This window comes from Vidua chalybeata, chromosome 11 (genome assembly GCF_026979565.1).
Source record: "Vidua chalybeata isolate OUT-0048 chromosome 11, bVidCha1 merged haplotype, whole genome shotgun sequence".
NCBI classification, from domain to species: Eukaryota; Metazoa; Chordata; class Aves; order Passeriformes; family Viduidae; genus Vidua; species Vidua chalybeata.
The window spans coordinates 16949687-17020729 of NC_071540.1; the positions used below are offsets into that span (position 1 = coordinate 16949687).

At 40.2% G+C, this 71043-nt stretch overlaps 2 protein-coding genes across 2 annotated transcripts; one reads left to right on the forward strand and one right to left on the reverse strand.

Annotated features, from left to right (window-relative positions):
- Positions 1 to 741: 741 nt before the first annotated feature.
- PLCG2 (phospholipase C gamma 2) lies at positions 742 to 56819 on the forward strand. Its single transcript, XM_053952620.1, has 33 exons — positions 742 to 812; positions 4386 to 4619; positions 16874 to 17014; positions 19602 to 19695; positions 20780 to 20827; positions 23239 to 23323; positions 24077 to 24160; positions 25517 to 25560; positions 26641 to 26713; positions 27588 to 27689; positions 27839 to 27957; positions 28866 to 28951; positions 29859 to 29979; positions 31035 to 31203; positions 33031 to 33135; positions 33366 to 33455; positions 33992 to 34170; positions 34559 to 34759; positions 36015 to 36134; positions 37148 to 37328; positions 38537 to 38605; positions 39716 to 39825; positions 40622 to 40718; positions 41644 to 41710; positions 41963 to 42120; positions 45003 to 45105; positions 46063 to 46272; positions 46859 to 47004; positions 48045 to 48159; positions 49376 to 49543; positions 49858 to 49946; positions 53321 to 53505; positions 54276 to 56819. The coding sequence occupies exons 2-33, from the start codon at positions 4424 to 4426 to the stop codon at positions 54316 to 54318; spliced, it is 3798 nt and encodes a 1265-aa protein (XP_053808595.1). The 5' UTR covers positions 742 to 812; positions 4386 to 4423; the 3' UTR covers positions 54319 to 56819.
- A 3985-nt stretch (positions 56820 to 60804) lies between these two features.
- SDR42E1 (short chain dehydrogenase/reductase family 42E, member 1) lies at positions 60805 to 64218 on the reverse strand. The gene is made up of 3 exons (XM_053953046.1): positions 63928 to 64218; positions 63597 to 63698; positions 60805 to 62308 (listed from the first exon to the last, which is right to left on the reverse strand). Exons 2-3 carry the CDS (start codon positions 63662 to 63664, stop codon positions 61195 to 61197), a joined length of 1182 nt encoding a protein of 393 aa, XP_053809021.1. The 5' UTR covers positions 63665 to 63698; positions 63928 to 64218; the 3' UTR covers positions 60805 to 61194.
- Positions 64219 to 71043: the final 6825 nt, after the last annotated feature.

Sequence of the window (71043 nt, forward strand, 5' to 3'; positions counted from 1 at the left end):
GCTTTGGTTTTTGGGCATTTGTTTTGGTGTCTGCTGAACTGGCATGACTTGTTCCCTGTGATGACCTTGTCATCCTCCCTATGGGTGTAGGAATTTCCCCCAGATTTATCAAACTGGTCTGGGGCAAGACCGATACATCAAGCTGAACGGCTGTACCAGGGCTTGACCTGCAAGCAGGATGTCGTCCTACCACTATTCTTCTGAATCCCAGTCTGGGAAGTACTTTTATCATTGCCACTCCTAAACTGACGTGCGATACAATCGTAGCGGATCACATGGAGTCAGTTTTAACTTGACAAGGTAATTCCAGCGACAGTGAAGCCGTACAGCCTTTTCCTAAGGCTCAGCCACCCTCCTCAGACGAGCAGTACATCAGCTCCGAGCGGCGGGATAGCCCGCCCTGGCACAGGGGACAGCGCGCCTCAGGGGGCGGCTGTGGGCATGGGGCCCTGCGGGGACGGCGGCAACCGGGGGCTCGCCTCGACAGCAGCCCCGGGACGGGCAAAGGGACGGGGCGAGGAATCCCCAGCAGTCCCGGCCCCGCTTCGGCGCTGAGGAGGACGCGGGAGGGCAGGGCCGGTGCCCCGGGGCTGAGGGCAGCCCGCGCCATGGGCGCCCGGGGTGGCCGCGGGGTCAGGTGGCGCCGCCCCTTCCCGCTGACGGCAGAAGCGGAGCCCCGAGAGGCGCCGCGGGACCAGCGGGACGGCAGCGGCAGCGCCGGCACTGGCACTGCCCCGCCGCCGCACGGAGCCCCCGCCGCCGCGCAGGTGAGGGCGGCCCGGCGGCAGCAGCAGCAGCAGCAGCAGCAGCAGGTGCCGCGGGGCTGGGGCGGGGTACGAGCCCGGCGTGAGGGAGGCTCTGGGGAGGGCAGGCGGGGGATGCGCGGGGTCGGGTGCAGCGGAGGGTGAGGGACAGTCGTGCCAGTCGCACTTGGGCTGGAGGGGACGAGGGAGTCTGGGGGCTCCCTGAGGTGGCCCTGCCGCCCCGCACCCTGTGTCTGGCCGGGCCCCGCCGCAGCCCGGGCGGACGGAGAAGAAGGAAGGAAAGCTTGGCAGTGTGGCAGTGCCTGACAGCAGCCCAGCCGTGCGCGGCTCTGCCCGGGCTGAGGGCCCGGCCTGCCCCGGACAGGTGGGCACCGTCTTACGGCGGTTCCGCTCCCCTGCTCGCCCCGCCGGGCCGCAGGGCTCTGCGGGCCGCAGCTGCATCGCAAGGGCAGCACATCGATTGTTATTAATTATTACTGCTGTGGTACTGTGCTGCTGTCACTGGTGCGTATCCATCTGGCGAGGTGATGTCCTAAATCCAAAGGCAGAGATCCGGGCAGAGGATGCAACAAACCTTTTGTAATGCCCAGAGCACATGGGAAAATGTAGAAATTGGCTGGGGACAAACTTTGGACTGCACTTCTTGGTTAACTTTCTGTGTCTGGAAAGCACCTGCTGCGTCATGTGGGTGAAATTATAACAGACTATGGATCCATCAGTGGTTATCTGAGCTATTCTTTGCTAGCTGGTATGTTTTATAGCTTGCCTTTTCTAGATTTTCTTCTCTGTGTTACCATGAAGAGAGTTATGAGCTGTACACTGATATTCTGCTAAGAAGGGTTTGTTTGTTAAAGTCTGAAGTAAATGAAATAAAACTAAGTGGACAGGATAGATTAAATAGAATTTGGATTTTTTTGTGTTTTTTATTTTTAATGTCTGTGTTCACTTGGTTACTTGCTGTGTGTCTTTTAGACTTTTTAGTCCACATCAGTCAGGCTTTTCAATTAAAACCTATCAGAACAGGTCTGAAACAGTAACAAATGATCCAAGTTTTGCATATGGTACAGGACACCTTCAAAATTTAGCTCCTGTAATTCCCTGTAAGTCAAAGGGAAAGAGTCATGTCTTTGTCTAAGCTGAAGTTTGTGGCATGTTTTGATGATTACTAACTCATTTGCTGAGTCCTGTAAGTGATGCTGGATCTTTCCAACTAAGGCTGAAGTAACTTTTCAGCAGAAGATCAGTGATGCTTCTCTTCCACACAGCATCTTGTAGTTCACACTCTGCTGGGTTAGAGGCATCCAGGTAATGGGCTGATGAAGGTCATCACAGAATTCTGCTGCATGAATGGGCAGAAAGATTGTTAATTCAAATAGCTGTGCAGTGATGGGTGTCAGGAAGGCTGAGGGGTGCCTGTGGGTGAGTGCAAGACAGCTCCTGATGTTTGAAGGTCTAATGCCAAGGACTTCTGTTAGTTCTTTTACTATTAGGCAGCTTTTTGTGATGTTACTCTTAAAGTGGAGCAGGTAGCCAAAACAGTCTAGGAATGGTCAGTTAGGTTGATGAAATATTGCAATATTCTTTCCACCTTAAGTCAAAAACTTGGCTTGTGACTTGGGAGTTAAGTTATATTAAATCCACTCTTCTCTCTGGTTTCGGGAGAAAGAGTTCCTTTAAAAGGGGAAGTCCAGTATATTATATTCAGCAGAAACTGTTTAAGAAGCCACCTCTGACAGGCAGTTCCTTTGTACTAAGGGAGGTGTCTCTCAAAAAACCTACTGCATTGCCCTTTATTAACTAGCTGTATTTAGAAACTTCTTTTATTGCTTTTCTAAATCATATTTCATTTAACAGCTATACTTTGTACTGTAAAAGGCAGAGCTGATATATGTTTTTTTATCATCTCTTGAAAAACTATACTCATTTAAAAGTTCAGGTTTTTTGTTATTCAGTGTAGTGCTGCACAAATGCTTAATCCTTGTCCCAGATCACAGCATATTTGTTTTATTATGATTCTTAATGAAAAGAGCAAAGTGAGAAGACAGGGTTTCTATTTTTTTTGTTAGAAAACAGACACTGTTCAAAGATTTTAATTTTTTATTTTTCCCTCCTTTTATTTCTTGTTTTAACAAGTCATTGTAGCAAGATGACCATGGCTGTCTTTTTAGGTGCAAGCCTGTCATAATTTGAATGATTATCTGATTATCTTCAGGTAGTCTAAAAGGATCAGTTACATCAGGTTAAAAGAAAATAATAAATCTGCTGTTGCTTACAGTACTTCAGTTTACTTACAGAGTAAAAGTTGTTTACTCCCTCCCAGCTGTAGGATTGGAGTACATGAATTTTTTCAATAGTATAAGGAAAGAATACTCAATTTTTTTTATTACTATAATGAGCCAATATAACACACTAAATAATGTGTATGTTTTGTGAACCATGGAGTGGTTCCTGCTGTAGAGCACTTCAAGCTCACGGTTGGCAGTGTAGAAGTAAGAAGGGACTTCTGTGGCTTCTCTGTTAACTTGCAAAAAAAAAAAAAAAAAAGGTGTTTATTTGAAGTGGTAGAATTCAAAAAGGGATTGGAAAGATTGCACCGGACAGCTTCAAAGTCAGGGAGGTTGCTCCTAAAGCAGCTGGTGACACGATGGTAAAAGGCAATTGAGTGCTGCTAATGAGAGGGAGCAGCAAAGAGCAGTCAGGAGACAGCGACACGGGTGAGGGGGCGAGGGCTGGCAGAAGTCACCAAGGGGAAGCGAGAAGTGCCACGGTCGAATTAGCCATGAACACGGAAACTGAAACTGCTTGTGATGGAGAGCAGTGGCCTGAGGAGAGAGGAAGAGAAGCAGAGGAGATGCCGTGGCTGGTGGCTGCATGCACAGAGCTGCTTTAAACCTGTCCTGCTCAGGGATCGGGTTAAGGGGGATGGCTGGGAGCTGTGTGGCAGCAATCCCTGCGGCTTGTGTGACAATGGTACTCATCTGTGGGTGACAGAGCAGGCTGCAGACCATCCTGGTTGTAAATAATCTCACTGAGGAGTAATCAGGCTTGTAATTAGCTGATTGATGCAGTGATATGGGACACCAGAGAGCACAGAAACTTGCTAATATTTGTGAGATTTGCTCTGAACACGTCTCTTTTGGCTGTTTTGTGCCAAGATGTGTCCCAAGTGCATGCACACAAATATCTGCCACCCAACATGTGGGTAAGAAAATGCAGACTGTGTAGGAGAAACAGAGCCATGAAGTTTTAAAAGTGCTAAAACTGATGTTTAGATGTTGCCAGCACTTCAGTGTTTGTATTACTCATGTTTTCCCTTCATTACAGTTCTCAAAAGGACAGTTACCTGCTTTACATTCTCATGTAGATCTCCTCTAATTCTAATACAGTGCAACAGTTTACACAAGCTGATGTTGCTGGAGCTGCCCTCTGTGAAGGCTGTTTGTAGCTCCTTTCAGGATAAACCAGCAAGAGTTAATGTTGGCCATGTACCTGCCTTGCATTTGCATGGGCAGGAGTCTGTGTTAGGTATCTAACTACATAAATGTGATCTTTAAAGAAATCAAAATGCTGTTTTAAATATTGAATTTTCTCCCTTTTCTTCCTTATATTTTTTCTCTTAAGGACACTGAAGACTATAAAAGTTTGATTAGAAAGAAAAGATGGCCAGAAAAACTATAGACTATGGAGTGCTGCCTGAGTATGAGAAAAGCCAGATCAAAAGGACCTTGGAATTGGGAACTGTTATGACAATATTCAGTCTTAAGAAAAGCAGCCCAGAAAGGAGGACTATTCAAGTCATAATGGAAACCAGGCAGGTAGCATGGAGCAAGACAGCTGACAAGATTGAAGGTTTCTGTGAGTATTTGCAATGTGCACCTGAATTTGAAGTTACTAATAAATTGATGTACTTGTCAAATAATAATTTAACGAGTCTTTTGTTAACATTATGAAGATTTTGGCTGAAAGAGTTTATTTATGCTGAGAATATTTTGAATTTTTGTAATGTAGACAAAGAATCTCCTGCAGCTCATTATTTAGGTATCTAACACTACTTAAATGTGATTAACATGCTTTTATCCTTAACCTTGTTCTTGAAGTTTTCCTCTTTGAATATGATGGTGTTTGTGTTCTCTGAATTGACAGACTGTTTTCCATCATTGTGTCATATAAATTCAAGTGAGTAATTATTCTTTACCACTTCTCTCCAAAAAAAAAAAAAAAAAAGGAACAAACCAAAAAAACGCCTTCAAATACAAGGAAACTGAATTCACATTTTGGTATTCTTGGGCAATTTGCTGTCTCAGGATGGAAGTCATTATTTAGGACCATTATTGGAAAGTACCAATGGCTTAGGAGGATGAAGCTGTGAGATATGAGGTGGTTTCAAGGCCCTGAGTTGGTATTGTCTCTTTAGTTGATATTGGAACTGACTAAACCCATTAGTTATAGCAAGGTCAGGAAAGAGAAGGGGAGTGTAAGGCTAGATAGGGCTACAAAAACTAGAATAGAAGAATAAAGTGAGACTAATACTCAGTTCTTATGAACAAACTGATGCCAAGAAAGCTCAGCCTGGGCTTTCTGTGATTTGTGCAGATCAGGGTGCTGTAATGTAATTACAGTGCTTGCATAGGACTATATGGTAACTTCTTAAAATTATTGTGAGCATGATTTTACTCTACAGCTGCTAAGTAGTATTTGTCCTCAATAAAGGAATTGAATAGTTTGTCAGAAATACCAGAATAATTTATTGGTGTGTTGAGGTGTGTATTTTTAGAAGGTTTTGTTTTTTTTGGTAAATACACTGTAAGTTAAAAATCCTTTGGTCTTTAAAGTTGCAAAGAGAGGCACTGAGAATTTGCATGATTTTGGGATTGTGTGAGCAGTTTCTCTTCATGCTCCTGACTTATAAGTATTAAATTTCTGCTTCTGTTTCCATTGATTCCTGTCTCATTCCTTGTGGAGACTGGACCTGCAACTAGAAATGTGATAAAGTGGAAATAAAAGACTGCTTGTCTGGGAGGATGTTTTTATCATTGGTGGTGAAAATATGGTCATATTCAGTATTCTGAGGTAAAGCAAACGGGTCTGGACACCCAATTAACAGGTACTCTGGATCATAATCTTTTGTTGCCTCAGTTTCTTATGTGACAAATGAGGGTAATTATCCTTTCCTATAATGATGTGTGTGACTGCAAGTACAAGTGTATTGCTGGAACTGTGCCAAAACAGAAGTCCTGAGAGGGCATGTAGAATTCAGTTATGAGAGCAGTGCTTGAATATTGTTTAGCAAATAAAGCCTGGGGTTTACACATAGAGCAATAACCTTAAAACATAGCAGAAAATGACCACTCAGTGAGGGAAGGAGACCTCAGAGTCCTCTGGCCAAACCGTGTGTTGAAGTCTTGCCATAGCCATTTGCACAGAGGGAACAAATGTAAAGCTGAACAGACTGTCCATTCCAGATGTTGGGGTCAACTTTTTCAGTCCTGTCTTGTAATCACCTTTTCTCAAAGCTTTCTGTGGCTGGTGTGTGTTTGTGGTAATAAATTAACTAGTCTGCTCCGTGCATGGATTTTAATGCTTTTAAAAGAAGGTGAATATTGTAATTTGACTCTTAAACCGGGTGACCCAGCAGGGTAATGACTTGCTTCCAGATCCACAGGCTAGAACAGGGGATATTGCTCCAGACCTGTGACTTACCCAAAAGCCATCTGCCTCTCCACAAAAATTGTAGTACTGTAGCAGTTTTTTAAATTGAGCAACACTTCAGTGACGCGTATAACCCTGGGAACTTTAGGTCTGAAAATACGTCCTAGTCTAAAGCACAGATATGCAAAATACTGTTTTATTGGCTTAAAAAGCAATGAATCTGCCCCAACAAGCTCTATTTTGCAGGTATTGTTCCAGAATATGATGTGAACAGTTGTTCCAACTCATCGTGAACTGTATCTGGTCCACTAGAAATGAAAGTCACTGCAGTTTTAGCTTGCTGACAGTGTTTTTGCTGAAGAGGAAGGAAGTATTTTATTTAGTTAGTTATTTGTATGTTGCTGTTGCATCTTTTGACTGAGACTCAGGCTTTCTTTTTGCTGGAAAAGTGGAAAAATGCTGGATTTGAAGCTTTGCTATTTGAGAATTGAATGGAGTAGCCTCTTGAATATGAATGTATATATGAATGAGCCCAAATATATGCTGGTGGATTGTATTGACTTTGTGACAAATAAAACCCATGTTTTTGTTTCTTGATTTTTTAAAAGTGGTTGAGGGCAGAGAGTTATCATCTCAAGTATTATAATATATTAATACACTTATGCTGTACAAAATATAATATTCATGATGTGATCTTAATGGTTGCAGTTTGCTTGTGTGTCAGTCCATAAGCAATTAATATTCAGTACAAATGGGAAAGTTAAGATGGTTTCCTGTTCCGTGTGTGCTATTTTAACTCAAGTTTGGCAACTGAGACAACGTTCTTTCTTTGGCAACTTCTTTGCAGAAGGCAGAAAACTCAGTGTTTGCATCTGCTATGCGTTTGTGTTTCTAAATCAGCGAGTGAGGAGAGTTCTTTAACTTTGGGACACAAAAATAGGCTGCTAATAGATGGCAAAGATGAAGTCCAGCTTTTATACTTTATTTTCATACTCTCCCTTTGGAGATCAAGAAAAAATGTTTTGTCTTTTTTTCTCTTCCCCTAACTGCCCTGTGTAGTGAATTTTGGATGCCATAGTGCTGATTTTCTTGTTGTAAATCAGCAAGATTGGATGGACTGTAAATGTTTGAAGAACACTCAAATTCCTCTAAGCCAGAGTTGATTATAATTATTACAGTGACCTTTTCAAGTTTGGTTAATATTATTTTAGAAATGATTTAAGTTAAGCCTCACAATAACAAAAAGGCAGCTACTCTTATTCTGGAATAAATTGACCGGAGCAGGGCAGAGATGTAGGATTAGCTATGCTTATATAAATATTTGCACAACCCCATGGGCCCAAAAGTGGCACTACTGTGTATTTTAAATTGCATTGCTCATAAAAGGCCCCTTTTGTTGAAAACCTGCCAGCATATCTGTTTAGAATGGAGTGAAAGAGTTGCTAAAATTAAGGCTATTTCCTGCTCAGTGCAGATGGGTTTTTCTGGATGAGAAACTTCAGAAAACTCTTCTTAGATCCAGGTCTTTGGTGTGGTAAGAAGTGAGGATTTACAAAGGCTAGGAAATCTGGTTTAAACAATCCTTGTCTTCATTGTGTGGTTCAGATCACAGTGTCCAATACTGGAGATTTTACACTGACCTTTTGGGCGACTTGAGTTGCCATGTACAAAAGGAATTTCTAACAGAAAGGGACTGGGGAGAAACCTCTGCATTTCCCCCTAAATGAGAGAACACAGGCTGGTTGTGTCCTTTAGAGAAGGATGTGCTATTTCAACAGTAGATCAAGAGGCACTGTATTTCTGACTGTGCATGACATAAGTTTGAGGTGATGTTTTCACAGCCCAATACTGAGCAGTTAAATTCCATCACCTGTCTACTCAGATAGGCATTCGAGACAATGAACTTATTTTTGCTTGAGAGAAGGAAAGTTTGGTTCCTTGTACAAAGAGATTTGATTTGCTTGATAATTTGTAATGGACCCTTTTCCTGCAGAAATGAATCCCTGCATTCTGGGTGGGTGACTGTGAAGCTGCCAGCATGGTCTGTTGCAGTGTGTTGCCTCCTTATGGTTCTGCTGTGTATTTTTATTGTGTAAACCTTTACAACTCTGTGTGGGTCTGGATGGGTGCCCTGGGTCACACACACGAGGTTGGTTCTGCCAACTTCAGACTGCCCCAGGGGTGTTGTGCACACTGGAACAACAGTGACAGGCAGAGGAGAAGGGAGAGGTGGCCAAGGGAGGCCAGGATTTGCCAGGACTCTGCTGAGACACACAGCTGTGTGGCTGACACCTGGGGTTTGCTGTCTGAGAGGACATTCCAGAGCTCCCAAAGAAGGCCTCCCAAATTGTGGTACAGCATTTATATGTACATGAATAAATTAAGCCCCAAAGTTATGATATTTAAGCTTGTAGGGCAAGCAGGTGGCCAAGGTGTAAATCTCCAGGAAGCTGATCCATTATGGGCATTCCATTCTTTCTCAGATGCAAAGTGCTTTCAGGACTGTTATTAAGGGAAAGCTCATGGTGACTAGAGTTGGATTAGTCACTGGAAAATGTGTGAGTTTCTGCATATTCTTCCAAGAGTCCCTTGAGTGAAGGGATGATTCACAGCCAGGAGAATTTATACTCTCAGAAATCTGTGGTGCCATCCTTGAATGTGGAAGTGTGTGATTCTCTGTAATACAAGCATGCTCATTTCAAGGAAGATTCTATTTGAGGACAGAGGATGATTTCTCTGTTTTTGAATACCTAGGAATTTTTTTTTTTATGTGAAGAGGTGACCTGCTTTTGTAAAATTATATAAACCATATTTTAATCCCTTATTTTTTGGAAAAGAAAGATCACATTTTCATTTTTTTTTCATGTTCTTTATTTATTGCAAAAGACTCGATAATAAAAATATCTAGTAACAATTTAGTTGTGCAAGCTCATAACAAGAAATATGTTTAAAGCATCAGAGGGCCATATTTAGAAAAAGTTATGTAATATATCAGCTGTGAAACTGCTCTTTCTGTATGCAGAGTGAGAGGTCAGGGTGTAGATAAGGTGGGAAGAGACATGTTAGTATTAATTTATTCTGAACACTTTCTCAGAGGATGAAGTACCTGGACTGGGGAGTGGCAGAGATGCAGACATCATGTCAATATAATTGCAGAATTATGAAGCAGGGGAATAAAGGCTATACTTAAATTGAAGCTTTTGATGCTCGTGACACACCACAGTACAACAATAGCAGCCAGTTCTATTTTCTGCAGCCCAGACCTTTATTAATGCAATAGAACTAACTTGTATCTTTTTTTTTCCATTTATAGCAGAAACCTGTGTTTGACAATGTATAATATGTTATTTTAGAATTAATGTGAACTGCTCATTTCACATTGTCTCACTGCTCTAGTTTAATGTCTAATATTTTCCCAGAGTTTGTAGGAAAAAAATGACCACTTTTAAATAAATGTACCATCTCAAAGTCATTTAGCATTGCTGATTTTTCATTTAAACTACAGGAAAGAGTTATCAAGTGTTAAGTTCACTTGAGATTTTCTTCCCTGCTGAAAAGGGGAGATTTTACAGAATTTGTCCTTTAGAACATGATTAAAAAACCCAGACATAAAACGAAGTTGAATTCTCATGTTTCACAGGTAAAGGGAGTGTGAAAACAAAAATCAGACTTAGTAAATTCATGTTAGAAGTAGAATTAGAACCTGTGGGAGCCACTCTGCTTTTTCTCAATCTGTAAGATTGTCCTGTGCTTTCAGACTTTGTTACACTGCCAAGCAGGAATCACTAGTTTCTGCCAAATGTTGCACCTGGATATTTAATGATCAAAGCTCATTACAGGAGCCGTGCATCTGTAGTAGAGTCATGTAGATACCAGCACCAGGTCAGCCACATTCAGCTGACAGGGTGAGGGGAAAAGCAGGGACCTGGAGTTAAATTTAATGGCAACCTTCTGTGTGTTGCCAAAGGCAGTGCTGTTCTACCTAACAAGGGTTAGGGTTTTCTATCTTTGTTTTATTTTGTGAATTTTATCCAGCAGCATCTTTGCCTTAAAATTAAATTTTGATAATGTTGCTTTTGAAATCTTTGCTAAAATGACTGCCAAAGAGGACAAATTTTTATGCTGTGCATCCTTTTGGCTGTCAGATGCCTTGGGGAGCTTCAAAAACTAACACCTAAGAGTGTGTTCATGCATGTGACTCACATTCTTAAGCATTGATTTTTTTCTATGTGCTAAAAAGCGGAGTAATTTATTTAGTAAAGATTGTTAATATCATTGTAAATTTGTTCTGTGGTGGAAAACTTTTTTTTTTCCCCCATTGGAGAAGATGGTATAAACATTTGTACCTCTCTGGGAGAAGTGATGAGCATATATATATTATGGTGAGGAGTGTGAAATGAGTACTTAATTTGGCTTGAATACTGCACTTGATCTTGCTGACTTCTAGTAGGGACCTTTGTTTTCCTTACTGCTAGCAGAATTTTTGTCTGAATTTCCTTACTGTTTCAGACTTAAAGTAATAAATAAACTTAACTCAGATTGAAAACCCTGAGTCTCTATTTTGTCATTTGCTTTCTATATTCTGAATACTGTTAAAGAACAATGTGTCATTGCAAAGTGAATCCACTTCTTGCTCTTTATGGAGTAGCTTCACAAAAGAACATTAAAATTCACCTTTTTTTTTTGGTGTGTTTTGAAATGGCTGTATTTCAGTTGTTAGCCAGGGGATCTTTGTGTAAGTCTTCAGCTGAGTACATGAAGCTTGGTTTCCGTGGTCAAATGAAAAAATGAACATGTGTAGCCTCTAGCTCCTTTCAAATAATGTCTTCCCTTTAGCAGCTCAGTTCTGCAATGTCTGATGCTAACTTACAACGACCAGACTTCCTGTCATGGCCAGCCAGCAAAACAGGGATGGAATGAACTGCACAGACCTCAGCATCCCTAAATTGGTTGGTCAAAGTGAGTATGAGATGTAGGTACTCCATCCTTTTCCCAAAGTCAGGTTTATATGCCAAGATTTTTGTTTTGTTTTGTTGCATGGAGCAGAATGTAAAGAGCACATATGTAAATTTTACCCTATTCTTTTGCTGTTTTGTGGAGGTGCCCTTCAATTTTTAATACGAAAGCAGTAGCCAGGTGTGCAGCCCCTTGAATTCAGAGCTCAAACTGGGAAGCACTGTAACATGGTGCTGTACTGAGCAATCCAAGTGAGGAGTTATGAATTTAGTAGTAATTTGTTGTTACTGTACATGCCAGCTCTGTGTGACCTGGTTACATAAAGCCCTGTGGGTTTAAAAGGTGCACTTCTCTAAACCTTACGTCAATCAATCACTCAGCTAAATCCCCAGAGGACCCCTTGGAAAGGTACTCACGGGTGCTTTCTCAAGGTGCACCACACTGTCTCTCAGGTTTCATCCTTGTGAAACTTGTGTTTTCACAAGTTTTGTGGCTTATCTGTCATGTCTTTGTTGTGCCTCTGAATGTCTCAGTAAACATCTCTGTTTATATGAGCTGAATTACTTTCCCTGCCATATCTGGACTGCCATGCTGCAGGGCATTTCTGCTTTCTTGTGACTTTGTCCTCGGAGAGAAGCCTCACCTTGAGGTGAGTTCCCTAGAGTTCCCTCTAGAGTCACATAAGATTTGTTTCATTGCTGCTCTGAAAAAAAGAGGCTGTTAAAACAGGTAGTTAATATTTAATTCTGCAGAAGTGAGAGCAGAGCCACTGTCCTCTCTAACCACCATGAAGTACATTTGCAAAAGGACACTAAAGGCTTTCTTCATTCACTGGGCACTCATTTGCACGCAGCCTCTGTTGCAGTTGGCAGTTTCTGCCTTTCTAAAATGAAACCTACTCTGGAATATTTTGTGATGCAAATATTTGGGAAAAAATCTGGTTCTGAATGCGGAATGTTACTACACATATATACACATGAAAATGCAATTATATTCATAGAGAGAATGGCCAACCCATGTCTTGGTGCACACAAGCTTGGGTGATCAGAGTCCCTTATTTTCTTCATTGCCAGTAATTTCCCTTAAGCCTTCTTGAGACTTCCTGAAATAATGCTCACAGCATGATTTCTGACTCTGTAAGCCTCCTCTGAAACTCTCTGTAGGCTTTTCCTTTTCCTTCATTAAGTACATGATTTAGTTTTGAGCTGAGCACCATTTGTGGCCACAAACACATGGGGGATCTGGGCTTTGAATCAGGAGTGTTATCTTACAGAACTCTCTAGTCCATAATGGCAGATTCAGGTAAACTTTTACACCGTTAATGTAGACTTTTCTGTCAAGGGTACCTCGTGGTTGGGTTGACAGCTTTTAAGGTTTTTTGACCCATGCATTTATATGCAACAGCCTGATGTTCCAGCCTAACATTATCTGATTTGACCAAAGGTGTTCTTGCAAACTTGCCTTCCTCCAGTGAACTTAGATGGACACTTCCAGCTCACAGAAGGTGCTCTGCTGGTGGCACTGGCTGGTTTTCAGCAGGGTCTGTTCCATAACCCACCTGTCTGTTCAGGTGCTGGATGGTTGTGTTCCCACCCAGAGATGGCTGGTGGGTGATCATTGTGGCAGAGAGAGCCAGAACTTCTCTCTTTAAGCAGCAGTGCAGCACAATGTTGTGTATAACAATGTAACGTTTTTTTCACAGTCCTCCTATTGACATTGTTTTCTGCCTTTGGTTATCTTGTATCATGTCTTCCCCCAGCTTGCACAGCACCTGCTGTAGTGAAATGCAGGTTCTGTTTTACCATCTACCTCCAAGTGTGGCTGAAGGAAATGTAACAGGAATTTGTACCTGCAAGCGTGTGACTGAACATGATCGCTGCTGCTGGGTTATTTGAATGGAGATCAGTGGAGATGTTTAGGATCAAAAGTTTATTGTTGAGTTCATGGCAGTAAAGAGCTCTGTCAGGTACCCTGGAAGGCACTGACAATTAATCTGTGCAGTATTAAGAAAGTATCTATGTAGTCATGTGAGGATCCATTGAATTCACTGATTTGCCAAACAATACAGCAGCAGGAGCTGAACTGCCTCCAAAGCATATCCAGATCAGAGCCTGAGACAGCGTGGTAATTGAAGGTGTCTTGGAGTCTGGTCTCCTTAAAAAACCACTTGAGGGAGTTGTCAGAATGAATCCATGACTGATGAGGCTGCTAAGGAGACCCTTTCAACTTGGGGAAATAGTCACGTAAAGGAATGGATGAACTGTAAACTAATTGTGGGTCTTAGAGTGGCACTAGACTTTTATAAACTGTTTGGCTGGGGACTGGCTGTGCTGGGGGAGTGTTCTCCTTGTCTTGCTGGATGTGAGTCAATTACAGGGCATACTTTGATTCAGGAAATGCCTTAGGAAATGTTTTAATCTTCTTTCACCTTTCTTGTGGAAATTGCACCTGCAATTTCCAATCAAATTGGATTTGATTTGACACTGCATCTGTCCAGGTCTGTGGTTTTTTTTGGGTGTATCAGGCCCCAGGAATATGTGTCTGTGAAGCCAGGGCAGGATATTGCTATGCAATTTGCATGTGGGATTGAGAAGGAGGAAAGCTCCAGTACTTCAAGGCAGTAGAAAGATAGTGTGTCTGAAGTGCTGTGCCTGCAGTTCTGGCATAGGTATGACATTACATTTTAATTGTACAGTGACAGATTGTGCTGTTAAAAAAGTTCACAGTAGCTGCGTAACAACTACGTTGGTACAGTTGATACACTAATCTGAGTCTGAAACGTGTTGCAGCTTTTCCTGCCCTGCTCCTTTCTCAGTATAGTTGGAATCTGCCATTCTGGAATTACTGGGCATCACGTGGATGGTCAGGTGACTCCAGACTACCTGTGGAGGATGCAGAGCTTAGTGCAAGACCAAAATTAATGCTTGGTGTTCATATTTTTCTTTTCTCCCTTTGATTCTCTACATTGGCTTTTCTCTCAGTAATGTAGAGTAATACATCCTAACCAACACTATGAAATGTCATTAAAATACATACAAGTAGTTTCTAGTCATTTTCTGAAACTTTAATGTGTATTACATCTTTATTTCTGTAAAAATCTAAAGAATGTTTAATAAAACTTGTGTTTTGTACCTGTTTAATTTATTTTCTAAGGAAACTTAATGATGTCTTGCCCAAATTTTGTAGGATATATAGAATATGTTCCCTGAAAATAGTAGAGATGTTAAATTTTGCATTTGAGTTTTTTAATATAAATATTTCTTTCTCCTCTCTTTCACCCTATTTTGTTCTCTTGCTGAACCATTTCTCTTATTTACTGAATGTTTAGCAATCACCGTATAGTGAAGCCCTTTCTGAAAAACCAGTTGGAGGAGCAAGAACATGTCTGTGCACATAAAAATCCTTGTGCCACTATGTACATACACATAGGTTCATGCAGGAGAAGGGGATAGTGGGGTTGAAAGGCTGTAGTACAAGGAGAAGGACTGTAGTGAGTGTGTGTAACTGAGGGGAGACATTGGGTAAGTTCGTGTGTTTATTTCAGAGGTCAGTGTGAGGTAAGAGCCCCTGGGAATGACAACAGCAATGCAGGTTGTGAAATCTCTTTTGTCACTGCTTCTAGTTTGTACTTTTAGAGGGCCTTTTGTTTTGTTGTTCATGTGTGTGGATTTAAAGGAGTCTGAAAAGAAAGGTATGATTCACTTTGAAGTTAAAACTGTGGTTTTCAGCAGGGATTTGTTGGGTGAAGGGAAAGCAGAAGAGGTGACTGGGGTTGCACTTGCCAAAGACTGGAATGAGGCAGCCTGGTGTGCAGTCCCATGCCATTTACTGCAGCCATGCAACCTCCTCCCCTCTCCATCTGGGTACTTTCTATCTCTGCATTCTGATTCTTCTCTGTCAATATTAATGTAAATTTGTGGCATAAGATCAACTTTTTTAGGTGGTGACATTTAGGATGGTAATTTGGATACATCTTTAGGGATCCAGGTGAGACTCTGAATGGTAAGGGGATCAGAGTCATCATTAGGGGCTTTTGGTTCTTGGTCATTTATAGGCACAATGTGAATTTATTTTGGAAACATGTAAATTTAGGAGTCTTCACCAATTAGATACGCAGATCTTAGGAGATGTTTTCGTAGTTTGAGAGGGAGGCTGAGACATTAAAACTTCTACCTTGAGAATAATGATGGTTGGAAAATTCATTTAAGAAAGATGCTTGTATCCTGTGAGTAGTTCAGGTTAACCTTTGAGGTCCCATTTTCACAGTGTAAGTTGTTTAATGACTGTGAGAAAGTAGTGTCTAGTAGAAGTTTGGCCTGGGATACTTTGCAGAGAATAAGAAGTTCCAAGATGAATTAATATTTCATTATCAGGATTTTGTTGATGAACTTCCTTGCTTGTCTGTCCATGTTGGCATCATAGAAATGCAGCATTACACAGGTGGAAGCTTTGCTGTTGTTCAGCTCACCCAAGTCTAGCAGCAGAGCTGCTGTTTCATTATGTTGTTAAAGGTCTTCTGTTACTGAGGAGGTGCTCATTTAAAACAGGGGGTTTATATTGTGGCATTCTTCAATGCATGGACAGAAACCTTCACCTGTTTTCCTTGGATCTTGCTAGGTCTGATAAACACATTTCAAGAGCAGCCATGTATTGTTTTTCTTCACTCTTTGTCCTGTAGCACTTTGTCCAGAAGTGGAAAGAGCTGTTTATTTCTCTGGTCCACAGGCAGAGTAAAACCACTTCCTCAGTTTTCTAATAAGTATCTTATCTTGAGAGCACAAATATTTCTATTTCAGTGCTGTCTCCCTCCTGTTCTGCAGGCCCTGTAGCAAGGGTTTGAAAAAAGGGAGCGGAGTTGGGAGAGTGTGTGCTTGTGCAGAGTTCCATTCTGCTGTGCTTTAGTGCATACCTCTGTTCTCTGGAGAGCTGCGAGGTGAAAGTGATACAACAGGTTATGTTAAATAACACATCTCTCCGGAGCTGGCCATCAGAAAACTCACCCAACATTTTAATTATTAAGCTTGATTTTCTCTTTATGTTACTGCTTCAAATATTTTTTTTGAAAGCACCAGTGACTGTACTAGCTGACAGGGTTAGCTGGCTATGTAAGATATATGTGGATGGTTTAGGTGGGTAAGTTAGAATTGTATCTTTTCTTTTTGTTTCTGAACAGTTGTCATGGCAATTGGAAAATTACTTGATTAGAGTTAATGCCATTTGTGGAAGGGCCATGTGTATACACCTTGTCCATGGAAAATCAGTGACAGTGAAATAATAAAAATATGACAGATTATTTTTCTTCTTCTGGTCCTTTTCTACTGTTGTCTGTTACTATTTATTTGTGGATTTATGGATTGAAAGCTGGCACAATTTGCACTTCTCTTCCAATACAGATCTGCATTTATATATATATAGCTATTTTATATGTGCGTGCATACTTTGAGTTATCCATCCTACCATTTCAGTCTCTGCAGTTGTACTGACTGAATGTTGTTTCCTTTCAGTGGATCTGATGGAAATAAAAGAAATTCGCCCAGGAAAGAATTCAAAGGACTTTGAACGTTGCAAAGCAAGGCACAGAGAAGAACACTGCTTTACTGTTTTTTATGGTACCCAGTTTGTCCTCAACACCTTAAGTTTAGCAGGTACTTTTATCTTCTTTCTTTCTTCTTTAAAATTACTGATTGAACAAGTCAAATTCATTGATGGAACAGGAATGCACAGAATACTGTGGTTTTAACTTCTGCAGTTCAGGAGTGCACCAGATGCCTAAAATCTGGAGCCAGACCTTTTACTCAGCCCTTCTTGTCCGTGACCTGCTGCATTTGGAACGTTTCAAGTGGTGCGTCGTGCAAGAGTCGTTTCTGATTTTTCTAGCAAGGTAGACTTTTGCTGGTTAAATAACTCCAGTAAGGTTTTCAGCACTGAAGAGCAGAGATAACATTGCCCTCTTTAAAGACAGCTATTCTGTGTGGCCAGAATATTGTCCTAACACTTTTAGTCTGGCCAAAATGATTTTGGACGTAATAGCCATAAAAAGTTGCACTGCGGCTGTATCACAGAAATTTTCCTATTGCCTATGAGCAATTGCAGACTAATTTGGAAAAATGAAGTTTTAGTTTGGGTTGTGTGCGTGTCACCTGATAATACTAAACCTCTTCTAAGTAAGTACTAGAGGACCATAAATAAAATTAGAAAGTGATAAATTTAAAATTAAGAGATCTATGTGAAACAAAGAGAATTTATATCTATAGAAAGGGTTGGAACACTTTTTATTACAGGCAAGATTATTGAGGGTTACAAACCAAAAGATTTTGAAATTAAAAGGATATAAGTTTTTACAGTACAGGCTGAATACAATTTCTAACTAGTGGAATTTACAAAGAGATTTCTTTTATAAAAAGTTTGTAATGGGTTGTTGGTTAAGAACCATACAGACAATTTATTTGGAGTCGTAGTTCTTTCTGTCCTGAGCAGGAACATGCTTACCCATTTAAATCTTTAACTTAATTGCAAAATCCTAATGTGAGAAAAGGGGAGTGCTTTGTAAGTGTTTAAATACTCACAGCTTTTATTTTTTATTATTTATGGGATGAATTTCTTATAGCCTACTTAGAATACAAGTTTTTTGCAGTCAAATGCTTTTGAAATGAAAGACTAATCCTTTCTTAGAGGTTTTTAAATAAGTTTTACCATTGTTGACTGAATTCTGTGAAAATTTTGAGTAAGTGGCTGTGCTTACGTGCCACTGTGCCAGGGACTTCAGCTTGGTTTCCTCTGACAGCCCCTCCAGTCCCTCCCCCATGGCAGTTCTCAAAACAGGCCTCTGCCAATACTTTGAAAACACTTGGTACCATGAGCTGTTGCTGTAATGCTGAACTGCAGAACAACATGATATAACTTTCGTTTAAGGGGGAAATCCTTTTCCTTGTGGAAAGCCTTTGTCATGGTTTCTTAAAACAATATAAAATAATTGTTCCTTGAAGGGAATGGTAGCTATCTGAAGGGGTAGAATTGTCTTGGGAGAAGAATTCGTTTGGCAGTGGTAGTGGGTGTTCTGTCTGAAATTGTAACTAACTGAAAAACATTTCAATGGGGAGCTGAGGCTGGGCTCCAGCTTCATCCTTGGGGGATAAAGCATTGTTTCAAAGTATGTTTGAATAAAATGTAATCTTCACCTTTTGAGAAACTTGTTTGCTTTGAAGGCTGATAAAAGATTTCAGCTCCTGAGTGAAAATGATTTTTCAGAGCTTTAATTGAAGGTTCAGGTTTAATTGAAGAAAGCCTTCATGCCATTTCAGAGCCAGCCTGCTAAATCAAGTGGACTTTGCCCAGCTGAGGGCTGTAAAGATCACATCTCATGCAAGGTTATTGCAGCTTAGCTGGTATTTCCTAGGGAAAGCTGACCTGCCCAGCAAGCAGTCTTGCTTCTTGCCTCATCTTGCTTCTGTCAGGTTGAAGAATTACCAAATGCAATCATGATAAGTAGTGAGGACTCTTCTGGTTTGGGAAATGGAAAGGCAAACTAAATTTTAAACAAAACAAAGCAGTGATATACTAATTTGCAGGGCAGGAAGGAAGACGTACCTGACTTCTAGCTAAGCCACATAAGGAATTTTATACCTTTTTTTGACTTGTACTGAAATGTTTTATATATGCTACACCAGTTTTGTACATTGCTCCCTTACTGTTTGTCTTGCTGAAATTTAGTCTGGAACAGTCTGTGTTGAGAGGCATGGTTAAGATAAAATAGAAGGTGATTATGTCAAAAGCCAGTATATTACAATTTTGTTGTAGGTTGCTGGGAATATAATGAACCAGCTTTATGCTATAGCAGTACTGAGTTCTTTTTCCCTGTGTCCTTCAAGTTGTTCTGATCTGGGTCCTGGGTTTTTGCCATTATGGAAACAGAAGATAAGAAAATTAATTTTGATTCTGTTACCACAGGAGCTCAGCAGTAGTTTTATAGTGTTTTTTGCTGAAATATTGAAACTTTCCTACTCAGATACAAGTGTTCTAGAAGCAGGTATTTTTTGTCAGAGCTTACCTGCCCCCAAATTTATGCTGTTTTTTATTAGCTTTATTAGTAGCAACATGAAGCTATGCAATGAGATTTATCAAAGAAGAAGGTTAGTCAGCAGCTTTGTGTACTAGGGTTTGTCTAGACAAGTTGTATCTTGGTTTTGTGTTGATTTTGTTTGGATGTTTACCATAGCATATTATTTTTTTCAGCTGACTCTAAAGATGATACTGATAAATGGTTGTGTGGCTTGAATATCTTGTATCAAGAGGTCATGAGTGCTCCCACACCTTCAATCACAGAGAGGTACGTGGACATATTTTCACTTTGTGAGACTGGGAATTGAAAGAGGAAAATCTGAATGAAATTTTTAAGGTGCAACAGGTGGTGCTAAGAACACTTTTCAGTTAGTGTATGACACTGAAACCTCATATGGAAATTCTCACTGTCTATTTTGCTACATAGGTGCTCTGGAGTCACACTCTGCTTCATATGCTAATGCGAACTTGCAATTCACCTTGTTCTCTGCACCCAAAACAAAATCTCTTCATGAGGTCACAAGAGCAGCTGGTGTTTGTGTGTTGGCTTCTTGGGAAATTCAAAAGTCAGCCATATGAAGGTGAAACTGCACCTCTGTCCTTTAGAGGATGTTGTGTGTGAAACTGCTCAGGCTCAGATTGCCAGATCTGTGGACAAGGTTTCAGTAATGTTTCCATACCCCATTGCTTTTCATCACTGCTGGCCACTGCTGTTAGTGAGGATGCTCTGCTCCTTGACCACATTGTGGCTTTGACACTGGTGTAGTCAAGCAAGAATAATTCCTATTGAGGCTCAAGATCAGCTTAGCAGTGCATTCATCTTTTAGATCAAAATTGTGTATGTATTTATTTACTATTGGTGCAACTAAAAGCATTTTACTGTGCATCTAATACTGGCATGCACTGTAATGAGAATTTTCTTTAAAATTCTCGAAACCCCTCTCCCTTCCCTCTAGGTTTTAATTTTTATGCATCTAACAGATATTTGAGCCAACAGCTCAAAGAAAAATCTGGCAGAAATCATTGGTTTTATGGAGTTACTCCAGTTTAGATTAGCTCTTACTTTTTTACAGCTTCTGGTTACTCATTCTTTTCTGTCCTGCCCACCCTTCCCCTTCCTGTGTTGTTTATGTGACTTTAAAATGCAGCAAAGCACATATTTACAAATGTGGTTAAAAAAACTGGCTGGATTCTTGAATGCTGCACTGGTAATGTTTTTGCTTTCCTAAAAGAGATGAATCTTAAGACCTTTAAGTATTTCTATTGAGTTTTGTCTATAGATTTTGAAATTTCATTGGCTGCATATGCTTTATAATTCTTAGATTTATTTTTTTTCCTCCCTCTTCTACAAGCTGGCTGAGAAAGCAGATCTATTCTGTTGATCAAACTAGAAAAAATAGGTAAGAAACTCTGTCTTTTTTTCAGATGTTTTTAGTGAATTTTTGTTGCAGATTCTAATATGGAATGAAAAGAAATAAAAGAATTCATTGTCCAAAATGTGGAGTATGAAATCCCTGAAAATGGCATTTGCCCTTGCTTTAGCATCTTGAATTTTGCCTTTTGCTAAATACCATGTGTTCATAGCATTCCCTCAGGTTTATGTACATGGTATAATGAGGAAACAAATGATGACAACTAAGTATTTTAAATTTTAGCCTAGAATTACTTTGCCAAAATGAGCAAGGTGTTATTGTAGAGATTGAGCTTGGCTGGCAACTGCCTGGCCATGGGCTTGTCTCTGCCTTGTATTTGAACAGACCAAAGCCAAAGAATCACCTCTGACCTGATGTTTCTCATGTGAAAAAGGTCCCAGGGGTTCTGGCTCCCAGTGTGATGTGTGGCTTCATGTGTTCGGGTTTCAGTAGTTCCTTTCAGGTCCATGTGTGATGTGGCTTTGTAGCTTTTACACACAAAGGAGACTTTTTTAAAAAAACAAATTCAGCTGTACACCTCTCCTTAGAGTTGCCAGAAATCATGTGACACTAAGAAGAATGTTAACTTTTCCTCCCTTCTGTGTTATCATTTCACCATGATTTTTCTCTTTGTCTGGAACATGCATTTTATTCTAAAGTACAAATCAGTGTAGAAAAGCTCATGCTTTTCCTCTTGTGTACACCTTTTCCCCAAAGCAAACTGCAGTGAGGTGTTTCATTGTGTGGCTGAGGCCCTGTGGTATTGCAGGAAATCACACCTTTGTGCAGACAGTCTATGGCACCGTGCAGGGTGAGCTGAGACCCCATTTCAGAGCTATTTCCTCAACTGGCCACAGTCCCATCCTGTACTGGATATTGACTTGTACCCCCTGATGCATTCTCAGAACTAACCCAGAAGTGGGGGTGTGTTGTTGGGGTTCACAAAGCAAAAGCAAATGTTAAGATGGAGAAGCTGTGGCTGACAGTAGGTGTCTGCTGAAGAGGTTTCATTTGTTGCTTTAGGATTGTTTTATTGCTACAAGGCAGCTTGGTTGGGACCAAGGAGACTTGCACTGTGGAGAGAGCAGGTTTTCCTTCTCTTCCTAGATTATTCATGCTTTTAGAAAAATTCAGGAAAGGAGTTTGGACTGAGATCTGTTGTGTTCAGAGCTGTGGTTTTTAGGGAGGTTAATTGTAAAGGTTAGGCTACCAGGCAAGTCCTATTCCACAGGTTGAATTTTTTTCCAGTGGTAATGAAGTCCTAGCTCTTTGTTTTCTCTTGCCCTTGTCTGGCCAGAGGAAATTGCTTGTGCTTGGTGTTTAGTGTACAAATGGAGTGCTCGTTCTTACTTCTAATAGTATTTTTTTTCCAGAGGTCTGGCGACGATGTGGAAAGCCAGGAATTTCCTGAGTTCTAATCTGGTTTGGGCATGGATTTTGGCTTAGGTCCTTCTTGCTTTGTCTCTTTCCCTCTTGCACAACGGAGATGAGAATATCTTACAGGGTAGCTGCTTGCATGGACAGTGTAGAATAGAAGTGTTACTTTCATCTGTGTGCAAATTGGTTTTGTTGCTTTCAAGCTACACTGTTCTGACCCTGTGTTTGCAGAAGTTTAATGGCTTCTAAATTGTCCTGTAGGCCGAGTCCCTCCATCTTGTTTTGTTGGGTGCTGTTGGTATTGCTTTAATATTTTGTGGGCTTCAGCAATAGGACCTACAGGTCTTGTACCTGTGCTCCCTTGACTTACTGCCTTGCTGTTATCTAGAAAACTTTGGTTTTTGAAGTGTTGCTGGGATGTCACTGGGCATTCTGAAACTCTGTGAAAAGAATCACCAGGTCTGTGTAAATGGAACTGGAAGGGAAGACTTGGTTGGGTGAGGAGAATGAGATCATGTTGCAGAAGGGAAGAGTCTTGCTGCTGCAAATCAGCATTACCAGACTGAATAACATCTGGAGAAAAAGGTTAAAATGGTATTGAAAACTGGGCCTTTTTATTTTCTGTTTGTGCTCATCTGTTCAGTACAGCCTTTGCATGGTATTTTCTATGTCTGTAATCCAGTTTCAGTGGAAGAAAGGCTGCAGTTCATCTGACCATGTATAAACATCTACATTTGAGCTACATCTAGATCTGCTTAATTGCTGAGAGAGAAGTACATATCTATAAAGCATGGTTCTTTTAATTCCAAATTAATTGGAATGCCTGTTTCTCCATGTCTGCCTTGCTTCCATGTAGGTGTTAAGTTTATGTAAGTTTACAGGTATGTGAGATGAGCCTTACACAAAATGTTTCAATAGTCACATTTTTGTGTTGATAGAAAATATATGAGTAGCTGACTAGGCACAACACAACTGCGGTGATTTTGCTATCTTTTTTTATTTCCTCTTTTTTTTTCCTCCAGTATCAGTCTTAGAGAGCTGAAAAATGTCCTTCCCCAAGTAAACTTCAAAGTGAGCAGCATGAAGTATTTGAAGGATAAATTTGCGGTAATTACCTGATTACTTAAATGTGTTTGGTACTATCTGATAAGTATTGATGTTTCTTTTTAGGACTTCCTTTTTTTTTTTATTTATATCATGTATAGTTAAATAAGTTATACTGATTAATCTGTCAGCTTGGCATTGCCTGTGTCTGAGGGTATAAGAAAATACAGACATGAATTTTCCTTCTTTTCATTGTGTGGGTGACCAAAGCCAACACTGGGTTTTGAGCTTCAGTACTGAGCAAGTACATAGAAAAGTATTTTATCTTTCTTTTTCTTCTATATGAATTTCATCTTAATTTTTTTTTCAATATGATCAAATAATAACTTCTCTCCAACTAATGCCAATATTAATAATTTTGAAGGTCATTCCATTCCTACAGGAACCTTGAATATCCCCACCCTTTCCTGCTTTCCAGCTCTCCACCCTTAAAGCAGACATTCTTGCTTCTGCTGGCCCAGCTAACAATGACTAAATGAGGCTCTACTTTTCTTTTCGCTCATGGAAATGGAGTGAGGGTACAAAATGCAAGGCCAAAGATGGGGGCTAGGAGCATTATGTCATAAACCAACATCTGTTTTCTTGTTTGTATTCTTAAGAGCATAAATAAATTTAAAAAACCAAGTGGTTAAAAATAATAAAGTTGGAATAGAATTGAATATGTGAGAGAATGCCAACTGGAGTAAGAGTGACTCGTTCACTGTGCAAGGGCAGTTCAGGCAATTCTAAATTCACTGTGTGCTGTTTCTGTTGTAGGAAATAGGTGCTCACAAGGAAGAGCTTACTTTTGAACAGTTTCATTTGTTCTACAAGAAAATCATGTTTGAACAGCAGAAATTGGTAAGCTTTCCATAAATAGTCTTCATACTGTTCAGCTTCTGCATCAGAGCAGTGAGAGCTGGTTATCTTTTAGTTTGCTACTCATTTTCTTTTTTCCTCATTCTTGTACCAGAAAAAGAGTGAGTGCTGTACTCAATGTGTAGATAACAGATACTATCAGCAATTGGCCTAAGGAGATGAACAAGTCATTCATGTTGCTTCTTGTGTGTTGGTAGTAGAGACAGGCACAGACATTGTAGGTTTTTAGGAGGAATTCTTTTTGTGAGTTTGTTCAGGATGCTAAATGTTTTTTCATTAGGTTTGGTTGGTATTTTTACTGGTAGAAACAATTCTATATTTCAGATTACCAGCAGCGAGTCCATTACAGAACATGCATGAGACAGTCCTTGGGAGGCATAAATGCAGTGGAATTACATTTTAGCTAATTTAAGTGGGCAACTGCCTGACTACTGTGTCCTTGTATTTGCTGTACAGATTCATGAAGCTGGTGGAAACTGCATACTTTTAGTGACTCTGAAAGTTAGGAACCCTTTAAAACTGTGTGAAAACACATAATTTGAAATTACTTGCATGAATGTCTTTCTTGACTATGTGCTTATTGTGGATTCAACTTTAATTTTGCAGATGCTAAAGTAGATGCTTTGATAGTCAAAGTCAATGGTGATTTTCTGGCAGTACAGCTTGTGCTGTTTAAAAGTGATGCTGAAATCATGGTGAAGTGATAAAAAACCTAGATTAGCTGACAGGATTTTAGTTTTGGCCGTGAAAGTCCTGTTAATTAGCTTGAGCAGAAAACTGAAGAGTAAAACACACATCAAGGAGCCTCTCTGACTTCTTTAAGCTCCTGTTATTGCCCTGTGTGAATCACTGCAAAGAAATTTCTCAATTTGCTTACAAGTGCTTTGGGTCACTTGATAAGTTTCCTGCAATTTCTAACGATGCTGTGCCAAGCTAAAAACAATTTAGGTTTTATATACACTTGAATAAATGTGATGGATGATACTTAATTCCAGTTTTGCTGGGATATCAAACAGTAAAAGCTCCCCAGAAATTTGACTACTTGTATAAGGTGCTTTATCAAAGCAAGTATTTTGTCTGAGAATTGTGTTCACATTGAAAGGCCTGAAGTGCAGTTGCCAGCCTTGGCAGTATGTTTTTTCTTATACATTTAATTAAAAATGTGTCTTGCCAACTTGTGTGCAAGGTCTCTAGAGCAGACAGGCATTTATTTCCCCTTTCCAAACCAATGGACATTATTAGATGGACTTAGATAGAAAATTGGATATTATTTTATTATTTATGTTTTTTCCCTTTTTATGTTTATTTTTTGTTTGTTTGTTTTTTGTTTGTTTTAAGATTCTTGATGAATTCAAAAAGGATTCCTCTGTTTTCATTCTTGGGTGAGACTCTTCATTTGTATTATTTTCCCACATTTTCATATGGTTCTAGTGTTGCAGGATTGTTTTTTAATTATCTCACTGTTTTTTAAAATTTTTTTCTAATGTTTTAGTAAGTGAAAAGAAATCACGAATATTTTTAAATTCAGAAAGGTGAATTTACATTGTAAGTAAGTCCTAGTGATTGCTTTTTACTTTCTGACTACAAAAATGGTATGGACTGAAGCTGCCTGTCTTCTGATTTCATAAAGAGCTGAACAGAGCTATAGAAGGACAATTTGATGCAGAAAGTTTTGCTTCAGTCTGGAGTGTGTGGTGCACAGGCTTTGCCTAGAGTTGAGCTGAATACTGGTAGTAATGGTTTCTGCATCTTCCACATGTTGTGTGCAGCATGAAGAAGGTCCCAGGCATTGCTAACCCGTTGATTGTGGATTAAACTGGTTTATCTTAGTTTTGAATATGACATTAACAGATTAAGGAAGTAGCTGTAATAGTCTGCTCTGAGTATACTGAGTATTTCCTTTGCATCATGTAATAATTAAACTGTGAGGCTGCTTAAAAGCACAGATTTCTAAGCACCTTCCTGGCACCAGATGCTGCTGTGATTGTGACTTATAGAAGGCACATCAGTGATACCACTTTTCCTTGGTGCAGCTGCACCTTGCCCCCTTTTTCAGAAGATTTTGGTCTATCACAGTAGTTCATCTAAATATCATAAAGAAGGAATTGTGAAGTGTGGCTCTGTGATAATTTAAAAGGAGCTTTTCCATGTGCTTCAATTAAACTTACCAAAACTCTGGTCAAGTTAATGCAGCTCATTTGCTACAAAGCAATGACTGCAGGTTTGGTGCTTTTCCCAATGAACCCCTCTCAAAAGTACATCAGGAATCCAGGAGGCTCAAAATACAGGAATTGGATAATACATGCCTAGTCTAAATCCCATTGAAATGATAAAAAGTCTCTTGCTGGTGGCAGCACCTTTATACTGTAAATCCAAGATACAAACCCATGTCATCTTCTGCTGTAACATCTGATTAACCTCTCTTATTTCTTTAGCTTCACTTTCCCTTTCTTTTTTTAAAGAAATACTGACCGCCCAGATGCTTCAGCAGTTCACCTTCATGACTTCCAGAGATTCCTGCTACATGAGCAGCAGGTGGGAAGGTTACAGAAATACTGAACTCTTTTTCTTGGAGTCGTATCACAGAATTCTGTGCTCATTAAACAGAAATGTGAAGAGTCATAGAATATGATTGATTGCCACTGTAATACTGGGCCTTGGAAAGATTTCTCCTTTGTTGCCATTGAAGTCCACAAGAACCATTATTTTTCATTTATATAAAGCTTCTGAAGGTGCACCAGAGGACAAGAGGGAGGACAAAATAAATAAGGTTTTAACAAGCCTCCACTTAGTCATGTAGATAAACAGACAAGGTTAGAAGTAAATGCTGTGTGCAGTCAGAGATGAATGCCTGGCCTGGTCACTGCTGTCACCAGAGGGGCATTGGGGTAATGCCTTGGCCATGGCCCCATTTTTGCAGCTCTCACATTGCTGCCTGCCTCCATCCCATTCAAAGGTAATTTCCTATTGAATGGAGCCAGGTAGATGTCCCATGCCAGCAAGCAGATAAGGATGAGGAACTGTGTCTTCATGGATTTCTAAGATGTTATTTAGCACAGATTCCATGTGAAAAAATGGTGCAATATTTGCTAGGCACTGCTGAGGTTCAGGTTTGCAAATGTGATTAAAAGTGAGACCTACACTTCCTGTGTAAGCTTGGTACTTTCTTTTTCTCCCAATTTCACTCTTTTCAAAGGATGTTTTCTAAGGCACTGTTTTCTAAGGCACTTAGAAATGAGATTATAGTTGAGGCATGTCCAAGGAGGCCAACTTTTTTCTCCCTGTCAATGCACATATGTATTTATATAGTGTGTCTCTCTCTGTAGATCTCTCTGGTCCTTGTTTGATTTTTGTATTGAATAACACCACTTCTAAAGTATTTTTTTTACTGTATTGCAATTATCTGAAGGAATCTTGGGCACAGGATCTCAGTAAAGTCAGAGAACGAATGACAAAGTTTATCGACGACACTATGAGAGAAACTGCTGAACCTTTCCTCTTTGTTGATGAGGTGAGATAATGGTGCTTTGTAGTAGTTCACACAGACTTCTTTCACAGAATTTTCACTGGGTGGTAGGACCTGTAGGACTTGCTGCATTGCTGGGTTTCTTGTACTCTCATAGGGTAAAAATGTTTAAACTCAGTCTCTTTGTATTGTAGTTCCTTGCTTACCTATTTGCAAAAGAAAACAGTATTTGGGATGAGAAATATGATTCAATAGATGTACAGGACATGAATAATCCTTTGTCCCACTACTGGATTTCCTCCTCTCATAACACGTAAGTTACCAAAAGTCCTGTTGTCTATCCCAGTTCAAACAAATGTGGGAATGTGAGAGAGACAGTCAATTATGCCAGAAATGTGCTGTGTGGATGTGTGAAACCTTCCTACAGTGTGGTCTAAATGTGGCAAATGGAGTTTCTGTGACTGTTTTTTCCCCTTCTCATAAGGTCTTACAGGTTTTGAGATAGAACTCAGCTGCCAGAAAACCCAAGTCCTGGTAAAAAATATAAAGTATTGAGTTGAAACTGTTCTGAAAGCCACCCCTGCTTTCAAAAATTTAAGTTCCTGAAGGGACTTCCTTTTTTTCCAAGCACCAACAGCCTAACTGAGCTCATGACAGAATTCATTAATTATACAAAGTATGTGATGATGAGTTTGAACTGTCTTTAAATGAAGGGGAATTGCTCATCTGGCACTGTAGTGGAAAAAAAGGTGTAAAGAGAGGGAGGAGAGATGAACAAATAAAATAATGCAGGGAATGCAATAAAGTGGGCATGGATATAGCATGCAGGTGTATTTTGAAGTATAAGGTGTGATATTACTCTAAATACCTCCCACATGCTCATGCATGAGCATGATGAGGTTTAGGTGGGTTTCAAAGCTCGTTATTTGCTCTCAAGGATGTCAGGGTTGGTTGCTATTTAGATTGAGCCTTTAACCTGCTATAATTTGGTCCATTTAAAAACCTGATAGCATCAGGTTCAGCAAAGTCTGGTTCTTCCATCAGAATTAGACAACCCAAACCAAACCAACAACAAAACTACAACAACAACAACAACAACAACAAAAAAAAAAATCAACATACATTGTCCATAACAGGAGGCAAAATGTCACCCAGTGAGTGAGTGAGAACTGCTTGAAATTGACTGCCTGTGTTTTTTTAACATTTCCTTTTGCTCCTTAGATACCTGACAGGAGACCAGCTTCGCAGTGAATCCTCCACAGAAGCTTACATCAGGTGTCTCAGGATGGGATGTCGATGTATTGAGTGTGAGTAAAGAGCTAGTGGAGTGGTTTGTAACATTTTGTCTGTACAAGTAGTTTCCTCTGTTTACCAAGAAAGGAAAAAGAACTGAAATCAAGAACTGTTTGCTTTCTGAATTTGAAGTTAGTCATATAAAAATCACTGATTCCTAAATTCTTTTTCTTATGTCTCACCAATGCCTCATTCACTTCCTCTGATTCTTGTTCCCAGGCAGTTTTAAGAGAGTCTTCCTAAATCTCCTCTCACTTTACACCAAAAATTCAATCCTGAATCTATATGACAGCTTAGGATTTAAGCTGAAGTACTTGTATAGCATAGATAGCTTATTTACCTTCATTGTAATACTGACAAGCCGAAGGCACAGAGATTTTTGTGATGTTGTGCCTTTTGTCATCCTGTTTAACTTGCTTGTAAATCAGTTAATGTCTTTGTTCTCCAGCAATTGTGTATCTGTCTTCAGCTCTGTGCTTGTGTTCTTTATTGAAAATTTTCACTTCAATTTCATGTTGTTTATTTGACTAATGCAAAATGTATCTCAAATTAGAGTTTCAGGGTTGAAATCAACAAAAGACAGAAGCTCTCAGCTTGTCACTTGTTGGAGTGTATTTATCCCTGGAAAATTACTGTAAAGTAGTAGATTGACACTATAGTTGCCTGAATCTCTTATTTACAGATTCCCACATAATAATGCTTTGGGAACATTTTGTAATGTATTTTATTTGTCTTGCTCTTACTTAAGTAAACTCAGTTTCCTCTGTGAGAGAATAAATTCATCTGATAGAATGTTTTATTAGAACATTAAGGTCTGTGAATCAGTATGTAGGACACTGAAGTTTTAGATGTATTCTTCTTACCAGAGTCATTTAAAGAGCTACCTTTTCTCTTACTTTTTCCACTGCTTGTGTTTCCTAGTGGATTGCTGGGATGGTCCTGATGGGAAACCCATCATTTACCATGGATGGACACGGACGACAAAGATCAAATTCGATGATGTAGTGCAGGCAATCAAAGACCATGCCTTTGTTACATCTGAGTAAGCTTTGTTTTCCTTCAGCCTGTTTTCATATGCTTAAACCCTTCTGAACTGAATTTCTCAGTAATCTAGAGCAAAAAGTAATCAGAGAATAATGCATTCCAGTAGCCTTCATTATTGCCACATGTGGGTCTTTAATAGATGCTGTTTTGAGGAAGAGTCTCAGTGCATAACCTTTTGTTGCTAAGGAAGATAGTGAGTACCCTAAAGTGGTTTCCAGCTCCTTCTTTGGGTCTTCTTTTATTAAAGTGAAACTTCAAGTGCTTAATAATATGTCTTAAATCTTACAAAAAATAGCAAAATGGTACAATTGACAAATAATATGTCTGTCACGTGGTGTTTCTGTTGTAGGGAAGGTCTTAGCTGAAAAGATACAGAGCTCATACCTGAACTGGTAACATTGGCTTAGATCTGCATCTCTACCCTTCTTTAACTTATGCTGAGATGTCCTTGACATGAAAAATATTACCCAGCAATTGGGAAAGAAATCAAGCTATCAGTGTCCTGTTTTTCCATGTTACCACTTGGTACCACTTGGACAGAGAGGCAGTATTTTCCCATCTGGATCAGTGTCTGCACAGGAACTTTGTGTTACTGACAACCATAATATGGGATGCATTATGGTTTCAGACTGTTCTCAGAGTACATGTGAAGGAAAACAGACATGATTTTGAGAAGAGGAGAAACAAATTCTCACCTAATGGTGCTTTAGCAGTGAAACTGTGCCCAAAGAGCTTGGAGGGAACCTTTGTACTTGCAGATATTCAAATCTTGGCTGGATAAAGTTCTGAACAACCTGATCTAACCTAGGAATTGGGCCTTCCCAAAGAAGGGGTTTGGATTAGATGGGCCTTCACAGGTCCCTTCTGCCCTTGGCAACTCCGTGATTGCACATCTGTTGTTATTTGTTGTGTTTGTATCTTCCTTTTGTCTTCCTTGTTTCCTTTAAATATTTTTCTCTCATCTGGGGGCTGAGGGAGGGTGTTGTCTTCCTTGCCTTGCCAGCTGTAGCAAAAAGAAATTATCTTCATTCACCTTGGTTTTGTCCACCAAAGATACCCAGTCATTCTGTCAATTGAAGAGCACTGCAGTGTGGAGCAGCAGCGACACATGGCCAAAGTGTTTAAGGAGGTGTTTGGGGATCAGCTTTTGATGAAGCCTGTTGAAGCCAGTGCAGATCAGCTCCCATCGCCAACCCAGCTGAAAGAAAAAATCATCATCAAGGTAGGCTTGCCTTGTGTGCTGGGAGATAAAACAGGAGAACAAGAGCAGGGGCCTGAAATACTGTTCCTGACTTCACAGATTAGTTTCAAGAAACCCCTTGCTTGAAGTGTTGACTGGTTACATTTGCCAGTAATGTACAGTGTTCTGTAAAACTCTGTATTAAAGTGCTTCCTCTTGGTTTCCTTTGCAGTAAGTGTTGGCAGTTCAAGTGCCAGATCAAACGTCAGCTCTTTTCTAAAGGTCTTTGACCTCCTGAAATGTCACTGCTAAATTTCAGCAAGGGTTCACTGCTGCAGATGTTCATCACAGACATTTTACACCATGTGGCCTGGTTAAAAATGATAGAAGTATGTTCTTGAATAGGAAGATAGATCAGTATTACTATTTTTTTTTTCAAAGACTGCCTTTTAAGTGAAACCCAAAGCTCTTGTGGGTGCACACTGAAGTGGTAAGGATTGCACGAATTGATGAGTATTTGCTAACTCAGTGTGATTTAAATATGCAGTTTAGTGAGCCACTTGTGAAACACAGAGGCACTGCTCTGAGAAGGCAGTCCCTGTTAGTGTGGGATGTTGTGGGCAGTGCAGGTGTTTTATGAGCTCTGCTGTGCAGCAACAACACAACCAAAAGACTTCTCAGATTGAAACTGTGATAAACTTTTCAAATGGCAAAATTTGGTGAAGAATCTCAAGGCTGCTTGTGATCTCTGTAGAAAAATAACAATTACTTTTGTCCATGCTTCTGTTTTCTTGCTCTTGTAACAGTAGTGCATCCCATGTATTAGACATCTGAATGGAAGAAATTAGGGTAGATAGGTATAAGAATATGCTCTTGAATGTAAGATTGGAAATAACAGAGCTCCCCTATAAGGTGGAAAGCTTCTGTGTTTAAGTTTTTGGGGATGTTTTTTGTTCTCTCCAGACTGTCTGTTGTTTCTGTGCAGAGCAGAGAGGGGACTTGCAATAGGCACATGATTAATAATAATGTGACATATCTGATTTAAAGGGAATTACAAACTATTATGAGTGTGCACAAGAGAACATCCATATCACTCTGTGCTGTCTAAAAGAGCATTGACGAGTCTTTAAATAGATCAGCACCTGCCAGTGAGTCACTTGTGTTGTTTGGCTTTTGTTTGGAAAATGTTGTCAGTAAACAGTCAGAGGCAACACCTACTTCACTGGCCTGTGAGATTTTTCGTACAGGCCTGTCAAACTGAAATCAGCCAAGAGTAGGCTGTGCAGAACTGAACATGGTTGAGGTCTGATATGAGATGATTAATCCCATCATTAACTGCAATTAAGTAATTTATATTGCCTGTAGCCCCTTGAGACGCTTTTGTGAAAACTCTAAAGAAAGTTGAACTTGACCCCTTTTTTCATAAGGGATTTCCCTTGTACTCATTTTTCTCGTAAAACGGTGAATTCCTCATTCATTTTAATTCCTTATCTTTTCCTTTTGTTTTTTGTTCCTTATGTTCTACTTTCTGCAAAAGGATTCTTGTTTATCCTTACTTCTTGGTATGTGTCACTTCATGTTTTCTGTTCTCCAAAGAATGGTGAGATCTTATCAAACTGCTTGTTTCTTCACTGCTTCAATGATACCTCTTCTAGTTTTTTTTAACCTTTATTAATGGGATCTAAATTTTAAAGAAGGAAGTTCCAGCCCTGTTGTTCCTTGTGGAACAGCTGCTGTTATGATAATGATAGAAGGTGGCTGTGCAATGGATACTTCCAGTAACTCTGAATGTGCTGAAAGAGTATGACCAATTTTATGTGTGATTATCTCTGAGTGTATGAATGTTGATTTTATTTTCTGGTTTTTAAGCACAAAAAACTGGGGCCAAAGGGAGACATTGATGTGAACTTGGAAGAAAAGAAAGAAGAAAAGAAGCAACAAGGAGAACTTTACATGTGGGATACAATAGAACAGGTATTATTTCTATGACATCTGCTACAGGTTGTTAATCAGTTCTGTAATACTGAAAATTTACATGAATTTCCTTAATCTTTTTGTAAGTAATATTGTCAATTGAACAGGTGTGGATGAGGGGAAGAAAGTTTTTTTTTTTTTTTTTATTGTTGCACCCTGTTTTGAGATTGTGGTGAGAGTGGTTAGGGAGTTTCCCTCTGTTAATGGTTTTAATATCTCCCAACTTCCAGAAATGGACTCGGCACTACTGCGCTATTGCTGATGAAAAGCTTTCATTCAGTGATGATATAGAACAGAGTGCTGATGAAGATTCATTCAAGGTGATGGCTGTGTTTTATTGTTTAAGCATATTCTTTTTATTATTTCAGATTATTTCAATGTCTACAGATGTCTGTTTTTTATGATGATGAAATTTTAGAGATTCTGAATTAGATAACAAGTGTGGGGATAAAAAAAACTATAAAAGGGTCTTTGCCAAGGTCAGCTCCAGTTGACCTTATTTTTAATAAAATAACTTTTTCCTTTGGTTAGTGAAGGGCTTCCAAAGAAGAGTACAAGGACAATGGATATAATTTCAGTACTTCTATGCTAATGCTGATGTGTGTACTAAGTCTTTTAAGTATTACTGCTCTTCTTAAACTAAGCAGAATGAACTAATGTGTATTGTGCTACTAGTGTGGTACTTGGCTGTTGTGGATGCAGGCTAATTATAAAGGTGATTGGCTGGAGAGCTCAGGCCTAGGAGGAAATGAAATCCTGAAGTAGTAGATTGTTATATACCACCCATAACAAGTACTTAGTTTCAAAGTGATAAAATTAGAAATATGCTGTAAAAAATTCTTACTCTCTGGTCTAGGATTTGAAACAAACTGAACTGCACTTAAAAGAGAAATGGTTCCATGGGAAAATGAAAGGAGGGAGAACAACTGCTGAGAAACTGCTCCAGGAATATTGTGCTGAAATGGGTGGCAAAGATGGGACATTCCTGGTTAGGGAAAGTGAAGCTTTCCCTGATGACTACACCTTGTCATTCTGGTATGGTCATTGTCATACAAATTTAATGGGGGATTTGTTTGTCTGGGTTTGGTGGGTTTTTTTTACTTCTGGTTGGAACATTACGAGGAATAGTGTCAGATAGATTTCTAACCTAGAGAGCTGTCAGACCAGATTTTGCGGAATAAGTTTATGCCAGATTTTAAACTACTGTCTGTTGAAAATTACTGTTTTTGGTCCTGTAACTTCCCTTGTCAGAATGTTTGTTACTTGTTACTTTGGCTATTTTATGAGATGACACAGATTTCTTGCCTCTTCACAAGCTCCCTGAGTAGTTGACCAGGAATGGGTGGGGAAATGCTTTGAAAAAAGAAAATCTCTTACAAACCCTGTATTTCCCTTATGCCTCTACTCCTCTCTACTGCTTCAGGAGGTCAGGCAGAGTCCAGCACTGCCGGATCCGTTCCACCAGTGATGGGGACACTGTGAAATACTACCTGACAGACAACCTCACCTTTGACAGCATCTACGATCTCATCCAACACTACAAGGAGGCCCACCTGCGATGTGCTGAGTTTGAGCTGCGCCTCAGTGATGCTGTGCCCAACCCCAGCCCTCATGAGACCAAAGAGTATGTATAGAAGCCAAGCACTGCTCTCACGTCAGTGTCCTTGCCTTGCTTTAGGTGGGATTTTTGCATAGAAAATTCCCTGGATTCAGGAGCACACTTCAGTGTTGCTTGTCTGTGGAAGTTTGAGGAATAGGCGTATGAAAGACGCTGACTTTGAGAACCTGGTACGACAAAGAGTGGTCACTGGGAAAGCAAATTTCCTAGCAGCAACTGGAAGATCACTGAGAACTGTAATGCTGTGGAAATGTGCCAGATCTTCCTTTGTCTGTGCAGTGTTTTACAACACCCAGTGGATTGGGTTGGATGTTCAGTAGTTGGCTGTGGTTTGGCAACTAAATGGTCATGGTTGGTGCCATCTGGAAGCTCTGTTACTGGGGCAGTAAGCCCAAACAGCTACATTTGCCTAACCCCACCCTCCACCTCACCCTGTCAGAGCTGGTTAGGCTGACTTCACCCCGTGTGATAGGAACTAAGCATGGTGTTTATTTCCAGCTGGTAATTGTCTGCCATAGATCCTGGGCAGAGCTTGCTCTTGTTTTTTTGGCAGAACATTGTTATCGCTGCCCTTTGTTCTGTTTTCTTTGCAGTGGACAAAAGTAAATCTTTGCATGTAAAATACTAATCAGTGACTTTAAAATTCTTTTTTTTTTGCCCCCCTGGGATCTGGGAGTCACTGACCACCCATAGATAACTTTGGAGGCTAGTGGCATGTGAAGGAGAATTTAAGGGTTAGACTTTCCTGCTTTTCTGCATAAGCTGGAGATACATTGCCACTATAAGTGGCCACAGCTTCACTGAAGGCACATTGGATCCAAGACAGGTCCATCCCTATGTTGAAAGATAAAATCAATCTCTGAATAAAAATACAAATCCCTTGTGTCTTTCTTTTGTCTGTGTTCAGGCTTTATCTTAAATCTACTCTGTCAAAATGGAATAAATACTGAAAACCAAATGGCAGACTAAAAGCAGGATGCAGTGCCTTTGTTTCAGGAACAAATGCAGATTTATGTTTTATGATTTCAGAAAGACAAGGTGTTCTGATATATTCTTGATGCTTTCATCCAAAATAAACTGCTGTCTTACAATGTTTTGTAATAAACTACTGTCATAGGTGCCAAGGTGGGGAAAATCTAATGCATAATTTTTCTTAGAATGTTTGAAACTCTGTTGTTAATAATGCTCTCTGTTATTCTCCAATAATGACATTTGACAAGCCTTGTAATGCTTTGCCCATTCTGGTTTTTCACTGTTGCAGTTGGTACTACAACAACTTGAGTCGGGGTGAGGCAGAAGACATGCTCATGCGAATTCCTCGGGATGGAGCCTTTCTCATTAGAAAGAGAGATGAACCTGATTCTTTTGCCATGACTTTCAGGTAAGAAAAGACAGACAGGATTACCTTGCCTAGCAGCCCAACAATATTCAGTTTTTTCTTTAAAAAAAAATGGTCTTTTTAGAGTCATGCTTTTCTTGCTTTCAAACTTTGTATAATCAGCGTGGTTGATTTGTGCAGTAGGTCCATGTATGAGAGTGTGTGCAAGAGTTAATTTGTGACTGGCCTGAACCAATATGCTTTTATAAAGATTGTTTGAGCACCAGCTGTCCCCTTCCTCCCATACAGAACTATGGGTGGCCCTTCTTTCATTCCCTGACACTCCTTGCTGAAGAGTGTTGTTTTGAAGTTTCCTTCAAAACTGCAGTGCAGGTGCAGGTTCATCAATGATTCTATGTCCTTATCCCCTAAAAATCGTGACTGGTCAAAAAACTGAAATGTTAAAGTGAAATTGTTGGTTCCTCTTGCCAGGGAAAATATTTTGAACAGTTTTGTGGTTCTTGTAAAAGCATAAATGAAATATATAGAATTGTGATGTTCTGCATCATGCCTTCAGATCAAACTGTGCTTCTCTGAAAATGCAGTTTAGCAAAATATAAGGTTGCTTACTTACGTGCCTTATTGTATATTGAAGTTGTCCAAAATTCCCCAGTCTCCTGTGTACTTCAGGGTGAAATTTTCTGCTGTTACCAAGGTGGACATTGAAGTAACTGGAGCTGCAGAATCTCAATAAAACCGTTTCACACCAGGGAAAACAAGGAGTACCAAAACTTCAGCAGCTTGAAAAGGGTGTAAAGGTCTTTTTGGATGGGATGGTTGTCAATGGATTGTTTTACTGCATTTATCAATGCAAACACAAACCTTGTGTTCAAGCTCAAGAGATAATTAAAACTGATTTCCATAACTGTCAAAATAATTACAATAACCATAATAATTGAATAAAAGAGGCTTTGCTGGAGAGAGAAGTCATTTTACTTGATGAAGGTGCACAAAGCAGCTGTGGTGCAGTTCAGAGCCCTGGTGCCACCTTTCCCAGCTGTGCCCTTGTTCCGCAGAGCGGAGGGGAAGGTGAAGCACTTCCGAATCCAGCAGGAGGGGCGGCACTTCGTGCTGGGAACCTCGGCCTACTTTGAGAGCTTGGTGGAGCTGGTGACCTACTACGAGAAGCACCCGCTGTACAGGAAGATGAAGCTGCGCTACCCCGTGACGGAGGAGCTGCTGAAGCGCTACAGCACGGTACTGGCACCGCCTGGGATGGACTGGGCTGGGCTCTGGCTCTGGTACAGGATCTCCAGGGGAGGTTAAGCAGGTCACTTCCTATGAAATCGAGATGGTGATACTGACTTCTCCCACAAAGGTGTGAAGAATAGCTTCATCTTTGATTAAAAGCCAACTCTTGCCCTCCTCATGATTTGATTAGAGAAGTGGCACTGTGTACTGGGGGTCGTTGCACTACTCAAATGGGTTTTTGATAATAGCCTTGCCTGCTCTTGGCCCTGTCTCCTATTGCTGAAGTGGGCATTGATCTTAAAATGATCATGCAGATGCCAATTGCTAAGTGCTTCAGAAAAAATGAAATATTCTGCTGTGCCTCTCACTCTGGACGTTTCAGGAACGGTGTCCCACTGCCTTCTGTGGTAAAAGGTACCTCTGAAAGCTCACTCTGAGATAAGCATGAGGAAATCTCCCCAGGAGACTTTTCTCTAGCCACTGACTAAACAAGGAGCCTGGGTAATTAACTGAGGATAAAGGGCTATTTTCAGGATGGATGTGTTTCATTTGGAGGGAGCTTTGCTTTGGAAAGCCTGAGGTGCTGTCTTCACTTTTCAAGTATATGTGTTTTAGAAGCTGTAGGAAACTACATCTGGCAGGTCTGCGGAAATCAAAACCTGGGGATTTTGTTTTTTCTGGGGAGACTAAAAGAGGCTGAAAATACTTTAGACCTCAGGATTTTTTATAATGTTGCCTACAGCAAAAGTTCTGTATCTTAGGAGTGGGTTCAAATGGAATCACAAGGAGAGGATAAAATGAAAAATATGACTCTGTATATTGTTGTAGAGTTATCTAATTGTGAAACCAATACTGGTACTAAAGTACTGTAACACAGAAATCATAACTGCAGGTATTTCTTTTCTGGTTGCACATAGAAGAGTACTCACAATCAAAAAACCTTTTGACTGATTAAGAGATACCTTTATGAGGTATTGCTGTTTCATTGGGTTTTACTGTTAATTAAACTGAGTCATAGACAGATTAAATAGCACATTTTCAGTTATTTTCAACTGTAGAAGTGGGCAAAACAGAGGTGTCTGGCTTCCCTTTTCTTCTCTCGGCCTATGTGCTTTCAAAAAGGTGGTTTCAGAAATAAATGTTCTACAAACATGATGTACATTTATAAATTTTTGATTCCTGAAATGTGATTATTTCTTCTTCCTTGTTTTTAGGAAAAAGATATTAATTCCCTCTATGAAGTCAGGATGTATGTGGAGCCCAGTGAAATCACCCCCACAGTGGTATGCTTTAAGACAGATGTTCACACTTACTGTAGACTTCTGAAAATTATACTTGTTGGTTTCCTGTTGGCAGTAATGAAAAGAATTGAAAGCATCAGGCTGCTTGGTTTAGTTGGGACTGGACAACAGAAATTTAAAGGGTGTGACCTTTCTCTAGCTTCTTGTTAAAATTTGTACCTGCACATTTTATTGTGTGCAAATCCTGTAATGATTCATTCAGATTGGGAATTTGGGCTCTTTCTGCTCTTGGGTCTGTGGAGGTGATTTGGTTTGTGGGCCCCCAAATTAAATACCTGTGAGAGGGTTCAATTTGAGAAGGCCACATCTTCATGGAAAGAAGGTTGAAACATGAAAATTTCTCTGTATGGGTGTCTGTGCACTCTTGTTCCATTAGCAAACATCTTCTGCATGTACAAGTAAGTGCAGAGTTTATTCATGTGCTTTCTATAAAAATTTGGTGCCTTTGGTCTATTAATGAATCATTAGAGTTTTTATCCTTTATATACTGTTTCAAAAACAAGTGTCCCAGCAAACATTCCTTACCTGTAATTCTTCCTAGTGCCTGCCTACTTGTAAGTTCTCATGAAAATCACCTGCTTGTGAATTTTATGACTAATTCTTTTTAGTCTTTTTTTGACAGTGAATTTGCATTGCTGCTGAACCATTTGGGTATTAGTAAATTCAAGATAAAGGTTTAGCTCATCCTGCTGAAACTACATATCTTCCTAAAGGAAATGTGGCCAGCAGGATTGCTGATGTGGTTTTGAAGTGGAGGCACATAAGCCTGAAAACTTCAACATGTTATAAAAATAGAGGATTTATATTTCACTTTGGGTTTTAAAAAATATTTTGGTTTTATGCTTCCTACAGCAATTATATTGCAGCACCCAAGAAAGATTTTTTTTTTCTTTTTCTTGAAGAGTACCAAAGTAGCATCACTTACTTCCACCAATAGATGTCACTCGGGAACTTCAATATTTTGTTTTCTAAGCTTCATAACAACAACAAAAAAATCCAATGTGCCCTATTTTTTTTTGTTTTAAGATTGCATTATTGATTATTTTATGACCTGTCCCCCCAGATGACCCCTTTGCTCTGTTTCTCTTAAAGCCTCAGAGAACAGTGAAAGCCTTGTATGACTACAGAGCCAAAAGGAGTGATGAATTGAGCTTCTCTCGAGGAGCTTTAATTCATAATGTCACAAAGGAAACTGGAGGCTGGTAAGGACAAAGATTCCTCTTGGGAGGACTTCTGGTGACTTATTAGATGGAGGAAAAAATAAGCTTTGAGTAATAGTTTTTAAAAACTGCCTGCTGTCTGATTGCTGCTTATTAACTGTGTCCTTAGGAATCTTTATGCCAGCATATTAAAAAAAAAAACCCAAACACAAAATCCCCTCATCTTCAATTCTCCTTTCACACCTTTTTCATTTTTCTATCCCACAGTAATAACCTTAGCCTGCAGAACCTCCACAGCCTGGTATATCCCATATTTTTCCCTTAATACATCCCTCCTTCCTGAGCATTTGTGTGTTCTGGGAAGTCATTGCAATCATTGCTCTTCTTCTGTCCTTGCTCTACTAAGCATTGCTCAGGAATCAAACTCACCCTTTTTAGTGTTCTGTACAGTCTCCTTTCATAACAGGTTCTCTTTTTTAGCTGGCTTGTAAATTGCTTGGAAAGCTTGGGAACCTAATGTTTCCCTGTAGTTTCTACAGGGTAATCAACCACATAATAGTATTTTTAGTACTGGAGGGGGAAAAAGCCTCTTAAGTCATTAATTGCAGTTTACAGTAACTGTAATCCCTCTGAAATCATCTGTTACTACAGTTAATGATTGCTTTGTTAGAGCTCTTAGCTACTTCATCATTTATAGTTTTGGTGATAGGCAGCTAGACAATCTAGTATGGGGTATTAATGACCAATTTCTTGGGGATTATTGCTTCATTAATGGCCTTTTGAAGCTCTTTATATTTTTTTTTTTTTTCATTCTCTCTACTTGTCTGTTTAAATTCAGGTGGAAGGGCGATTATGGAGAAAAAGTCCAACATTATTTTCCATCTAATTATGTTGAAGATCTGTCATCTGATAACTCTGCTGAGCTTGAAAATCAGGTGAGGGTTATGATTTGTCTGCTACATTTCCTTGGCTACCTACTGAAGTGGAAGTCTGGTTTATACACTCACAATTCCATGTGCTGTGTTTGAGAGAGCAGAATAGAGGGATTAATGCATTTTTCATTGTTCTCTGCTGCTGAATATTTTTGTCAGGACATCCCTTGCTGAAAGATATTTAAGGAGACAGAATATCTTGAGTTGGAAGGGACCTCCACATATCTGTGATTTTGTGATAGCTAAATTGGTGAGACTTCAGGAGATTCTGGTTGTATCCTGCTAATAAAAATCATAAACAGGTTAGATTTTTCATAGTTTGTCTAAACAATAACATGCCTGAAACTTAACTAGTTTTCCTGTATAATCACTGTCTTAATATTTACAAATAAGAAAACTATATGTCCAAACACATCTTGATAGTTTTTTTACTCTCCATTATCAAGTTTTTATGCATAAACCAATCCGGTTTGTCAGAAGAATCTAAAAAATCTAGTCCTGTGTCTTGGACAAAGAGCTTTTGAACAAAAGAAAACAGTAATAAGTTTTGACATTTTTGAATTTCAAAAGTAAAACATTGAATTCTTATGTTTCTTCTGAAGCACTTCCAATGATTTTCCAGAAGTCTTTGGAGAAAACCACAAGTATTACATTTCCTCCCCCCTGGTTATTGTAATCTTAAGCAAACTTGAAATATGAACAGTCATGTCAGGACAGAAGCTACTACAAAGTAGTCTTGTTTTGACTTCTCTCACTGAAGAGATTCTTGTGTGTCTTTTAGGTATGAAAACAGGCTTTTAAACATTATAGTGAGCATGCTTTCAGTAAAGCTGAGATTAAATTTAATGGTGCACATTTTTTTATTTGTTCATGTTCTGTGCATGTTCAGTCAAGAGATTTAGGGTCAGATTTAACTCCTGTTTTTCAGATCATTGAGGACAACCCACTGGGCTCTCTGTGTCGTGGCATCCTGGTGCTCAACACGTACAACGTTGGTGTGTATTTTCTGATGCTTACATATGGACTCCTGACCTTTCCCTATTGAGTAGACTCTTTTGTATTTAGCAGGAGAGATTTAAAAAAAATCTAATCCAACCCCTCAAACACCTACTTGTATTAATATAGCTAGCAGAATTAATTTGTTGAAACTTCATAATGCTAAATGTTGCAATAAATCAACAATGACACCTTAGAAAAAGAGCTGTTGGATTTCAGTATAAATTTCTTGCTATGCTATTACCTAACAGTGAAAATGCCACAAGGAAAACACAAAAAGCCTTTTGTCTTCATTCTGGAACCTAAGAATCCAGAAGATCCATGTGTTGAGTTTGCAACTGATAAAGTAGAAGAACTCTTTGAATGGTACCAAAGTATCCGTGAGATCACCTGGAAAACAGCAGAAGAGGTATTGCTGCAAATTTATCTGCTGTTGTTTTAATAATGAACTGCTATAAATTTACAATAGCTTTTGTCTTTTGCTGCTGTGTGCTGCCAAATGTTGCTCTCACATGATCCTTCACCCTCTTGCGTATTGCTGTTTGCTCATTTTATCGATGCTGTGCATCTTGTTCCATAACCTCTCTGGGGAATAGTACATGAATTAGCATTTTGTGTAAATTGATGTTAACAGGAGTTTTCCAGCAGAGTATTTCCAGTCTGTATTGCACCCTGCCCCTCAGTGAAGTGTGCTTGGTAGGCCAGAGTGAATACCACAATAATTTTCCATCTGGTCACACTGGTTCATCCCAGTGTTAAGCAGCAGAAGCTCTGATATCAGACTGTTCTTTTCAGAGCTGTGAATCTACCAGTAAGGGTGTGTGAAATCTGAGCTGCCATTCCCTAAACTCTTCTTATTCTCTTTGCTAACTCTGTTTTCTAGTGAATGCAGTGGCACTGATGGACAATTGTTTGGCTGATACTTTATTTGTAACTAATAAGCACATTCTGGATTTCCCTGTTCTTCAATAGTAGTATTTCCAAGTACTTGCCTAAAGATTCAAGGATTCTGCCTAAGTTTAGCTTCTATGTCCCTCTACTGCTACTTAAAGATACTCTTCAGGACTTGCTTTTCCTGTTATGATGTACTAATTTACCTCCCTGTAATCTTTTCTAGTATTTAAGAAGTTTCTGACTTGACCAAAAAGTCCTTACTTTGGCTGTGCTCAAGGATACTCTTTTTTTTTTGTTGTTGCTTTTATTCACCTTTTATTGTTAAGTGGGTGATATGGTTGATGGAAAATGTGTTTCAGGCTCATGCTGTTTATCTGTCATATGGAGTGGAAGTGCTCTGAGGGTTGTCTACTGCTACTTAAAGATACTCTTCAGGACTTGCTTTTCCTGTTATGATGTACTAATTTACCTCCCTGTAATCTTTTCTAGTATTTAAGAAGTTTCTGACTTGACCAAAAAGTCCTTACTTTGGCTGTGCTCAAGGATACTCTTTTTTTTTTGTTGTTGCTTTTATTCACCTTTTATTGTTAAGTGGGTGATATGGTTGATGGAAAATGTGTTTCAGGCTCATGCTGTTTATCTGTCATATGGAGTGGAAGTGCTCTGAGGGTTGTCCTGATCCTATTTATAGCAGACAAGTTGATATCTCAAGCAGGGGACTGTAAATGCAGCAAGGGGAGAAGCAACAGGAGCTGTTGACCTATTGTTGGGGGAGGAGAGATATAGTTCTTGTGCCAGGCTTTCATTTAGAAGTAAAAATGAGAAAAAGAGAAACATGACCTAAAAGAAGTGTCTCCAAATTGAATGTTTTTTATGCTACAACAATGACTCTTCAGGAGCCTGGCAGCTTTTTCTCTCTCCATACAGTTGGAGAAGTATTAAACAGTCTGTGTTCAAAGATGCTTTAAAACTCATTTCTGTCAGTTGGGAGGCTTTTCTCACAGCATGGCCTCTACAAAGTTCACATGACAGACTGACTGCTGCATGGGGAGGGGATGAAGATGAGGAAAGGCCCTTGTTGCCAGTACAGTTAAGAGGCTGAATTTTGGGGAAGGAAAAAGCACAGTGAGTTAAGACTATGCTGCAGTGTGATACAGGGGGATTTTTAAAGGAGTTTGGTTTTGGACAATGTCTGTTATGCACAAAAAATAAAGCTAAGCTTCATGTCTCTTGTAATCTCTGCTCAGTATTGACACTTGCCATGCTCCCTGGGGTGGCTGTTCCTTGCTCTCTTCCTTGGTTATCTCTAGAGGGTTCTGGCTGGAAATGAGCCTATGCCACCAAAAAGTGTTGAGCAATGTCTGGGAACTGTTGTGGATTACTAAGTACAATGAGGTTTGTGCAGCTTTTTCCCAAGGTTATTTCCAAGTCTAAACACTGTATTCCTCTTTTTTTCTTTTTCTTTGATTTCAATGTATAATCTCTGGTTCAGTGAGATATTCTGGAAACCTGTGGCTCCCTGGTTCTGATTTTCATTCCTTTAATGTGTGTCGTGTTGAGGGAATTCTTTTGGAAGGCTTCCTGATTGCTGCTGCTGCATGATCTTTTGTGCCAAAGCTAATCACTGTTCAGTATAGGACTCTTCTAACATGTTTTATCCTGTAGCTGCTTCTTATGCCTGAAAAACCTCCAGCCCAAATGTCTCCACTCAGGACATGTCTTGCTGCTTTTAGCAGTTCTCAGTCTCTGCTGGCAGGGAACACTGCTCAGCTTCCACAGAGCAGGTGCTTGCAAACGTGGAAGTAGAGAGAGCAGGTTGGATGCTGGGGATTTAACAAGCTTGCACATGATTTTCCATACAGAACATGATGGGTTTGGTGCACAAATAGAAAACGACATAAGAACGATGCTCAGAGGGTTTGAATTTCACTGTTTGGGAGTTACTAACAAGATTCAAGTTCTGCCAAGGATTATAAATAGATACAGAAACACTTTACTACCCTTTGCATTTTTTCTGCATACATTTGCATTTATATGAGGTATAGGGTTAAGAATGTAACTAAAATTGGGTTGAGTGGAGCCACATTAAAAGAAAAAAAAATGTTGCCAGGATTCTGAGCATGACTGATCAGGGAAGAGTTGAAACCCTTGCTTACAAAACAACACCTTTCTCCCATCAAAAAAAAACCCTAAGAGTACATCCCCAGCTAAACCTCACCATTTTGTTATTACCTGTTCTCTGAGCTGGGTCTGAAAGTGCATTACATCTGTGCAAGTGTCTAAGGTATCAGATAGGAATCTGGGCACCAAAGAAGGCATTCATTAGAGTGCACCCTGGAGCTACTGTGCCATAATACTCAGTGTTCCTAGAATCTAAAACTTTGTTATGTTTTCCAGGAGAACAGGAGGAAATACTGGGAAAAGAATCAGTTAATTGCTATTGAATTATCTGATCTGGTAATCTACTGCAAGCCAACAAGCAAAACCAAGGACAATTTAGGTATTGCCTTTAATATTACATCTGATTTTTACCCTTTCTACTATCTTTACAGATGTTAGCTGGGATTTTAGGTCTGAAGATAAAATCTGTCCTACTGGAAAACAAAGCTCTGCTTCACCCAGGCAGTTTTCAATAGCACTTTGAAACTGTACAGCAGGGAACTTGGTGCTGTTCATCTATCACAAAAGAACTGTCACAAATTTTAATTAGTTAACTAGAGACATGCTCTCAGATGTATATTCCATGGGGAAGCTCACTAGTTATGTGTCAATTGACTTTTTTGAGATTAAAAACTCTGGCTGAACACTTGTGATTTGTTTGTAAAAAACCTTCATAAATAGGTTTACTGTGCATTTGTAAATTTTACTGTAAGAACATGTTTGCCAGGACTAAGCTGTTGGAATGATGTATGGCTTCATAATATAATTGGGCCTGTGTAAGTGCAGCTGTGGATTCTGACACTGAAATATGTACTTTTTTATTCCAGTTTTTTGTCATTGCTGCTGGAGAAGCCAGTAAATGTGCCCTTTTTCTTTAAGTTTCTTTGAAAATGTTTTTAATAAGCTGTCACTTCATTTAAGACATTATAATTATAGTCATTTTTGAGGCATTGGCTAACCCTGGCTCACCCTTTCTCCTCCCCGTTTAGACCCAGGAAAAGATGTCTCATTTAAATATGTGTTATAGTGATCAGAAGTACATTATTAGCAATGATGAGATGAGAACATGACTGCAGGCTCTTATCTGCCCTTCTGTAAAGCATGTGGCAGGAAGGCAATTTTAACTTTCAGGCATGATTTTCAATCACTTTGCCGTGACTGCCTGAAAAGAGTGCCAATTCCTGCATTAAAGGACAAGGCAAAACAAAGTAAAACAAAATGTTGGTGAAAATGCAGTATAAATGTCAACTTCTTTCTTCCTTTGGTAACTACTCTTTTTCCTCCTCCCCCCGTGTAGACAATCCTGATTTCAGAGAAATCCGTTCTTTTGTGGAAACCAAGGCAGAGAGCATCGTTAGGCAAAAGCCAGTGGAGTTGTTGAAGTACAACCTGAAGGGTCTGACTCGTGTCTACCCCAAAGGACAGAGGGTTGACTCATCTAACTATGACCCCTTTCGCCTCTGGCTTTGTGGCTCCCAGATGGTGGCTCTGAACTTCCAAACTCCAGGTAATCTTCCCTTTGAAAAAGAATCTAATCCACCTTCTGTTTCACTGTAAATGAGCCCCTTTATGGCCCTTCTGCCTTTCTAATCACCATCCTAATTATTTGAACTTCTCTGCAAAAAGTGGTGTTTGAAGTTTGGTTTTTCATGTGTGAGTTGCCATCCAGAGCCGGGCCCCAGAAATAGGTCTCCAAAAGCCCTGTCTCTGAGCCTAACTGCCCCCAAGCCCTAAAAGATTTATTTCACTTTGATCTCTTTGTATTAAGCAAGCAGACATATTTACAGTGAGTTTCAGATGGATGAATAGTTGTGCAGTCACAGGGAAGGCTGTATTGCACTTCATGGTGAGGGCCAGCTAGTTTGTGATACACTGATAGGAAGCTAATTGGGGATGGAGATGGGTTTTTTTGGGATTAGAATTGGTGAAAAATGGCCTGTCAGAGTTACTGAAGGAACCGAGTCTCCCACCTTTCCAGCTCTTTTTGATGGAGTGGTGACCAGAAAGAGTTGCAGAGAGGAGCCATTAAGCTGGTATTTCCTTAGCTTTATTCCAGGGGATCTTGTGTTGTGACTGTTTAACTCTCTCCCCAGATAAATACATGCAATTGAACCATGCCTTGTTTTCCCTGAATGGACGCACTGGCTACGTGCTGCAGCCAGAGAGCATGAGAAATGAGGAGTATGACCCAATGCCAAATGACTCCAAGAGGAAATTGCAGATGATTATGACAGTGAGGGTAAATCTCTTTTGTAAATCATGTTTTTTTTACAAGTCATAAGTATCTATAAAACTAAAAATAAAGCTATTATGTTTCAGAGCAAGATCTGACAGATTGTCAAAATACTGTTTTTAAATGTCAGTGTGTGAGAGACTAAAACTAACTTCACTGGTTCCTGAAAAGAAATACATGTCTCTGTCTTTATCATGCTAATGAAGAACGTGCTATAGGACTGAAAACACAATCCTGGGATGATTTTGTGTAATTGCTAATAAATACATCAAATGAACTAACCTGACTTTCCAATCAAATGAGTTCTTAGTAGAAGGGTGCTATTGGAGATTGATTAGCAGCAGACTAACTAGTTCAGGGATTTTGAGTGTGAAAGAAAGATAGTTATAATGAAATATAGAAACTAAACAGAAAACCTAATAGGCTGATCCCCCACTTCATATTTAATACACTATGACTTAATCTGAATGTCATTTTCATTTGTCTTCAAGAGATGAGTTTATCATTGGAAAATGTTGCCATCTTGACTGGGTGCCAAACAGGGTTTAACTTGTTTCTGTTCTCAGTTGCTATGTAGTAAGACAGGTTCTTTAAAATTACGTTTTCTGAGAAAGAAGAAACACATTAATTGCTATTCACTACAGTTTAAAGGTGAGGTAAACAGGGCCTGTGAATGCAAAGCAGAAATGTCTTGAAATGGGTATGTAATAAACACAGCAGAAAGATAACAAAATTTGTGCTACAGGCCTGGCCTAGGGCTGCACAGTGTATGCAATGAATGTCAGCTACATTGTCTTTTTTTTTTTTTTTCTTACAATGAAAATCATTGAGTTACCCAGACTACTGGAGGTTGTTATTGTTGGCACAGATAATACATGTAAACATATTCAAGAGAGAGAATGTGTGCTTTTCCATGTTTGTGGTGGTGCGTGGCGACACATGTTCTGGATTTTCCCCCCCTCTAGTTTTGTAGGCTACCTTCTGTTCAACAAAAAAGATGCCAAGTTTCCTTTGGAGGTGGTTCTAATTTACAATTGCTTTTGCAGGTTTTAGGTGCTCGTCATCTCCCTAAACTTGGTAGAAGCATTGCCTGTCCCTTTGTAGAGGTTGAAATTTGTGGGGCTGAATATGATAACAGCAAATTCAAGACAACAGTTGTGAGTGAGTATCTCTGGGTTTCTGTGTTGCAGGGATATGGTTCTGCTTCTAGGGTACTTAAACCAAGTGAGCAGAGGATGACCATTATTAATTTATAGTAAGTTAACTGTAACTCTAGACTGATGAGTCACAAACTCTTGTTCTTTTGCTTATCATGGGGCCTGTTAATTAGAGAAACTTTGATATATATCAAATTTAGAAAAAACAGTACTGTTGAGGTTTTGGGGAAAAAAAGTCCAGTTCTGTTATGTTGTTGCCCATGCATAAGTTTGTGTATTTGTATATTTTAAAAAATTACTGTCTTGAGAGTGCCTCCAACAGTGCTAGTCAGTTCCCAAAAGTCTGGCCCAAATGGGGAGTTACTAATGTGAGCTCCAGACTGTGTTTATTTAAACTGAGGTTGTAAGACTGCACCCCCTTGGAGGCAGCTTGGGTGTATAGGGCTGTAAAATGTTTTAACTTGAAATGCATTAGAAGTTTGATCAAAGTTTAGTCCTGGGGCATTCTGGATAAGGAATGTGTTTGTGTGTGCATGAACTTAAGTGTGCTGAAATGGGGCCATATTTCAGCCACTTCATATTTCACCATTTAGTATTTCTTGATGCAACAGTGTTCCTCTGGTAAAAAACAGGCTTTGGTTCTGATTATCCAAACCAGTGGTACCAGTGGAAAATAGACACAGCATCAGGAGCAGAATGTGCATTGTGGCTCCTCGGTACTTCAGAGAGATGATTATGATTTAAACTTCCTGTGGGAGGTGACTTTACAGTGTGACCACGACTTTACAGAGCAAACTTCCTGGCTGTGTCAAATGTACCAAATCTTGGTGTTCTGTGCATAACTACAAAAATTGGACCAAGGTACATGAGTCTTCCTAGAGCTTTCCCTGCTTCTCTTGGATATGGAGCATGAGGCTTATGAATGTGAGAAATTAATTAGCTTTTTCTTTTCTTTACAAATACATATCCTAGGAGATTTTATATGTTTGAATACAATAATAGCTTTTCTTCATGGATTTTCATCCCTGCCAAGTTTCCTCCCACCTCCACCACCAAGTAAACAAATACAAACTTTCTGAAGCAAGGTTGCAACATGAGACAGATGGCAAATAGGATTTTTGGGCTCCTGTATCCCTAGAAAAATGTCCTGGGATACGTACTCATATGTGAATGAAGTGAAATTATTGCTTCATACTGCAAATGTTTCCTTTTCATTACAGATGACAATGGCCTTAATCCAATTTGGGCACCTTATGCAGAGCAAGTGAAATTTGAAATTTACGACCCAAATCTGGCGTTCCTGCGCTTTGTTGTTTATGAGGAGGATATGTTCAGTGATCCCAACTTCTTAGCACATGCCACTTTTCCCATCAAAGGAATCAAATCAGGTGAGAGCAGCAATTATAATGAGGTGCTGTTGAGCATTATTGAACTGTGCCTTCCTCTCTGATGCCAGACTCCCTCCTGCCTTGATGAAGCTCCTTCCTCTGGCTTTACTTCTCAAGAGCATGTGAAATCAGGTGTTGCTCAGTTTTGCCAGTCTTGCCTTTTGCTTCTCTGCAATTGCCATAGTAGAGCCCGGCCTCAGCAGAGGAGCATTTGAGCACTGAAGAATGTTCAAAGTGTGCACCATTTCTGTGACTGCAAATTCCCCCCTGATGGACTCTGTAATTGCCCTTTGTTTTCCTTCCCCCTGCCCCAGGTTTTAGGTCAGTTCCTCTCAAGAATGGCTACAGTGAAGATATAGAGCTGGCCTCACTTCTGGTGCACTGTGAGATGCAACAAGTTCTGGTGAGAAGCACTGGGGTTTGTTGTGTGCCCTTAGGGTGTCTGTTACCAGTTCTTTGTGGAAACCAGGAACTGAGGATTCAGTTTTCTGTTCTGTGTCTGATGTGCTGTTGTCAGGCATTTCTTCTGCAGGTACTGGGGAAGACAAATAGCACAAATTGAGTTACTCTCCCTCTGGGTGGACAGATTACACGGTTGTTAAAAGAAATAACACACAAACAAAGCCTCATTACCTCCAATAGTTTTTGCTGTAACAGCATGGTCATTGTCTTTCCTTGTTAACTGACTGATGCCATGCAAAGCTAGCTAAAATCAGCTTTGGCTTTGTAGATTAATCTTTTTTTTAAGGTCCTACATAAAAAGAAATCACTTCAGCAGTAGAAGATAGTAATTTCTCCCAGTATTTCATTAAAATAAACAACCCATCAAGTAGAAGACATATCTGGTTCTTAAAGAATTGCTAATCTCCTCCTTTTTAAGCCTCTCTAAACACTTACTTGAAATAGCAGTATTTTAAAACACGTAGGGGAAAAATAACGATGCTCATGAATCCAGGCATTAAAGCAGCTGATCTGTGAACAGTATTTGTTGGTGTTCCAAGGGTGCTGCTGTATATGTTGATTTGTAGGATATTTCTCAGACTCTTTCTCAATAATATATTACATAATTTAAATACACTTGTGATATGATGGAAGTTTAAAGATGCTTCTGGGAAGTGGCTATTTCAGGGTGCTTTCCAGCACCCTTCTGATTCAGAGAAAAAAAAAATTTCAAGTTCTTATTTTTAGTCTGTCAGACTATTCAGGCCCACGCTGCACTTCACACCAGTTACATTATTTTCCTGATTGAAACATCAACTTCTGTGAACTCTAAGTCGTTATGTCTCTGGAGGGATTTGTGCCTGCAGTTGCATACACTGAACTGGAAATTACTGAATTCAGTCACATTATTCTTCTCAAAGGAGTGGAAGCCTTTTTCAAACATTCTTTGTGGAGGTTTTTATGAAGCCAGCTTGTAACACCTGATGTAAAACGACAGTGTGTGCAATGAGAGTGTTTGAAAGCTGTGGTAGGTTCCTCTAAGTTCCTTCTGTGGGCCAGCCAAGGGATATGAGAGCAGGAGAGGATTAGAAGCTGAGACCAGGGATGTGTGTGTGAAGAGGAGACCTATATCCTTTCAAGATAATATTTAAATTGTTCATATTTCATGGACTCAAGTCTCATAGGGGAGGCCTGGTAAACTTCTGGTTTTGGGCTTGCTCCCTTAGAGAAAACTGACAAAGTCACCATTGCCTAATGCTGAGCATGGATATCACTTGTGGATACATTGCAAATCCCTCCTGCCGTGGTTTCTCTTCATGAATCCAGATCATTACTGCCTGGGGCAGGAGCAGCTCTCAAATGTTGTTCATAGCAGCAGTCTGTCCCCCAGTCTGTCAGCGCTGACTCCTTTGACAGTAGCACATTTCACACTCCAGAATCCCCTTCTGCTTGTTAAACCAAATGAAGATGCAGCTCAGCTCGGTGTTTTTACAATGCCTGGTGGCAATGCAGTGCAGGACAACTTCCAAAACTTCCTTTTGTTTGGCAGTCTGCAACAAACCCAGACTCACCACAGTTGTCAGCTCTAGAACTTCTGCCAGATCATTCAAGAAGCATCAGAAAAGATGAAGGCTGCCTCTGTTCCTCTACTTCTTTTTAAAAAGTGATGGCCTTCCATAAAAGAATGCCATGTAATAACACTTAATGCCATTTAATAACAGCCCTATTTATATACAGAGCCCATCTGCACATGCTTGGAGATGAAATACAAAATTGTAATGAGGAATTACAGATGGCTGTGGAGTTTATCAGGAATAGTAAAGGGAAAACATTGTAGACATAAGCATACACATTTGGGAATTATTATGTGGGGCCTTAGTAGTACCTGTACAACTTAAACAAACATGTTTTTGCTACTGTTGGAATCATACTATACTGAGGTGGTTGTTGCACTTAAAGGCATATTTTATTTGCTTGAAAAATTGATTTGCTTCCTTCAGAAAGTGCATGTATTTCTTCAGCTTTTTCTGACTACAGTCAGCCTCAATGCTGTGTATGTTCTTGACTTAAAGATTGAAGGCGACATCTTAAAATGCAGTTTAAGCTGTACCTTTGTGGATACATTTATTTACAAGAACTAACAGTGGTACATATGCATCTTGATGATTACACCTGCAAATTGGTAATTAGCAATCTGCATTTCTTTTGTGATTTGGGAATACAAAGTTTCCTACCCCTTTACAAACAAAAATTAAATAAGTTACTCTTTAAGTCTTAATTAGCAATATAGCAGTGAAGCTGTTTCAGTTGCTCCAACCCATGCCTGCATAGGAATGTTTCAGGAGAAAAAAAGGGTTTAGGAAAGGATCTTGTTGCTCCTTGGGTATGTTGCTATCCATTTTCCTAGATCTGGACTGAATGCAGAAAGAGGCATTCTTATTAGTATGCTGCCTCTGAAAATGTTTGGATTTATTACATTTATTGATTGCATGTCATTTCTTGTAGAAGGAGTATCTTGTTTTGCTGCTGATGTGAAAATTAAGACTTCAGTCCTGCCAGTTCTATTCCCCACTAGTAACTCTATAAAGAGACAGCTTTTGCATCCAAAGTTTTAAAGCATTAAAATAATTTGAAGTCCTAAAGGGAATCATGATGATTGCTTATGGTTGTGAAATACTTTTGAGACCTTCTACTGTGGGCTTTAATAGAAACTCAGACTTACTCAGTTGCTTTGCAAGTTCTGAATTGCCATAGTTACAAAGAAATACAGGATCTGTCCTTCTTTTTGGTACATCTGAGTACTTGCTGCTGTATGGGCTCCTATTTACCAGTATTTTGACCTTTAGTCTACATTTAAATAAAAAATCCCCAGGATTGTCACTTTGTCACATGATACACAAATATGATGGAAGACCCAAAACCTAAACATTTTAAAAATGTATTTTTAATATTATTATAATCTGATAAGCCATCATGATACACTATTTTCTGTTCTTTCCTCAACAGACTTGCATGGTCTATTAGGGAAAAATATTCCAGTAGAAGTGTTTAGATACACAAATTTTGTGACCTGTGCTAGAATGTCCCTGATGTCCCTGTCAGTGGGTATAGCTGGTCTTACTGTGGGGCTGAGGAGTTTTTTTTTAGTGCTTTCTAAGTTAGTTTGTTTCCAGAAACATTCCAGAAACATCCTATCAAACTAAATTTATAAAACATTCCATGCAGTTACTAAAATGTGGTTAGAGAAACAAACTCATCCCCCAAACTCTGCTGGTTCCCTGTCTTTCTGGGAACGTGTTTTACAAAATCATCTTGATTTCCAACGTTCCTTTGAAGGAAAGTGAAGAAGAGCTTTATTCCTCCTGTCGGCAACTGCGGAAGCGCCAGGAGGAGCTGAATACCCAGCTGTTCCTCTATGACGGCCACATGAACCTGAGGAATCCCAACAGGGATGCTATTCTGAAAGAATTCAACATCAATGAGCACAAACTACAGATTTATCAAGAGACTTGCAACCGCAGGTGGGTTGATGATCATTCTCCCTTCCAAGGCAGCTCTGTCTAGACAAGATTTATGGTAAGGAAACCTCAGACATATCAAAAGGAGCATCTAAAGAGTGGTGAGGGTAGAATGAGCTCATCTGGAATGAGGAAGGGCTGTAGAGAAGCCAGGCTGGGCCTCAAGCCACTAGAGGCCAGCAGAAGCTGCAGAATGTGTGCAGTGGAATCTTGATCACAGTGACACTTGTAATCCTGTCAGGTTTTATATCCCTCTCTGCTGCTCTCTGGGAGGAAAGCCTGGAAGTATATACAGACAAATAAATAAACCTCTTCACTCTTGCTACACTATCAGAGTTATGTCCCTGGAAATGTCATGCACATATGAGATATGTGGGAACAGATACACAAACCACAAAAGATAAAACCAGTATTGAGTTGAAACAGTACAGCATTGTCAGTTCAGTGCCAGTGCATTATCCAGAGCTTAGGGGAAGGTTCCTTCTCCTTTGCTGCCACCTTTGGGCTGGGGGTGAGGGAGATAGATGGAGGCTTCATGCACCAAGAGGAAGTTTTGAGTAGATCTCAAGACTTTAAATATTCTTGCTCTTTTTTGTGTGTGCTGAACAGCTGTGTGTATCACTTGTTTACTCCCATTTATTGAGGGAAAAATTGCAGTGCTCATTGCTGATACATTGCTTGCCATTGGTATCCAAGTACATTGAATTTTGTGGACTGTTTTCCTCTGAGAAATTCCTATTAGGCTTGACTTTTTCCTTTTCTTTTCCCTTAAGATTAAAGGAGAAGAAAGTCAGTAACAGCAAATTCTACTCTTAGAGCCCATCACTCTTTGATGTGTGCTTTATGGTGCAATTCAGGAAGAGATGAATTTATCCTGGTCATCCTACTCAGTGACGGTCTCATCAGACAGAATGACTGGAAGAAGAGAAGGAAGAGGAAATATGGATTTCCTTTATAATTTCTTTTTCTAAGAAAAACTGTTTTAATACCTAATAATTTATATTCTGTACAAAGCATACCCTCTATGCAGCCAGAATTTCTGTGTATTCAAGATTTTTAAAACTTGAGGATGTGTAGTTGGATGGACCTCACTTGTCATTCTCAATACCTGAAGTACAAATCATCTCCTGTATGTGTGTACACAGGCTTGTAGATAAGACAGTCACAACAATTTGCATGCATGGAATCACACCACTTTAACAACCTGGCTCCTCAAGATTAACTAGTAGTGAGTTTTTAATTTATTAAATGCTGTAAAAGCACTTCTACACCAGCATTGTCACGTCATGTATGTTACAGTCCTCAAGACAGCAGATTGCTGCTGATACTGTATAAAATATTTTGGGCAGCTATTGTCTCTTATTAAAAATTTTCTGTTACATTTTCAAGAACAAGATAATATGTTAATTTTGTTGAAAGCAAATAACCTCTGTTACTGTAGTTGTGTTTTTCCTGTTGAACTCTCTTTAAAGGTTTAAGAAAGGAGCAATGTGTGAACCTCTATTCATAGACCCTGTGAACTTCTGTTCACAGCCTCGAGGCACTGGAAGGAGAAGTTTTAAGATATGCAGTAAGAGATATCTGTTTGTTTGCAGAAAGGGAAGGTATTTAAAATTCTGAGGAGCACTTACTTTTGTACAGTATCATTTTTGCAAATCCTTTCAGCTGCTAATGTGCTTAGAAATGAATTTTTAAATTAACTGTCAATTTTTAATCTTGCAATCCTATGTAGACGATAGTCAAATGATAGTGTTCTGTAAATGTAGACTGTTTTCCCAAAATGTAACTAATCCAAGAATGATTGTGTGCACAAATATAGAGGTACATCCTTCTGGTGCCTTTAATCAAATCAAGAACATGAAGCTGCAGATGAGAATACTTGTTCGATTAGCAAGTGTATTTTCCTGCCAGAGCAGAACTAAAGGCCTTTGATGGAATATTTAACAGCAGTTTTCATAATTTGTGTATGTGTTGGTCCTTTGTGCTAGTGCTGTATTGTTACCATCAAATTCCTGGTTGTCTTATCTCTACATGGGATGAGTTTTGCTATCTATATTCCCAATTTCAGTGTTCAAATGTGTGTAGAGGAGTTTAGTTTTCAGAGTGACTGCCTGAGGCACAAAATGCTGCTTCCACAGAGCTGTACTTCTGATCACAGAGGACTTGCACAGATTCGGGATTCATGGCCTGATGCAGCTGCCTCAGCAATTTTCAATTTCTCTTGCTCCCCATGCTGTGACTTCTGTTGTTTCAAGAGGCGCTTAATTGATGCCATTGTGCATTCACAGATGATGGTTTGAGGAACCCCCTTGAGGTTTTAGCTATTCTGTAAAGACAGTCTTGTCTCAGAGATGAGAGTGTTATAATAGTGTATCCCACAATGGGGTGGCTTCTGTAAATTTTTTATTATAAAGAAATTAATTACTAATCACTCAACTGGAAATCAGAGAAAAGTTAAAGGCAATTCTCTGCTTTTCATTCTTTTTCCTGAAATCTCTTCAGTACCCAGCTGTGATTGACCTGTTCAAGGATTAGATGGGTGTAAACCCTGCTCAAACAAAGAAAAAAAAAATCACATCAGCTGTGGATTTGGGAGGTGGAGCTATAACCCAGACTGCTGTATAGAGCTGGCTTTCTCTTAGTTATCCAGGTGTGGATTGTTCTGCCTGTCAGAATTCTTCTTAAGCTCAGTTCTAGAGCAGACCCAGCCAAACTGTCCATGTGTCCTGGCTTCCTCCAGTGGTGTGTGTATTCCTGACACAGCACAGCCACTGTGTGATGGACACAGGAGTGAGTCCCTCATGCTGCTCTTGTGCAAATATTTAAGAATTAGCTCATTTTGTAGTCCTTTGAAAAGTGCTGTGCACATTCTCCACTCACGCGTAATGTCAGGGGTTATAAGAGGCACTCCATCAGTATTTATGCAAATGCATTTTGTTTTACAGTAAAACTTTTCACCAAAATATGATGTTCCACTGTGTGCAGAATGAAAATACTGCAGTGACTCTTCTGCTGACTTGCAAGTGGTGGGCAAGGCTGTGTTCTAACTCTTGTCTTGGTTCTTGCATTCTGTGTTTTATGTCCAAGACCTCACCTCTCAGTTCTTCCTTGGGGCAGACTCTGTAGCAACTTTATCACAGTTGCAACTGTTTGAGTATGAAAGTAGAATTGAATGTGTGTGCTATTTTTTTTAATCCAGGAGGGAAAGCACTTATAAATTTTTGAAGTTAACAGTTGTTAAATTGTTATATTCTTATAGAAACTGTTTTAAATCATTGAAATAACTTATTTTAATAAATAATTGTTAATATCTCACATTGATGTGAATGATGCCAGGTGCTTCTTTGTTTAAGCATTGCTCATTGAATTTCATGACTTTTGCCAGTCATTTGAAGCAGTGAGTTCTTATTGAAAAGTGATCTGCTGGTATGGTGTGGTGGGCTCTGCTAGAGGTTGGAGGAAGGGCATTTCTGTGTTTTTAAGATGAACTGACTCAAAGATTGTTTCAGTAGACATGGTTATCATTGCACTTCCTCTGGCTCCAAACACATGAGGCAGAAGGAAAAGGTCAAAGATTGAGTTTAACTTGTGACTCCAGACCAACCTTTTTCAGTGAGAGGCAGATACAAACTCCAGCTCTAGTAAGAGTCAGATTTTATGAGCTTGAGCAAGGCAAAGATTAAATTTGTGGTAATTTAGAAGGACAGTAATATTGATGTTTACAAAAAAATTTTATCAGAACACTTTCTGCCTGTGAGGTTGCACAGGGAGAACTTCTGCTGGGTGGATGCACTCTGTCTTTCTGTGGTGATTTTTTTTAATTGTTGGGAGTCTTGGGAACAGATTTTTCCTCATCTTTTGATCAAAATTTCATGCTTATTGAACATGAATCTCTGTGAGGTGTCTGCAGCCTAATTCTCCTGGGTCATTAAATCAGCCAAACTTAGGGAGTATTGGTATGCATGAGTTCTGGAGTCCAAAAAATTACTACATTTAGGTGTTTTATTACCTGTATTGCCACTTTTTTTCCACCCCAACATATCTATATATTTCTCTGTTGAAAGCATTTTGTTAGTTTTGCAGTTCTTTAACCTTGGAGATGGTGAGAAGGTGAGAGCTGTGTACCAGCCATTATCTTTGAATTCTTCAAACCAGTTGGAAAAATCTGAATGTGGTGTGGAAGCTGAATTGCAGTGGTTGAGTTCTGCTACAGTCATGTGTCAGCATTTTTAACTGCAGTCCAACAAGTTGGCTTTGTTCCAGACTGAAATTCCCTTTATATCATGAGAAGTAGAAGTTAAATATAATGAAAATTAACCTTCAGCATCAGTTCAGAGATGAATTTATCTTCTGATCCATAACAGTATTTATAAACATGCCCAGCTATTAGTTTTAAAAGAATTTAAATTAAATTAAAAGCAGTTTAATTCATTGCAAGTCTACATTTTTAGCTGTTACTCCAGCAAAACAGAATTGTGAGCTTGACTAAAGTAAATCAGTAGTTTCCCCAACACTTGTGTACTCCTGAATTACAGTTGAATCCCAGATTCTTTACAATATGTGTAAAGTATCATCCTTCAGGACCCTTTTCTCTGAAGAGCACATAGTAAATTATTAAATATGCCACTATAATTTGGAAAGTATGTGGCTAGATAAATAGAAACAAAGGGACATTTTGGTTGGGTCCCTTAGGAGAAGGGCCTGGAAAATCTGGTTGGATTAAGCATCTAAAATAAATACATTTAAATACACATGAGAAGTATAAGTTTTCATGTATATCTTGCAAATTTGTACCTTGAAATGCTGTGTCTGAGGTTAAGTAGCTGACCAAATATTCTAAAACTATTCACATTAAACATCAGCATCATTCTTCATACTGAGGCACCTATCAATTGTTCAGTAATTTTGAGAACTAGGAAAAATTGAATTTGAGCTATATTTTCATTTTGCTCTTCCAATTTTTAGGTGCATTTCTGGTAATTCAGTTTCAGGAAAACAGGTAAGACAAAAATTTGAAAAGAGACACAACACTTGAATTAATTACCCTAATTTACCCAGCTATTCATGCATGAGGAGTAATGACAAAAAAACAGGAAAAAGGAGCGAGAATTCTCATTGCAAAATACTTCAAATAGAGCAGCTGTGACTGTCTTTACAGGGCTGGAATTTTCAAGTAATTTTAGAGTATCTAAAGATACACAGACTGCCTGTTTTCCTTTTGGAAAGAGTAAGTGTATCCTTCAACTCTGCTGTGGTCAGGACTTTGGCTTTTTTAATAGATGGAGCTAATTGATGGAGAATTAATGAACCCAGTGCACTGATGATGGCTCTGGGGTGTGTCCCCACATTAATCCCTGTGCTGGAGCACACTCTTGTCCACTCTAGGACAAAACAGTGCCTCGTGCTCTGTTATCAGAGTTCTGTCCTTGACTCCAGGCAGATGAAAAGCTTCACGTGTTGAGCTCAGCTCCTGCAGATTCTGGTATCTGGGGTTTTGTTGGGCTGTTTTTGTCTTGTCAGGAGCTGCTGCTGCTCCTGTACCTCAAAAGCTGACCAGGGCCTGAACCTCAACTGGTATTGACAGAGTGGATTTAGGATTCATGGCTTAAGGACACTTCCATAGATGATTTTCACTAAACCCACCATTGAGATAATTATAAATAGCAGTAGCTGGGTTTTGCTAAAAGATACAAGTAGCAGAGAAAATTCCTCTGGGGCACAGGAGTTCAATTCCCTGTGTTAAAAACAAATTTTTTACAAGACTTGGCATGAAATAGCGATGCTGTTTCTGTGCAACAGGCTTGTGCAATTTCTTCTACGTTTTGGTTTTGTCTTCTGCTGGCATTAGAATTTTGTAATCTATTTCTGATAACATTGTGTCAAAGCCAGAGAACTTAAAAGGGGAAAAGAACAAACTGGTTTCCACTTGAAAAAACAGAGCTGTTGGAAAGAGAGCATTGGTCCAGTGCTTTCATGAGGTCATAGATGTCTTTTTTCTGTTTTATTAAAAAGAAGATTTCTTCTTTTTGCAGATGATGTTGTATATTAATGACTCCTGGAGAGTGTCCCTTGTGCCATCAGCGCTCAGTTGGAGACACATAAGCTCTTTATAAGAGAGTGCAACACTCCTGCTACAGAAACAGCTTATTTGCTATTAGAGAGGGAAAAAAAACTGAGTTGTCTCTTGAGCTGTCCCTCAAGCTAAGTATTAAATTTAATTTCTTTCATGGTGTACTTACTGGTAGGGGAATGAGGGAGAAAAGTCGGATTTGAAGCATAAAAATACAAAAAGTTATCTATAGTGTGGGCTGGTTTTTTTTTTTAAGGTAAACTTATCAGGAAGAGAACAGGCAAAAAATAATGCTGTCTTCAGTCACCATGAGCTGTAAAAATCTGCATCTTCTAAGCAGGGGTGGCTGTGGATTTCTACCTTGGTTCCTCTATTTAGGCCCTCTTGTTTTCTGAGACTCCTTTAACAGTGCAATGGAACTGCTCTGCTTCTTATTCTTTACTTCCTCATTTCAGTTGCAGCAGAGTTGACAGAAGCATCTGGAAGTTACTATTAATTTAAGATCAGTGTAGCTTCAGCCATTAAAATGGAAAGACTAAAGTTTAAAGAGAAGTTTTAAATTCTTGAAGGATTCTGCTTTTATCAAGGGGTACAGAACCCTGCAATGCTGATGAGTTAAGGGAAAACAACTTTGTGTTTAACATTTGAGGTGAAGTTTCCCAGTTTCTGTATTAAATTGACTGGGGGAATTGCATGGAACAGCACTGACCTGTACTTTTAATCTTATCTTCTAATCTTAAAATTCCACAAAATTATGAGTTTCATTGTAGTAAGTGTTTATCTTCCTATCACAAAGCTGAAATTCTATTCAGATGGTGTCAGGTATTAAATAAATATTATTAAAGGCTAAAATTGTTTTATAAATAGTGGAACGTGAATGCAATCACTCACCAAATGTCTTTGATGAATTATTTGTTTAACCATTAAATAATGCTGGGAAAAATCATAGGTTTTATTTATGAATGCACTTCAGCTGGCTCATTCATTTTAAACAGGCATATTTTACTGTTAGAAAAATCTACAAATCTGTGGTGCTTCAAGCACTTTGCTGTAATTTAGATTAAGCATGGTCCATTTTCCAGAAGTGTCATTAGATATCAGAGTTAACTCAGGAAAGCATACTAGAATGTATTCATGTAAAAACCTCATTTATTTATTGTCTAGAAGTTTAACAGTTAATCTTGGTTAGGCATATATAAATCCAAGCTGGGAAGCAGAACTAGGGTTTGAAATGTGATCAAAGAATAAGTTTATTCTCCTCTGGATCACGTAACACAAACTCTTAGAGGAATAAAGTGCAGGGATCAGGAGTATAATCCCATCAGGGAGGAGAGTTAGCCTAAGGACATTTGTTCTGTTCACTGTATTGTGCTGTTGTACCTGAGAATAAAATGCTGTTTGCAGTAATTCTGAGCCTCATCTTGTTAGTGATCTGATCAATTTTACTTTGAAGAGAATGTATATATAAAAAATTGCACCTTTTTACTCAGCAGTTCCATTCCTTGGGGATAAAGGTGTTATTTACCTCAATCACACAAATATGTTATTTTTTAAAAAGTCTTTTATTACTTGTCAAAACCAACAGTAAGCAGAGAATGTAACTAAATTCTGTCCTCAGTATTTCATCTTTCAGAGTGAAATATCACTGCAGATGGAAGGCAGGAGACCAGCACAGCAATCAGCACCACAAGCAGCCCTCCATCCCTAACCAGCTGCATCATGGTGTAATTTCTTGGCTTTGGTCCACATCCCTGGGATCTAAACCACTCCACCACTTCGTCCAGGCTGTACTGCTGGGGCTCATAGCCCAGCTCCTTCCTGGCCTTCTCCATGCTGAAGTAGTGCGTGACACCAGTTTTGTAAACCTCCGTGCGAGTGAGGAGGGGCTGGAAGTTATAAAGGCGCCCCACAAGGAAATGAACTATTTCAGTAAGGAATGCAAAAAAATAGACAAGGGAGAGGGGAAGGCGCCGGGTTGGGAACTTGTAACCCAAACCTTCCACTAGTGGTCGGAAAAATTCAAAGTTATTTACAGGCCTGCCATCGGAAATAAAATAGGCCTGGCCTGCAGCAATGTGCTGCTTGCTGGCTCTGAGGGCCTCGGAGGCAAGGACGTGAGCCTGGACCAGGTTGTCCACGTGTACAAACTCTACCAGACTCAGAGGGTCTCCGTACACAAATCTAAACAGTCCCCTTTCAATGTAGCTGACTATTCTTGGCAGGTGTCTCTGCTCCCCAGGCCCGTAGATCCCTGCTGGCCGGAGAGCACAGGTCCTCAGGACACCTCTCCCATTTCCCAGCTCAGCACCGTTTGCCTCCAGAACCTTCATTTCAGCTAAAGATTTCGTTCGGGAGTAGTGATCGGGGTGAAGGTGCAGAGGTAGGTAAGGCAGAGACTCGTCCCCATTTTCTATAATCTGGCCTCCAAATATCACGTTGTAGGTACTTGTATAAACCAGGCTCGACACTCCCCTGCTCTTGCAGGCCTGGATGACATTTTCTGTTCCTTTCACATTAACATCTTCTATAAGTTTTCGGTTCAGCTGCTCCCTGCCAGACATTCCATAGGAAGCGATGTGGAATACGCAGATTACATCTCTGAGAGCTTCTTCTACTTCAGACAGGCAACAGATATTCCCCTGCATGAATTTTATTCCTTCTGGCACGGTTTGAAGTGGCTTCACGACATCAAAGAGGATCACATCCACTCCCTTTTGATATATGGCACAACCTAAACTGAAACGTGACAGAAACCATAAGTTAGGATACAGCACCATGGTGCATGAAACATCTCACCTGGAAGGGAGAGAGGACTATTAACTGTTTATGTGCTCATTATTTTTCTGATGGGAGTCTTTTAAATGCTCAGCCCCCCCACTTTAGGGAAGATTCAGCTGTGATAGTTTAGGTACTGAACAGATATCTCACATTCCATCAATACTTGGAGAAAAAGAAAGAAAAAAGAAGCAGAACTGCTGTAAATGAAAGTTCTGAAGAGAAATAACTGAAGTTCTGTCCCCTTCAGATCAGTAACAGCAACTTTCAGATGTGCAACTATTGCCAAATATTAAAAAAAAACCAAAAAAAAAAAACCAAAAAAACCAAAACAACACAAAAAACTTTACTTGTTTTATCTTACTACTTTTGTGCCATCCCAGTTTTGGCAAAACAACACGTTGGTTTTCGCTGTTGTGTTCGAAATTTATGGAGGAGTGGGACAGATGCTTGTAAACTGCTATGAATGCTTTGCCACATGTCTACATTTTACTCCAAGTCACAAAGTGCAACTCTGTATTGACACAAAGTGTAACTCTGGTGTTTCTCTTCCCCCTTCCTACATTTTTGTATGTCTGTTGTGCTTTAAGGGCATGAGAGTGGAGGGAAAAACCAAGCAGATGTCAGAGAGGCATCTCCTGAGATTTTTTCTTTCCTTCTCCTGACTTGAAATTTATTTTATTTTCTGGTCCTGACTGTGATCTCTCTCCCCTCTGTTAGCAGTTATAGTCTAGGGCTCAGAATAGGTTTTTTTCTTTAAATGGCCTGCAGAGCCAGCTACAGCAAGGGAAAATAGATTTTACTGAAATGTGCACCTTATTACAACCCTAATCCTAAACCATCACTGTTCATGAAAATAATATATTCTTGAGTGTTCAGCTGGAGTTGTTAAGCTGTAGAGCTAAGAACACGTGTAAGTATTTGCAGGTCAAAAGAAAAATGTGTGTACAAGTGTAGGCTTGTCCTTCAGAGCAGGCTGACGATGGTGATCCCACCCCTCTACAGAGGTGAGCACACAGGTAAATAAATGTCTGCCAGGCCTGGCATTTGGAAACGGGCTAACAGCGTTACTTACAGCCTCTGGAAACAGAGTAACTGAGGTTCTTTAAAACCGAGACCAGAAGATGGGATCAACTGGATCAGGTGTCTCAGGCCCACAAGTCTCCATTCTACTGATGGATTTTGCTGCCTCCCCAGCAGCAACCGCTTGCATTTATTCCTGCATGTAATAACTATTTAATGCACTAACCGGAAGCCAAAATAACCCCCTCCTCCAGTTATGAGGACTCTTTCCTTGGCAGCGTTTTCTTCTTCCATCCTCTTTCCTTCCGCACCGTGCGCTGGAACTGACCTACAAAACACACCGCAAACACGCCCATTAAAACCAGTCCGCGCTTTACCATCGGCGCACATTCCCGTCCTTATTCACTGCCCTCGTTCACGCTTTAATCGCAGCCCTTCGCTTCCCCGGCCGGCGGGGAGCGGGAGGCGATTCAGCGCCGGGATGGCTCCAAAGGGAAGCTGTTCCCGGAGGAGGGAGCGCTGCGGTGGGGCCGTGCCACCCCCGGGTCCCCCCGTACCTGCGGCGCCGCCGTCCCGGCCCGGCCCGGCCCGTCCCTGCCGGATTGCCGGGGCGGTGCCGAGCCCGCGAAATGGAGCCGGGCGGGGCCGGCCCGAGATGGCGGCGGGGAGCTCGGCCTGGGCTGCCCCGGGCCTGGGCTGCCCTGGCCAGCCGTGCTCGTGTGGATTTCTGTGCCGGCCCGGTGGTGCTGCTGCCCTCCCCTCGCAGCCTGAGACGCTCTGACACGGAGCTCACGGCTCGGTGGTGAAATCAGAGCCTCGATGTTTGCACCGCAGCCCCCGGGATCGATCCGGGCTGGAGCAGCCGTGGGAGAAGAGCTCGGGGGTGCTGGTGGCTGGGAGCTGGACCTGCCCCGGCCCTGAACCCCCCGTGCCCCGGGCTGATCCCCCCGGGCTGGTCCCCCCGTGTGGGCAGCAGGGAACGGGGGGGATTCCGCCCCTCTGCCCCGCTCAGGTGAGACCCCACCTGCAGAGCTGCCTCCAGCTGTGAGAACTGGGATTGCTCATCCTGCAAAAGAGGAAGCTCCAGGGTGACCTAATGGTGGTCTTCCAGTAGCTGCAGGGAACTCAGAGGAAGGACGGGGCAACACTATTTGCAATATATGTAGTGACAGGACAAGGGGGAATGGCTTCAGACTGAATGTGTAGGGTTAGATCAGATATTAGGAAAAAATTCTTCTTTCTGAGGGTGGTGAGGTCCTGGCACAGGTTGCCAAGAGAAGCTGTGGCTGCCCCATCCCTGACCTTGGAGCAGCCTGGTCTAGTGGAAGGTGTCCTTTCCCTGCCATGGGAAAGGACACCTACATGATCCTCAAGGTCCCTTCCATCCCAAGCCATCCTGTGATTCCCTCAGGGGGTGCCTGCAAGTGTCATCCCAGGGTATGAGGCTCTGCAGAGGTCTGGAATACTTAAGAGGGGCTGAAGAACCCTTGACTGGGTAATTTGGGTGGACATGGGAGTTTCTGGACTTGCTGCTGAACATTTCTTCATGGGAGGGGTTGTCAAGCATTGGAATGGGCTGCCCAGGGAAGTGCTGGAGTCACCAACCCCAGAGGTGTTCCAGAAATCACTGGACATGGCAGTGCTGTGGTTTAGTTGACGAGGTGGTGTTAGGTCAAAGGTTGGACTTGATGATCCTGGAGGTCTTTTCCAGCCTTAGTGAGTCTGTGATTCCCTGGTGCTGCCTTTGAATGTCCCACCACGTCTGGGAGAGCTGTGCCCTCACAGCATCTCCCTGGATCAAAGTGGCTGTCCCACATCCTGCTGTGTTTTTTGTGAGCCTGGACCATGGAGCACACTCTCAGGAGTCTGCTGTGCCCCGTGCACAGGCTGAGATGGTTTTGGCAGTGGGAAGACCCTGCACAGCACTGCCTGGCTGCAGCAGAACTGCTCCTGAGTTCACATCAGCAGTCCCAGCTGTCTGTGAGAGAGAGCTATAGTAGGAAAACAGTGAAGAATTACATGATCAAAGCCTGGCTTGTGGTGTATTCCATTTTTCATTTGCAGAACTGAGCCACTTGGGAAATGCCAGAGAGTGGATTCAGTGTCAAAGCTACTTAAAACTGCAAAACTCCTTTCTGTTTTGCAAAACCTTGACAGAAGTAGAGGCAGTAGGCTTTATTGTATTTTTGATGGATGGCTGGCAAGAATTAGAACTAAGCAGATTCTAAGAATTCTGCAAGTACTAAAGATTTTTTTTTCTTTAGCAATGATTTCTTGCTGGTGAACCTCTGGGACTCTTAAATAGAAATTTCAAGATGGAGCTGGTGCTGTACCTGGTTATACAGAGCTGCTGCACCTGTGGAGATGTGCAGTGTCTGGTGTGGAGGGCATCCCTCAATCATAGTTGATTTCCCTGTCTCCTGTCTGTGTAGCAGGAGAGTGGGTTTGAAACAGCCTTGAGGCATCCCCTAAGATACCATCCAGACATATAATCAATGGTGTGTTCACAGAGGTATGAGAATTCTAGCTCACAAGCAGAAATATCCCTTACTTATTCCTAAATACTAAGTATAAGGATTCTGTATGGCTGCATATACCTTCAGGATTAATTCATAATCTTGATGAAGGTTTTGAGAATATTTTCCCAAGTGTTTAATCACCTGCAAAGTCCAAAAGAGTCCTGAACTTTCTCTTAGATCTATGGACACAAAGGTTTTTTTTTTACCTTTGCGGAGTTTTACTGAGATTAGGGCTCTTGGTGGCTCTCTTTTGATCAAAGAAATTGTGTTTGAATGGAATATTGAAGGATGACAGAATATCTGAGGCTGGAAGGATATTGCCCTGTTGAACCCCTGCGAAAAGCAGGTCCAGCCAGAGGGGTTCCATGGGTTTGTGTTGGCATTGAGTATCTCCAAAGATGAACTCGTGTTCAGCCACTTTCTCCTCAGTGCTCAGAGAACTTTGTGCTCTCTGAGCACTGACCTCACCCTCCGTGCTGTGTGAGTAAATCCCTCTGTTTGCATAGGCAGCTGTTAACCTCAGGATGACATTTGTCCCTGGACTTTGTGATGTGTCCATCCAGGACAATTTGCAGGACTGAGACCCCTCTCTGTACTTTCTGCTTTATCTTGCTCTCTGCCTGGTATGTCATCTACAGGGAGTGAATTGTGACAGGTTATCTCATATTTATGGATATTGTGACTTAAATAAGGCTGTGGTTTAGATACTGTAAAGATGTTGCTCTTAAGCCACTATCTTTTTTTTTTTTTTTTTTCTCATTATAATGAGCTGTCCTTTTTTGGCTTCAGAGAATAATGAGGAAGATTCATTCCTTCAAAATGGCGGCGTCTGTGAAAGCTGTGGGTCAATATTGTCCTCCTTTGACATTTACAGATGTGGTGTTAAGACTTGACACTCTCAGATCTGAGTTTTGCACAACCCATTTATTACTGGTTTTTCATTTCCTGTGAGACTCTGCTTTTCCTAAGGTTTTATGGACTTTCTGAATGTATCATAAGTTCTGTTTTGCCATCAAATGAATGGACTTCCAGTTTTATTTTATACATAATAGAATGTTAGGCCCGAGATTGTGTCCTTCTTAAAAAAACCATGTAAAACCCACTTTTCCCTTTAAAGATCCAGGCTTTTTGGAGCATGACTTGCATGTATCTCAGTATGCAGGGAATGAGACTACTTGCAGAGATTGCATTGATACCTTGAATTACACATTAGGGCAAGATATGTCAGGGTAGAAGGATTTGCAGTGTAACTGGGAATTTTCTGCAGTGAACCTGAAATGGGCTGCAAAGGAATCCTTAAATCAGCTAAATAGGCAGCTGCTGTAAACAGTGCAAGTTAGAATGAATAAGCAATTAAATAATTAATTATTCTTTCATAGTCTGTTAGTTCATCTGGTTCCCTTTGCAATTTAAAATACTGAGCTAGTAAAATTATTTTTGTCATCAAAATAAAAAGTGTGCTAGCAGTACTTTTTCAGGAAGCAGGGCAATATTTCAACTGAGGAAATAAACCTTAGCTTACTGTTTTCTTACTATTTGATTGATTTCTTTTGGGTATTACTTAATTGTGATTTTTTTTTTTTTTTTCATTGAACAATGCAATGAGAGAAGAGAACAAGATTTAAAACTAGGTAGAACCAACCATGTTTATGGCCTTATTAAAACATATAAAACCAATTGGCTAAAATAATACTAAAGAGTTGAAAACAGAACACAGGGAGGGAAATTAGAATTGTAATGTTCAAAATTAGAATCAAACATTCAGTCTAGATGAGACTGGAATATGTTTCAAGGGGAAAAGTGTTATGGATAAAAATGCTAGTCTGAGTTTTTGTCTTGGCTCTGGCAGAGGTTTCCGTAGAGACCTTCAGAACATTGATTTGTGTTCTGTGACAAAGGTGTCATTGAACTTTCTCCCTGCCTGAGGTTATGGTCGTGCTGGTTTCGTTTGTGTTTCTGATGCTCAGATGGGAACTGCTGTAAAAATAAACCAGGAAATCAGATTTATGGAGCTTAAAGAGCTCAGAGAAGTGTGCAAGTTACACCCTTTGAAAATGTTAGCACTGATTTCTTAGGGCAGCTGTTGACTGTACAGTGTTGCTTGTGGAAGTGTCACACATCTGGTGGTGTGGAGATGACCATCCAAAGTGCTACTAGGTGTTTTTTCCTGTGAGTTCCAGTAATGGAAAAATTTAGCCTATTTTTTTCCACACTGAGAAAGGAAAAGGATTTCAGTATTAATTGTATTTACTGCTTAGTGAACACCGTTCACTGAATTGTTCATCCAAGCAGTTGCTTTATATCATTTTCCTAATCTAATTTTGCTGTGCTCTCTCACTTTAGGAGAAATGACTTTATAAACATTTTAGTCCTGACTAGAAGGAGGTGCAGGGAGTAGTGGATTCCTTATCAAAGTGGGAATTCACAAAATGGAAAGTGGCCTCTACTCAGCAGTCTTGGAAAGGGTCAGACTGTTTGCAGAGTATTTGGAGATCCTTGCGTGAAGGAAGATTTTTATGTTGTACTGAAAGGCTTTGTTATGTAATTCTTTCTATACTGTCAAAGGATAAACCTCCAATTTGTTAGAGTTTTGGGATCCTCTTGAGTGTGGATGTGGATTTTGGGGTGAATGTTAACCTGTAGCTAACAAGTTCCTTTCCATACATGTCCAGAAGCAAGATCCAGTGAATAACCCATGGAGAGAGGGGGATGTGATGCTGTCCCTGCTCACACGGTTCTGTCCCTCCTCTTTTGCTCGAGGCAGCTCTGCTCAAGGCTGTGCAGGAGGGAACCTTCCATCCCCCTCCCTGTCCCCAGGAGCAGCTCTGGCTGGGAGTGTGGGTGTAGGAGGGTGCAGTCAGCTTTCAGAAGGGACAAACTGCTCAAACTTCAGCTGTTTCACCCCAAAAGAACAGGTTGGGCAGAAATACCAAGCAGCTGTCTGTCAAACCTACTACTTTAAGTGTCTGCATGGTTCCTTCTGCAGTTCCATACTCAGATACCACCCGTGCCCTGAGAGAGGGAGCTGTTGTAGCACTGCTGCAGCACTGACAGCATTAATGTCACTGTTGTATTTGATGTCAGGGCTTAGTTCCAGCGAGGTATTTCAGACAACACATGTGCCCTGTGTGGTGTAAACAACAGGCTGGCACAGGGCAGCCTTCCTTCACAGAGTGATGCCTTAAGGGGGGAAATGATGCCTCAGGTTTTAGCTTTTATATTTTTCAGATTCTGTACTGCTTTAGTGTGTGGTTCTGGGCTTCATATTAGGGGATGGTGAGCTCTCTGCACAGAGTAGGGAGACAAAACAATTCCTTCTCCAGCTGGGCACCAAGGACAAATGATCCAAATCTCAGGCCCAGGAGCACAAACAACGTGGGCTCGAGAGAGAAAAACAAGAAGGATGGGACTGCATGGGCTAAAGCTGTAATTGGACAATTAACTCTAAGGTGCAAATGGAGCAGAACTTATAAAAGTGAGAGACCCCGTGACCAGTCATCCATTTTGTGACTATTTTGGTTCATCTTGATGTAGCCCTGGCTGGGCTCTTGTACTGCCCAAGGTGGATCCATTGAGGCCTTTTAATAAATCCCTATTCTATTCTTTAACTCTGTCCAGCCTCTGTTCTAGGTCAGCCTTACAAGGCATCAAGAGCACAACAGTTTCAGCTCAGTAGTCATGCCTTGACTAACTTGGTTTTTCTGGGTGGGTTTCAGTGTGGCCATGCTCACTGTGTTAGTTATGAAAAAATCATTCCTATAAAAGACACTGAAAATGCTTTGAATTCTCTTGGTGAAGATTCTTAGGGAACAAGCTTGATTCTGAGGTGTCCATTCAGCAGTAGGAGTGATGCATATATTCTGTGGAGCCATCAGAAATTAACTTATTTTCCATTCTGTAATGCTTTGAAAAATGTAGATTATCCCACTTCCAAAAGTAGCAGTTATTTATCCTAAAGGGAAGGGAAGAAAGTTTGCATATTTTGGGATGAGTGAATGGTTGAGCATAGGACTGTGTTCTCCCTTTTTACTTTGATGACAAGTTGCTGTTTGTGGTCTCTGTGTCTCTTTGTGTACCCTGCAGGGCACATCAATAACCTAGTTCTTAGAATGAGTATATTTTAATCTTCATAACCTCCATGGAGCTGAACAGAGTCTGCAGGGACTCACCCACTGCTGAGCACTTCAGTCCAGGTGTCTGAACTCAGTGTTTGCTCCTGTGATATTGATCTTTAGCTCCCTTAAGCCTCATGTGTTTTTTTAAGTGGTAATTTGACCTGGTGTCCCGAGGTGTTGATATCTGTTTGCATAACATGTTGCACTGATATTAGTCCTTAGCAGTACAAGCTGATGCTATCCAATGTAATTGCAGCACCTTGGAAGTAAAAGCCAAATTTTAGCTCTTCCTGTAACCTCATTAATTGTTTCAATATTGCACACAGGACTGCATGGGCTCAATGGTTGAGCCTCTTTGTACCTGAAAGGATTATATACTTTAAAAGTTAGTATGTTAAGACATGTCTTATGGAAAGACTAGTAAAATATTATTGCGAATACTCTCACAGATGTTTTTGCTCTCAGAGTAGGGGAGGACAGGTTTTGGAATGCAGTGCTGAATGTCTTTGATTCTGTTAGTTAAAGCTAGTCTTCTAAGTTCTCAATAGGAGGCTACTTCAGAAGGTAATTATACACTTCCATTTCAGTAATTGTCTGATACAGTTTCAAGTGTGATTGATGTACATTCAGATACCCTTATTTACCACACTAATAACAAGGGAAGGCTTCTTGTTGAAGTGATTTATAATTTAATTCAGCTATCTATGGGTTTACAAAAATCTTACCCTCCAGCAAAAGCAAGATGAGGTTGGTCTGTTATGAATCGTTGACACTAATAATTGAACACCCAGTTGATGTTTTACTTTGATCTTTTGGAAGGATCTGAGGGATCTTTCAGCTTCACAGGCAGCTAATCATGTGCTGTAGATACCATATGTAGAACAAACTCAAGGCAAAATGTGTTCATTAATCCAAGTCTTGTACTGTGCTAATTTTCTGTGTGTGTGTAAGAAGTCTGCAGACACTGGTGGTGGGGATGAGATGTGTCAGCAAGAGCACCAGGGCCTGAATTTGTTGTAGCATTTCTGTGGGCTTCTCA

Excerpts from the sequence above, each read along its gene's own strand:
- PLCG2 (XM_053952620.1), top strand. The coding sequence starts at position 4,424 with ATGGCCAGAAAAACTATAGACTATGGAGTGCTGCCTGAGTATGAGAAA. Across the intron at positions 17,015-19,601 it reads CAACACCTTAAGTTTAGCAG|CTGACTCTAAAGATGATACT; the intron begins GTACTTTTATCT and ends TATTTTTTTCAG. Across the intron at positions 42,121-45,002 it reads CCTGGAAAACAGCAGAAGAG|GAGAACAGGAGGAAATACTG; the intron begins GTATTGCTGCAA and ends TATGTTTTCCAG.
- SDR42E1 (XM_053953046.1), bottom strand. The coding sequence starts at position 63,664 with ATGGAAGAAGAAAACGCTGCCAAGGAAAGAGTCCTCATAACTGGAGGA. Across the intron at positions 62,309-63,596 it reads GGGGGTTATTTTGGCTTCCG|TTTAGGTTGTGCCATATATC; the intron begins GTTAGTGCATTA and ends GTCACGTTTCAG.